The 72089-nt window shown below is 43.6% G+C and overlaps 1 protein-coding gene and 3 long non-coding RNA genes across 4 annotated transcripts; 3 read left to right on the top strand and 1 right to left on the bottom strand.

Annotated features, from left to right (window-relative positions):
• The first annotated feature begins 31763 nt into the window (after positions 1-31763).
• LOC136351630 (uncharacterized) lies at positions 31764-33717 on the top strand. Its single transcript, XR_010734778.1, has 4 exons — positions 31764-31888; positions 31987-32073; positions 33079-33182; positions 33329-33717. It is a non-coding gene; the product is annotated as an uncharacterized lncRNA (long non-coding RNA).
• Positions 33718-59707: 25990 nt separating this feature from the next.
• LOC136351284 (uncharacterized) lies at positions 59708-61227 on the top strand. Its single transcript, XR_010734252.1, has 4 exons — positions 59708-59808; positions 59897-59986; positions 60683-60798; positions 60904-61227. It is a non-coding gene; the product is annotated as an uncharacterized lncRNA (long non-coding RNA).
• Positions 61228-65195: 3968 nt separating this feature from the next.
• Positions 65196-66466, top strand: LOC4345354 (uncharacterized). The gene is made up of 4 exons (XR_001548154.3): positions 65196-65336; positions 65468-65562; positions 65766-65918; positions 66059-66466. It is a non-coding gene; the product is annotated as an uncharacterized lncRNA (long non-coding RNA).
• A 2052-nt stretch (positions 66467-68518) lies between these two features.
• Positions 68519-69261, bottom strand: LOC136351565 (secreted RxLR effector protein 161-like). The gene is made up of 3 exons (XM_066303744.1): positions 69068-69261; positions 68750-68983; positions 68519-68672 (listed from the first exon to the last, which is right to left on the bottom strand). The coding sequence occupies exons 1-3, from the start codon at positions 69259-69261 to the stop codon at positions 68519-68521; spliced, it is 582 nt and encodes a 193-aa protein (XP_066159841.1).
• Positions 69262-72089: the final 2828 nt, after the last annotated feature.

Here is a 72089-nt window from a genome sequence, read left to right as displayed (position 1 = left end):
ACGCTATTAACTAGAGGTCGAATCTGATTCATATCCCACCGTAAAACCGAGTATGTTCACCCTCCAACTATTAAAACCAGTGCAAAATGACTTCTCCGATGGTTTTGCCTAATGGGTTGTTCACGTGTTGCATTGACTTAGACTTCGTTATATGAGATGGCATTACAATAACAAAAATAATAAAAATTATGCATTGAACTCACAAGTCAATGACCGTTTCCTCTTTACTACCCCCTTCTCCTCTCTTTCCACCTCTCCGTGCTCTCTCTCTCTCTCTGTGGCTCAGATGATGGTGAGGACCGGCCGGACCAGAGTGGCGCTCGATGAAAGAAGAGATGAAGGTGATGGCTACCTCGTCAGCAGGAGAGGCAGTAGTCACGTACGACCGGAATTAGATAGGCAAGGAGGTGGGAGAGGATGGCGGCAATGATGCTGACACTGACGAGCTCGAGCGGGGGGAGGGCTGTCGGCGACTTTGGTGGGCCAGGAGCTAGGCGTCGGCATGGCACGAGGCAGAGCCGTCTCCCACTGAGAAGGCCAAGCAATGACGATTGATAAGGAGGTCGATGCTACTATGCTGCGTGACTTTGTCATTGTCAGGGGAGAACGTGTTCAGGTCGAGGAGGGAGCTGACAGGGGTGCAGCGATGGTGCTAGCGATGGCCTCATGGTACGACATCTAGGAGGATGGATGTTGGGCATCCCCGCTCCTCTCCGCCTCTATTGCGCACTCTCCTTGCTAAACACGGTGCCACCGCTCGCTCCTCACAATTGGGGTCTCTTGCCAGCTGGACAAAATCACATAGCCATTTGCCTCCATCCTTGACGACTCGATGGGACAGGATCCAGCCTTGTCGAGATGAATCCTGGCGGCGGCGAGGCAATTGGGCTCCTTAGGCATTGTTGAGCTGAAGCTGAAGGAGATGAAATGGTGCCCACTGCGGCGCTCCCTCAGGGCTAGCCTCTTCTCGAACTCCCCTCTCCTAGTGGTTGCAGTGTCGAGAGTACTCGCCGGCCACACCAAACTATAAGGCAAGAGAGAATGAGAGAGACAAAGAAGAAGAAAGAGAAAAGAAAGAGTCGGTAGAAAAGAGTCGCTGTCATTTGCGCCATATGTTGATTCAATATGTTAGGCCAAATCAACTCACCACGTCAGCCAAAACTACCCTCAAGACAACTGAGGGAGTGAAATCACACCGGGTTTTTAGTTGGAGGGTAAGGATATCTGGTATTCTGGTTGAGAGATACGAGTTAGATTGGAACAATATTTGAGAGAGTCAATGTGGACATTTTCCGCCGAAAGCAACAAATGGGCTTGTAGTGGAAGCAATAAAACCTTGGCCTTTCATGATGGAAATATCAGCACATGTAGATTTAATTTGTTCCATAAATAAATCCTAACATTGAACATGTAAACTAGTATAATCGCATTATACGATCTACATATATAAACTAGGCTGCAAAACATGAACATATCAAATATACACGAAACATTGTGAATGCGTACCGAGCGTTCGAGATGTTTGGCTGCACAACAAGAACAACTCGAGGTACCGGGCATTGACAATGGCACACAACACCCGGATGAAGAGGAAGATGAGCCATGGTGGACAAAAAACAAGCAGTCACACGAAGCGCTTCCCAAAATCCTTATCGCCTTTTCCCCGTGCAGGACATCGAAGGCGAAGGTTCCGAAGATCTTCTCTCTTGATCGTCGGTATGCCGGAAACGGGACAGAATACACTACGAATGATGACGCAATAAAGAGTAGAAGACAAATCTTAGATTATTTTCACGTGTGTTGCGAGGAGGCGGTGGCTCGGTTTTATAGAGATAACGGAATGTGTGATCAGGACGCCTGCACGATATCCACTCCGAGTAATCGAATTGAATAAGTGGCGTGTAACTTATCTAGACGCCATGCCGCTCCACACACCAGATCATTCGGTATGTTTCAAAAAAAGCTAGGCTTCCGTAAACAAGCACTGAATTATGGAGCAAAACAAAATTGTAAAAGGAAACCATATCTACGCAAGTGTGAGAACCAATTTTGGCAAGACCATTCACGCACATGTCGCGTATGCATGTTCTTCTAATTCTCTCCACCACACATCTCTCATGTGGTTAAGAAAGTACTCTCCCTTTTAAGAAAATCCCCCTCTTATAAAACATGCAAGGTGGTACTAAACATCCCTAAGCATACCATTCTATGAGATGTTTTTTTGTGATTTTCCAAAAAAATTAATTCCAACATATCTATACTTTCTATTAAATTATAGCGCACTAAGTCTAAAGCTCAACATGCATTTGGTGATTTGGCGTGCTGCTACTATGTCCCTCTTGTCTATGCTGGCAAGTGGCGTGGCGGCTCACATCCACGTGCAAGCTATCCGCCGAAGCATACTAAGAGCGCAAGGACTATAAACCTCTACACACTTGCCCCTAGGTACCGTGTAAACTCACATGACAGAGGTGAGCCTCGACAGACCCAATATGGTGCCTGTGGAGGCCCTTGTTGGTATTTAATACGGTCACAGATAAAATCCGCAAGTGCACGGATATACCGATGTAGCACTTCCCCTATGGAGTATTCCAAGGGTATCGAATCCAAGGGAACGTGTGTGGCCAAATCTTTCTCCGATTCATCCAAGGACACCAAACAAATGATAGGCCAGGATAGAGAAGATTTACTAGTGAAAAACAATGTCTACGGAAAGCTTAACTTTAATCCTAATTCAATACTTCAGGCACTGGCAACCTGCTGTTCCCAGATGTCCCTTTACTACGTACCCGGACAGGGAGGACTTAAGTGATCTTGAGGGCTGTCACCACCTCTACACCCACCTCAAACATATTGTGGGATAAAAAGCAATTACTGGATAACAATTACCTAAACACCACGTCTAAGCAATTAATATCTACTTTAGTGTTTACAACACACCAAAGAAATCACTATATTTTAGTTTATTATAGTGAACAATAATCCCATAAGCTATTTAGGAACTAACCAAGAGATAATTCTCACAAGATGAATCTAAATTACTCAAAAAGAATATTATATTGAATTTAGAGTAATAAACAGAATAAAAGAAATAGTTGAAGATTACCGACAGCTCCGGAATTCTTCCGACTCCTTCTACTCTACTTTCTTCCTATTCTAGTATACAATATAGTACAATAGAGCCTCTCATAATTCAGCTCAAGCTTGCAAGTGTGTGTTGAAGTGAGTGAGATGATGTCCTTATATAGGGGTAGGTATGACGGTTGGCAAAGGGGAAATGTCTGAAGTGCCCCGCAACCGCCATCAGGGAGTGATCTGGGACGTCCATGCCAAAACCTGGGATCAACGGTGATCACCAGGGTTCGGCCAAACCAGGGGGTTCGGCCGAACCTTGGCTGGGCCCCCCTGGCCTGGCCTTTGGCCTGGCTCCTCCTCTGATCCTCATCTATCCATTCTTCGGTGTTTTGGGCTGATTCTCTGGTGTTTCTATGAAGTTCACAACCCATCCTTGTATGGATACATATTTCTCCTCACTTTAGTCTAGATTTCCTCCCAACATTGGGGTTTATCACCTGCATATAAATATACACCAACACTTTGGAATATGTGAGATTAAGCACCTATCACTATGTTGGATGTTTTATTATCTGAACTTTATGCAGATGTTGGCGGTATAGAATTGGCATTTAACAGCCGCCAACAAAACCCCCCACACTTAGCCCTTTGCTCGTCCCTGAGTAAACGTTAGTGTAGAATGAATTTCTTCAAGATATAAATCAAGCATATAAATTATTCACAACCATACCTGCACCTGTGAACTTTATCAGTGGCTATCTTACCATCTTGAGTAATTGATAAATGGAATGATCTTGATTCCAGTCCTTCTTGCTTCTCTGTCAGATTCATGGGATTTTTATAAATTTTTGCAAATCAGCTCTTTTCCTCATATTGACTTTCTCTCTTGTCTCTCAAAGATGTATATTTTCCCTTTTGGATCCTCACCAAGGCAAAATGTGCCAGAATTCATCCCTATTCTAAGGCTAATATGTGGAGCTTGGTAGGGATAAATTGGGACATACTTGCATCATATATATTGCAAAGCCAAAAATATGGACTTAAGAATATCATCAGTCATACTCCTAGATCAAGGGTCTTTATTTGTGGTGGAAAATGAAAAAGTAAAATATTTTTGTGGAATGGTGGAATAAAGAAATGATTCTCCCTTTTCCTATACTTTCTCTCCATTTGATTCTCTTGGCATGATTATGTAAGGGGCATGGCTATACTTTCTTTCCAACTTTGCTCAATGTTTTGAGAGCAAGCTTTTATTTCCTTCTTTTTTTTTCTAGCCATGCCTTTCCCTCCTTTTCTCATTTTCTTTTTGCCAAGAACTTTTCTAGGAGAAGAAAGCATAGTTCAAATGTAGGAGTTTATTTGAATGGATATTCTTTTGGAAAGCCAATTTCCAGTGTAGAAGCTTAGCTTAATTTTATATGTGGAAATGATAATGACCCCTTGATCATGAGAGTATGAAAGATATCTAACACAAGTCACACAAATTTGACCAAGCTCAATATAATGTCAAGGAGTCATATGCATGATAAGGTTAATCATTAATATACTTTGCATATGGCCTTGGTAGGTATAAGGTAAAGTCAATTGGAGGATTGAGCTTTTAAAACAATTTTATTTTTGAAAACAAATTCCCAAGAGTCATAAAAAGAGTTGCAAGAATTCCTTTCATCTTAATCATCTCACATAGAGCAATTACCTAGATTCATAAGATTCCCTAAACATGGATGGTTGTTCACAAGCACAAGTTCAGCTGAGAATAATGAATATACAAGATCAATCACATGAAGAATTTCATTAGTTGGAAATTGTATCTTTCACTTATGCTTGAACCAATTGTTTTTTGAATTTCTAGCTCTAGTATTATACCATGGTGGAGATATACAGATACAAGACGTGCTCACCTGCTTACCTGTGAAAACGTGAGGGGTTGGGGCCAGTCTAGGTTCGGCCGAACTTGGTGGTTCGGCCGAACCACTCTGGTGCCCAATCCCTCTGCAATTTTCTAGGTTCGGCCGAACCACTCTGGTGCCCAATCCCTCTGCAATTTTCTACAGAGTTCAGTGCTTCCAGGAGTTCAGAAATTTCAACAGTTTTCAGAGTATATCCACGTCAGAAGCTGGGATATCTCCCCCACACTTATTCAAAACCTGAATTTTATTAAACATGAAACAAAACAAACTTTGGAAAGAATTGGGGTTAACACCAATGTGCCACATTATTCATAGCAAGTGCTTTCATGATTGGGAAATAAAAACCATGCACCTACTACCATTTTATTTATGGGAAAGGAAGCATCTAATTAGCATAATACTTATTTTCCTTCCCTATCTCTATGAATGCACGTTTGATCTTAGCACACAAACCGCGACTAAGGGTATCGAAATTATTTCTAATTTCAGCAAGCTCTACCCCTAGCTCCGAATTGTGATCCCTAAGCTCTATGTTCTCCTTGCGGAGTTTCTTCACTTGAGCGGCAAGATTATGGATCGAGGGCTCCGGCGATTTCACCTCATCTTCCTGGAATTGGCCGGGAGCCCTCACAATTGGAGAGGGCATCAAGTGACTCTTCACCTTCAGAGGTAGAGGGCTACGGAATTCCGCTGCCCCCTCCTTCTCCGATGCCGTCAAAGGCCGGAGCAATCCTTTGCCATACCCACCGCCGGGAGTTCGCACTCCCTGAATGCGAAATCGCTCCTCCTTCGGAGTGGATGGAGTAGCGGTGGGTGTGGTGTACTTGTGGAGCACCTCATCCCCTGCCTTGGTGAACAGGGTGCCCACATAACGCTCGGTGGGAGGCGGCGCGGCCCTCCCGTCATCTTGAAAAAGGTGACGTGCCTTTAAGAGACCGAGCTCTCCCGTTGTCGGCCGTCGCGCAGGCGAATCCCCCCGGATTTTTGTCCTTGTGACATGGCGAGGGGAGAGGGATCGCGCTACCGAACGGGGCCGAGAAGGGTTCGGCCGAACCCCTGGTTCTGGTTTGGCCGAACCAGGGAGCTCGCCAATGGGCTCTAGATTTTCAGGGGAGCCCAACACTGTTGCGAGGGGCTGCGCCCACAGTGCATTCACCCCTTCCACTGTGTAGTTTTCCACCGGGATGAGTTGATTCGCCGGTGTTGGCTCTCCGGTGAGGTTGTAAGTGGAATTGGAGGAGGAGCCAATGAATGGGATCAGGGATTTGCCAGGCATGAGTGAATTGGAGGTGATGGAGCATGGGAATTGAGGTGAGATGGGGAGGATAATTGCACAAGTGGGAGAGAGGAGGAAGAACAAAGCTCTGGTTCAGATACGACTGATCTACCTTTGAATGCACATCACAATGAACTATAGACGAGCGGGGGAGACTGCTATTCGAAATTGGGGCCAATCGGGCGCCGCCCTGGTTCGGCCGAACCATCAAGTTCGGCCGAACCCTGGTAGGTCCGGCTGGCCACTGAATTTTTCCTAGGCCCACTAAAACCTATTCTAAGCACAAATATGACAACTATACAGGGTTTTAAGCATGCATCAGATGAGATCTTCATGGTTCATAATTGATTAATTCATTAACATCCACTTCTTCATCTAAAGTTTCATTTGACTCAAGGAAAATTTTTAAACGTTCACCGTTTACCTTAAATATGTTACTTGAGTCGTCGCGGAGTGTGATTGCCCCGTGCGAAGAGGTATCGATGACGTCGAACGGTCCTTCCCATTTGCTGCGCGGTTTTCCGTGGCCGAAGAGCTTAACCCTGGAGTTGAACATCAGTACTTTGTCTCCTGGCTTGAATTTCTTGATTTTGATTCTTTTGTCATGCCAGCGCTTCGTCCTTTCTTTGTATATCTTCGCATTGTGGTAAGCCTTCTCCCTCCATTCTTCAAGTTCAGCGATTTGCATTTTTCTCCATTCTCCTGCTCCTTCAAAATCCATGTTCCAGTTTCTGATGGCCCAGTATGCTCTGTGCTCAAGTTCTACGGGTAGTCGATATGACTTCCCGTAGACTATCTGATATGGGGACATTCCAATGGGTGTCTTGTACACTGTCCGGTATGCCCATAGTGCGTCCGACAATCTATCCTTCCATCCTGTTCCCATTTTTTTGACCGTCTTTTGCATAATATTCTTGATTTGTTTGTTCAATGTTTCTGCTTGACCACTGGTCTGTGGATGGTAAGGAGTGGCCACATTGTGTTTGGCTCCCATCTCTCGTAGGAGGTCTCGGAAGGTTTTGTCAATGAAGTGAGAACCTCCGTCACTTATGACCATCCTGGGGGTACCAAATCTTAGGAAGATGGTTTCTGTGAACATCTTCTTGGCATGCCTCGCATCCGCGGCGCTGCACGGCATAGCCTCAATCCACTTGGAGACATAGTCGACTGCCACCAGAATGTACTCGCAGTTGCGAGACTTAGGGAAAGGTCCCATGAAGTCTATACCCCGCACATCGAATATCTCAACTTGCAAATTGTATGTAAGGGGCATTGCATCGCGAGCAGTGATTCCTCCTTGCCTCTGGCAGCTTGTGCATCTTCTGACGAATTCTTTTGAGTCTTCGTATATTGTTGGCCAGAAGAAACCACTTTGTCAAATCTTGGCCTGGGTGTGGAATGCACCGTAATGTCCACCATAGGGTGAGGCGTGGCATCGTTCTATGATCTTAAGTCCTTCATCAGTTGGCACAAATCTTCGTAGTAAGACATTGGAACAGACCCTATATAGGTATGGCTCATCCCATATATGACGGCAACTTTCATACTTTAGTTTTCGTTGATTTTCCCTTGGTGGTATGTACTTGGATACCATGTAGGTTCACTATGTTGGCATACCACGGGTTGGAGTCGCGAATCGTCATCAGCATGTCATCTCTTAAGAAATCATTTATCGGTTGTTCCTACATGTCAGTGATCAGTAGCCTAGACAAGTGATCTGCTACGGAATTTTCTACTCCCTTTTTATCTTTAATTTCTAAATCAAATTCTTGGAACAGCAAAATCCATCTTAAGAGATGTTGTTTAGCATCTTTCTTAGTGAACAGGTATTTCAAAGCATCATGATCAGTATAGATTATCACCTTGGCTCCCACTAAGTAAGACCTAAACTTATCGATAGCAAAAACAACCGCGAGCAGCTCTTTTTCAGTTGTTGCATAATTCAACTGAGCTCCGGTTAGAGTTTTGCTAGCGTAACAGATTGCATGATGCTTTTTATCCTTGGTTTAGCCCAAGACCACACCAACAGTGAAATCGCTTGCATCACACATAATCTCGAAGGGCAGAGTCCAATCAGGAGGTTGAATGATTGGAGCAGAAACGAGTGCCTTTTTGAGAATTTCGAAAGACTTTCGGCACGCGTCATCGAACTCAAAGGGTGCATCCTTGGCTAGTAAATTGGTCATGGGTTGGGTGATTGTAGAAAAGTCCTTAATGAACCTTCTATAAAAGCCGGCGTGTCCCAAAATGCTGCGGATTCCTTTGATGTTCACAGGAGGAGGAAGCTGATCTATAACATCGATTTTAGCATGATCAACTTCGATACCTCGTTCGGACACTCGATGCCCAAGAACTATCCCTTCACGGACCATGAAATGGCACTTTTCCCAATTAACCACCAGGTCCTTTTCTTGGCATCGTTGTAAGACTTTGTCTAAATTCTGCAGACAATGACCGAAAGTCTTTCCATAAACCGAGAAGTCATCCATGAAGACTTCCATGATATCTTCGATCATGTCCGAGAAAATAGACATCATACATCTTTGGAAAGATGCAGGAGCGTTACACAGTCCAAAGGACATCCTACGGTATGCATAGGTGCCATATGGACATGTGAACGTAGTCTTACTTTGGTCCTCCGGATGGATAGGAATTTGATGATACCCGGAATACCCGTCAAGGAAACAAAAAAAGGAATGATTTGCCAGCCGTTCCAACATTTCATCAATGAAGGATAGCGGGAAATGATCCTTTTTTGTGGCCTTGTTAAGTTTCCTATAATCGATACACATCCTCCACCCAGTTACGGTTCGTTGCGGAATTAGTTCGTTATGAGCATTTGCAACGGCCGTCATTCCTCCCTTCTCTGGCACAACCTGGATTGGGCTAACCCACTCACTGTATGGTACGGGATGGATAATCCCGGCATGCAGGAGTTTCAAGACCTATTTCTTTACAACCTCTCGCATTGTATTATTGAGCCGTTGTTGAGGTTCCCTGGAGAGAGTACTCTCGGGGTCAATAGGAATACGATGGGTGCAAAGCGCGGGATTAATTCCCCTGAGATCTTGAAGCGAGTAGCCAAGAACAGAACAATGCTTTTCCAATACGGTAAGAGGATGTTGAGTCTCGTCTTCAGAGAGCTTGTCACTGATTATGACAAGGGCCTCTCTGTCATTGTGTAGAAAAGCATATCGTAGGCCTAGAGGTAGAGGTTTAAGCTCAAGCGGAGGTCGAGGTGGCGGTTCCATGATTGGCAGGTGGAGAGTCTCACCGGGGTCTGCTTCTTCGTTCATGAAATCGGGGACATCATCTTCCAGGAGGGCCTCGGGAGACTCATCAGGGGGAACTGCGGTAACCTCTTCCGCTGACTCAATTTCTGGGAGAGGGTCAGTCAAGGTGATCCTTGCCCGCGAGAATGGAATTGAAAATTCATTCTCTCCCAGTGTTATTTTGAGGCTACCCAATCGGGATGTGTTGATGAGAAGTTGCTCAATGGCCAGCCCGATTAGGATGTCAAAGTCTTGGATTTCTAAGACGTGGAAATCCAAGATCGCCTCCCTGTCTTCAAAGCAGACAGGCACATCTTGCACAATCCCAAATCCTTCGATGATATTTCCGTTTGGATGCTTGAAGAATTTGTTTGTCGGGGTTACTAGCTTATCGCTTAAATAAGCGAATGCAAAAGACTTGGAGACGAGGTTGGCCCCGACAGTTGGACTGTAGAGAATACCGACATCGTTCCCTTCCAGATGGCAAGGAATGACTCGGGGAGTGGTATTTATCCAAATTACCTCGGATGAAAGTTCTACCTCCCTTAGCCATTCATCGCTCATTATGGATGTTAACTCCCGGACAGTTTCTCGTAGGATCCCGAGTTCCATAGGATCGGGAGGTTGCAAAGGAACGAGTGGTTTCCTCTTGCTAGAATAGTTCAGGGTATTGCCGTAGTCTTTGTCAAAGCCGTCCCTGAACAGGATTGCGGCATGATCCGGAGTCTGAATTTCTTCATTCTCGACGGTCGGCTGCTCAGGAACCTTCTCATCAATCGAGCTAACAGAGGTGGATGGTTTAGCACGTGGCTCGATCATTAGTGGTTCCTCTATCTTGGACACGGATGCCTCCGGCTGGGGTTCAATTGATTGCGTCATGAAGGAAGTATTTTCTAGAATGTGATCCAAAATTGTTCTTCCTTCTGACGGCGTTTTGTGCATGAACAATCCTCCAACGGTTATGTCCAGATAGAATGCAGACTCTTTATCCAAACCCGTATGGAAATGTTGAAGAAGCACATACTCGGGTAAGGACATGGTTGGTCCCGACTGCACTAAATTAGTGAATCTGGACCAGGCTGCACCAACTGATTCATTTTCGATCTGCTTAAAACTGAGAATTTCTACTTGTAGGGCAGTAATACGAGTAACTGGGAATAAAGCAAGACATAATCTGTCTCGCAACTTTTCCCAACTACCATTTACACATCCAACGGTAGAGGTGTACCATTACTTTGCTCTCTCTTGAAGAGAGAACGGGAACAATTTCACAGTTTGTTGTCTTATGCCATGAATCTTAAGGCATGAGCAGACTTGTTCAAAGTCTCGCAGATGATGGTAGGGATTTTCTAGATCAAAGCTAGAAAAAGGACTTTCCCTAACCATACTGATTAGTTCGGGATGAATTTCATAGCCGGTTGTATAAATGGGCTCCGATGAAGGAGGTGGCTCATAGAATTCGCTCCGAGGAGCAGACAGCTCAAAAAGAGGTTGCTCCATGGTCGAGAAGAGTTTGACAGGAATACTTCTCTAGGATAGCAGGGGTAGAGGTAGAATAAAAAACAAAAAGGATACGAGGATGAACAAGGTTCGGAAATGATCAGCAACCGTTCCCCGGCAACAACGCCAGAAATGCTTGTTGGTATTTAATACGGTCACAAATAAAATCCGCAGGTGCACGGATATACCGATGTAGCACTTCCCCTACGGAGTATTCCAAGGGTATCGAATCCAAGGGAACGTGTGTGCTCAAATCTTTCTCCGGTTCATCAAAGGACACCAAGCAAATGATAGGCCATGATAGAGAGTATTTACTAGTGAGAAACAATGTCTAGGGAAAGCTTAACTTTAATCCTAATGCAATACTTCAGGCACTGGCAACCCGTTGTTCCCAGATGTCGCTCTACTACGTACCCGGACAGGGAGGACTTAAGTGATCTCAAGGGCTGTCACCACCTCTACACCCACCTCAAACGTACTGTGGGATACGCAGCAATTATTGGATAACAATTACCTAAACACCACGTCTAAGCAATTAATATCTACTTTAGTGTTTATAACTCACCAAAGCAATCACTATATTTTAGTTGATTATAGTGAACAATAATTCCGTATGCTATTTATTAACTAACCAAGAGATAATTCTTACAAGATGAATCTAAATTACTCAAGAAGAATATGATATTGAATTCAGAGTAATAAACAGAATAAAAGAAATAGGAGAAGATTACCGACAGCTCCGGAATTCTTCCGACTCCTTCTACTCTACTCTCTTCCTATTCTAGTATGCAATATAGTACAATAGAGTCTCTTATAATTTAGCTCAAGCTTGGAAGTGTGTGTTGAAGTGAGTGAGATGATGTCCTTATATAGGGGTATGTATGACGGTTGGCGAAGGGGAAATGTCCGAAGTGCCCCCCAACCGCCATCAGGGAGTGATCTGGGACGTCCATGCCAAAACCTGGGATCAACGGTGATCACCAGGGCTCGGCCAAACTAGGGGGTTCAGCCGAACCTGGGCTAGGCCCCCCTGGCCTGGCCTTTGGCCTTGCTCCTCCTTTGATCCTCCTCTATCCATTCTTTGGTGTTTTGGGCTAATTCTCCAGTGTTTCTATGAAGTTCACAACCCATCCTTGTATGGATACATATTTCTCCTCACTTTAGTCTAGATTTCCTCCCAACATCGGGGTTTATCACCTGCATATAAATATACACCAACACTGTGGAATATGTAAGATTAAGCACCTATCACTATGTTGGATGTTTTATTATCTGAACTTTATGCAGATGTTGGCGGTATAGAATTGGCATTTAACAGCCGCCAATAGCCGACAAGAGGGATCTAGCGTCATCTCTGATCTCGATGAGTTCGTAATCGAAGACTACTCTGCCATCGATTACGTGTTGGTTATCTATGTCACCATGTCGATGACAGTTAGATAGGTTATCCCAAATAATGTACTTGTGTGATTTTGATGAAGGTAGAGGAACACCGGCTACAGCCAACAGGAGTAGGGCTATTACCTGTCAGATATGGGGCCCGAGCCTCTATAAAACCCTTGTCTCCATCTCTTTTACTTCAATCTCGCATATACCCTAGTACCGACGATCTCCATACCATGCAAATACCGTAGTCGAGACCTTCAAACGTCGACAACCTCCACTATAAAACTTGTTCTAATGATGTCCAAAGGTAGCATTAGCAACCAACCATGGATTCATTGGCCCAATAATCCCAAAGCTCTAACCAAAGCCAACATCAGCTGTTGTCGAATGGACAACTATGCCACGTCGAAAGGCGTGGTTCTCTCAACAGTAGTTGGAATGTAAAAACAATTGTATTGATTCGTAAAATTTTTTGGGGATCCCCCCATTACATGGCCCTTGAGGTTTATTTATAGCCTTAGCACAAGCTTGCACCTTCTAGCGTTTAGGGTTACAGGGGATTTTACATGGTTGCCCTTATGAAAGGGACATTTACATGGGTATGCAGTGTCATTTGCACATATGGGCCTTTAATGGGCTGATAGGCTGGGCCTAGTCTATGGCAAACGGGCCTAAAAGTCTGGGGGAGGCCTGTTGGGCCTTCTTGATGCCGAACTCGTCATAGCGAGGTCTTTGTAGTTCGCCCGAGATGCCTTCGCCTGAGATGCCTTTACTTTCGGAGTACCGACGCGGCTTTCTAGCCTTCGCCATCTTCGCTTATGGCTTTCGCCATAGGGCTTCGCCTGAATGGTCTTGACGTCTTTAGCTTGAATCCTTACTGGTACTATGGTTTCGGCAGGTCCGGCCGAAGGGCTTCATGGCGTGCCTCCAACAAGCCCCTCACGGGCAAGGGTGAGTAAGGAGCTTCGGCCGAGACCGTGCAAACTATACGGTATGGCATGAGGCGCCCCCTTTCGGCTGATGTTCCTGCCGAAACCACTTTTTAGACTCCTGCAGAAAAAATATGAACACTGGCGTTCGCCTTTCGAGAATGGCGAAGCTGTATTATGACACTAGGTGATTATATTTTGCCAAGTTTGTCTGCTTTGCGCGATTCTTGACTTGTATTTTTTTCTTTCCCCTTTTCCCTATTGTTTTAGCGGGGATTTCGCCGAAAGTCATGCGTTCGGCCCCCTTTTGGGGATTGGCGAAAAGATTTGTTGACTTTTCAGCTTTCGACTTCCGTTTTCGACTCGTAGCATTTTGCGCTGGGAAAAACGCTTTTGTTTTGCGTAAGTTAAATGTAACGGCGTTCAGTATCTTTATTCCGAAACAAGCTGTCACGGTTTCAACGTTCGACGAGCGATGCTTCGGCCGATTCGTTTTGCCCCCCTGGCGTTTTCGTCGATCAAGCGTTTGCCTTTTATGTAGCTATGTGGTTGTCAAAATGGCGAATTGGAGGCGAAGACATCCTGGTCGAACCTTAGAGGATTACGACCGATGCCACATCCAGCGCCGCGATGACATTGCCACACTTTGGTTAGAGTTCGAAATGACTAATCGTCAAGTTGTTATCCCTTGACGTCGGTGTGTATTTCGCTTCCTTCCCCCCTTAGAGTCGTGTACAGTATAGATGACGAACCATGTTCGCGGGACTTAGTAGGGGCGAGGCAAAAATGTTCTGAAACGGATGATGTAATTTTTTGCTCCTTTGTATAACACGTATGTGCTTTTGCCCGATGGAGCTTGTGCGTGTTTTTATGTTTCTTTTCGCTATCATGCATTTTGTAACTTGTACGTTTAGAAGGGCGAGGCGTGTCGGCCCCCTTGCGTGTTAGCGAAAGGAATTCACATTGACTTTTCAGCCCTCATCATTCGCTCTCGACTTTTGGCATGTGCATCCAGAAATGCTTAAGTATTTGCATAAGTCGAGTGTAGCGACGATCGGTATGTTTTCCAAAAACGAGCTGTCGCGGTTTCAATGTTCCGCGAGCTGTGCTTCGGCCGATTCGTATCGCCCCCCTGGTGTTTTCGTCGATCAAACGTTTGCCTTGGGGTTTTTCCACGAAATATCATACACAAAAAAGGCGAAGACACCGATGAATTTTATATGACTGAGCGTCAGTTTTCCATTGCCCAGCGTCGACGCAGCATAATCCCCGTTTTTCCTTCTTCACCGCTAAATTTTTTTGTGTTGATCTAACAACTAGCGATGAAGAAGAAGCTCAAGTGGGTAGTCCTTCGCCATTTGAGGACTGCTTTTGTTAATGAATCGGATGTAAAGTCCGAATGCCTTTTGGCGGGCAATGGAATTTATCTGTAACTTGTGCTTTTTGGCAAATAAAAGGGGTGTGGTGCATGTTACGGCTGTTCGGCTCGTACTTTCCCCTTTTTGCCTTTGGCAAAGGTATTTTTAGGTACTTTGATCGTTTTGACCATTGTCGGCTTTCGGTCTTTTTAGCACTTCGACCTTTTTAACTGTTACCGGCTTTCGGTCATTTCTTTAGTGCTACTAGGGTTTTGTCGTTCGTCCCTTTCGGCTGCCCTGTTTGTCTGCGGGTGTGCAACCGATGCGAACTCGATTTCAAGTTTTAGCCCCTCACACATTTCCTTGGACTTCTCGGAGTCAAACCGCTTGTTATTGCCGGTAATGAACTCTTTCGGCACACCGAATCGGCAGAAAATGCTTTTCCGAACGGATTTTTACACTAGTGCCGAAGGTACTGCCTTAGCCCATCGAAGGCGGCTTGACACTCAGGTGTCCAATTGAGTTTGCCGGCCCCTCGGAGCATCTTGAAAAATGATAAATCTCTTTCGGCTGCTCTGGGGAGCAACTCCTTAACTCATTTTCGCCCCTAGCCCTTGTCGCCGTACCTCGTTGGTACTGTGGCGAAAGGCGTGGGTGTGGCGAAACCTGTTCGCCCGCAGCCCTTGGCGCCGTACCTTATTGGTACTATGGCGAAGGGCATGGCGTGTGGCAAAAGCTGTTCGCCCGCAGCCCTTGACGCCAAACCTTATTGGTATTGTGGTGAAGGGCATGGGTATGGCGAAAGGCTCTAGAGGCTAGGGTGGCCTCATAGCCCCCGAGCTTGGAAGCAACTCATTTCCGTCCCCAGCCCTTGTTGTCGTACCTTGCGGGTATTGTGGCAAAGGGTGTGGGTGTGGCGAAAGGCTCCAGAGGCTAGGGTGGCCTCGTAGCCCCCCAGCTTGGAAGCAACTTATTTTCGCCCCCATCCCTTAATGCCATACCTTATTGGTACTATGGCGAAGGGTGTGGCGTGTGGCGAAACCTCTTCGTCCGCAGCCCTTGACGCCGTGCCATATTGGCACTATGGCGAAGGGCGTGGGTTGGCGAAACCTGTTCGCTCGCAGCCCTTGACGCCGTGCCTTATTGGCACTATGGCGAAGGGCGTGGGTGGGCGAAACCTGTTCGCCCGCAACCCTTGATGCCGTACCTCATTGGTACTATGGCGAAGGGCGTGGGTGGGCGAAACCTATTCGCCCGCAACCCTTGACGCCGTACCTCATTGGTACTATGGCGAAGGGTATGGCGTGTGGCGAAACCTCTTCGCCCGCAGCCCTTAACGCCGTGCCATATTGGCACTATGGCGAAGGGCGTGGGTTGTGGTGAAAGGTGTCCAGAGGCTTGGGCGGCATCGTAGCCCCCCAGCTTGGACTTAACTCACTTTTGCCCCCAGCCCTTGTCGCCGTACCTCGCAGGTACTGTGGCGAAGGGTGTGGGTGTGGCAAAAGGGGTCCCATTTCGCCCTTTCGGTCTGGGTTCCCCACGGACGGTGCCAGCTGTTGTCGAATGGACAACTATGCCACGTCGAAAGGCATGGTTCTCTCAACAGTAGTTGGAATGTAAAAGCAATTGTATTGATTCATAAAATTTTTTGGGGATCCCCCCATTACATGTCCCTAGAGGTTTATTTATAGCCTTAGCACAAGCTTGCACCTTCTAGGGTTTAGGGTTACAGGGGATTTTACATGGTTGCCCTTATGAAAGGGACATTTACATGGGTATGCAATGTCATTTGCACATATGGGCCTTTAATGGGCTGATAGGCTGGGCCTGGTCTATGGCAAACGGGCCTAAAAGGCTGGGGGAGGCCTGTTGGGCATCCTTGATGCCAAACTCGTCATAGCGAAGTCTCTGTAGTTCGCCCGAGATACCTTCGCCCGAGATGCCTTTACTTTCGGAGTACCGACGCGGCTTTCCAGCCTTCGCCATCTTCGCTTATGGCTTTCGCCATAGGGCTTCGCCTGAATGGTCTTGATGTCTTTGGCTTGAATCCTTACTGGTACTATGGTTTCGGCAGGTCCGGCCGAAGGGCTTCATGGCGTGCCTCCAACACCAACTATTAAAACTGGTACAATTTTACTCCCTCGGTGGTTTGTAGGGCGGTTTCCATGACATAGCGTTGACGTGGCAGGGTTGACTCGATCCTCGTTCCACGTGTAGTTGACGTGGTGCTTATGTGTAATAGAATTAAAAAAATATGTGTGAGACCCATTTGTTGACAGGGTTAAGTCAAAAAAATTGGGACCGACTAACATGTGGGGCCCACATGGCATCCTCTCTACTTCCTTCTCTTTGTCCCCTTAGGAAGAAGGAAAGAGGATGCCATGTGGGCCCCACTTGTTAGTGGGTCCCACAATATTTTTGCATGAATGACAAATGGGTCCCACACATATTGTTTAATGGTAATACACATAAACGCCACGTTAACTCCACGTGAAACAAAGACCGAGTCCACACTGCCACGTCAGCGCCATGTTAGTGAAACCGTCCTCTAAAACCACCGAGGGAGTCAAATTGTACCGGTTTTAATAGTTGGTGGATCGAAATATCTGGTAGTGGTTCAGGGATGCGAATTAGATTCGGTCACTACTTAAGGGACTCAAAGTGAACTTATTCCTCGCCGCAAAGGCTATGTACTGCTTCTGGGCCCTGGACTTATGGGCTTAGCGGGAGCAAATTAAGGAAAGCCTTGTCAGTGGCCAGCCTATTAACGGAAATCCATGCAGCCCAATTCAACGGTCGTTCAGAGTATAGACCATTACAACACCTTGATGTTGAACTAATCTTTGGTCTAGCGTTCTTGGAAGGAAAGGGGAGGAAAAATAACATCATGATTCATGAACGACCTTAATTATAAATTAACTTTTGACAGTTTCATATATAGTCAGTCACATAGCTTGCACACGACACGAGCCATGCATGGAAATTAATTAATTAATCTCGCTGTCGACGTCAAAATTAAAAATACAACTACGAAGGAGCAAGTGTTCCTCTCACCATGCAAGATTTCCTTAGATTTGAGTTGAGTCATGATCTGATAGAAAGAGAAAAGAGATGGAAAAATACCTGTAAAACCTATATAATAGCGCACCCTTGAATCAATTAATCAACTGCTTTAGTAGTTCTTACGTGGAAGGTTTGTTCGGAGTAATATATGAGTGCCATGAGAAATGTCCAGGATGTTTTCCTCAACATGACCAGACGAAGGTTTGAACATTAGCATGAAAATTCTGTCAAAATCATGGACATGTATGAAACAGCTAGAGATCCGATGGTCACTAGTCACCACGTACGCGAAATTTCCAAGCTCTCATCACTCTAATCGTTTTTTAGGACGACATTTGATCGCGAGTCTAAAAATACCTAGATTACACAACAGCAGAACTTATGTATATGTACGTTTTCTTAAACACAAATATGTGGGATAGTACTAAAAAAATGGCTTGTAATTAACACGAAATTATTAGGTACAAATTAAAACATTTACAGCTTACATGACTAGCTACTGCTTTGTAGTTTCCCATCACATCGACCGTAATTACCTTAGTGCAAATTCTACATATCTATATAAGCAACATAAACATACAAAGCTAGCCAAAAATAATTGTCCGAGCTCAAAAGGCAATATAGATAGCCAAGCTTACAAAAGCACCAGCACAACAAATTCGATCTCTTGAAGCTAGCTTTCTCAACAAGATCCCTGCGAAGAATGTCCAGCTCTAAGGGTATGATTTTTCCGAACTTGTGTGGATGTATTTGTGATATTCACTAATATTATTCCACTCTAACCATTCGTGGATGTATTACTAATTAATTAGTGCAGGACTTAGTAGCTCTGTGCCTCCCCAAGGTGGCTCTGGTGCATCCAAAAGGCATACGGACACTCATCATGAAGTGACAAACCTTCCAGGTAAATATTTTTTCTCTTCCAAATTTGTTCAATCCAGCCATTCAGAAGGTAGGACTTATGTGTGTATATATATATATATATATATATATATATATATATATATATATATATATATATATATATATATATATATATATATATATATGTTCCAAAAGGCAGTATTATCAATGATATCAATCTATCCCAATTGTTTCTTCTCAAAATACCCTAAAATAAAACATAATTAATTTACTACATGATTCATTTTGAATTCTACCTTTGAACGTAAATAATTTTTGTTGTTGTTTCGCCAGATGAATTCCTTTTCCCGTGCTACTTAATTTGTTCCAAATTTGTTGCTTCTTTATCCGAGTTACACATTTGGGCTGTGTTTAGATCTAGGGGTAAAAAGTTTTGGCGTGTCACATCAGATATACGGATACACATTTGAAGTGTTAAATGTAGAGTAATAACAAAACAAAATATAGATTCCGCCTGTAAACTGTGAGATGAATTTATTAAGCCTAATTAATCCGACATTAGTAAATATTTATTGTTGCACCATATTGTTAAATAATGGAGCAATTAGGCTTAAAACATTAGTATTGCAATTTACACACAGTCTGTGGAATTAGTTTTTTATTATGTCTATATTTAATACTATGCATGTGTCCAAGCAATCAATGTGGCAAGGTGAAAAGTTTTTGGGTGGGAACTAAACATGGCCTTGGTGTATATATTAGGAAGAGGGCTAATATATAGTAATTAACTACCTCCGGATTTAAATACATCATACTCTCTAACTTTATTTAGGCAAAACTATTAAAACTTTGACAGCTCTTAAATACCAAAACAAAAAATCCATATGTGGATAGATTTTTACTATAAGTACTTGTACAGTATTATGATATTGTTAGATACTATATTATATTCTACTAGATAAAGGCAGTGTTCATATGCAGTAAAGTCCAAATAATGTTAACAATGTCGTATATTTTAAGATAGAGGTATTACAAGAAACTCATTTATGGCAGGTAGATATATAGACTATTACACATTAATTGGCATACATATAATGGTGATGATACACATATTGCCTAGCTTAGCTAGGTTGTTTAAAGAGTAAAGTACACGGCCGGTCCTTAAACTTGTAGGGTTGTGTCATCTAGATCCCTAAATTTGTCATCTTAAAACACAGATTCAGGTCCCAAAACTTGTCAAAGTGTGTCATCTAGGTCCCAATTCGTCACAGCCCCTCTAGAATCCTACGTGGCACTAATGTGGCATGCCACACGGACGTGACGTGGCATCATCTTGACTAAAAAATTGGACCCACATAAAAATTTTCCTTGTTTATCTTCTTTACTTCTCCTTCTCTTTTTTCTTCTTTTCTTCTCCTTTCTCTGGGACCCTGTGGTGCCCTACAATTTCAGTGAGAGGAACGAGAAGAAAGGAAAAAAAATAGAAGGAGAAGAAAAAGAAAAGGCAAGAAGAAAAAAGGAAAATTTTTAAGTGAATCCTATTTTTTAGTTAAGATGATGCCACGTCACATCCGTCCGGCATGCCACGTCTGCGCCACGTAGAATCCTAGAGGGGCTGTGATGAATTGAGACCTAGATGACACACTTTGACAAGTTCTAGGACCTGAATATGCATTTTGAGAGTTTGGGGACCTAGATGACACACCCTTACAAGGTTAAGGACCGCTTGTGCACTTTACTCTTGTTTAAATTCGTTGAAAATAATCTGTAGACCATCCAACTTGTGCAAACATGTAGGATCGAAAGGTTTTCTGACACCTCGGAACAACAACCAGCAGCCCTACAATGGTCAAGGTGCTCACAGCCTCACATACGGGTTCAAAACATTTGCCACAAAAGTAAGTCAACTGGGTGTTGTCCTAATTGATACAAATAGCATGACAATTTCTCTGTTCGTTTGTTGTTAATTAAAGGACTTGTTATGGTGCAAGCATCAGCATGTTAATTAGGCTTGAGAAACACACTGATCGACATGTATATTTTTGTTTTCTCATCAGGCAAGGGCAGGTCCAAATTGGTTGTATAAGCCAAGAACCAAAATGAGCAGGGATTATCAACACTTATTCATTGTTCATTCCTCTGTGAAGATTACACTGTACATATGTATATAGGTGATACGACATACGCAAAATATTATTGTAAATAGCTGTGCACCAAGCTAGGTCATTATATCCACATCCATGGGAAGGAAAAAATAGTTCAAACATGTTATTTGTTGAAATTTGTTGTATACTCCTTAAAATGGGGAGTTTATATATCTTCAAAAGTATTGTACAGCACATATTGTTCAATGTAAATCCTCACAGCGTTACTTTTTTTTGTTTCCAACAACCATGTTAACAGAAAGTTTTGTGCTCTATATATGAAGTACTATCCTCACATCCGAAGACATATAGATATAGCTTGTACGGATATTCTGGTTCCTCACCTCCCCATCTATAACCATACTCGGGCATATTTCTTTGCACATTTACATTTAAAAAGTTTTTATGGTGACAATGCACTACTTCCAAAATAATTTATACAGGCAATCAATATATTTTCATATGCGGGTGAGTAAACCATTTATCAATTCGGGCATGTACTAGAAATTGATGATTCAATTAGGGCATCTACAAGAATAAGTAATTTCCTTGGCAGTTCTAACTGTTAAAAATAAGTAATTTCTTGGCGGTTTCTCGGCAGCCAAGGAAAGATATATTCTTGTCCGTCCAGACCAACAAGGTTACATATCTTGGCGCTTTAGAAAGCTCGTAATCTTCTTAATTTGCTTGGCGGTCCGACCGCTAAGAAAAAATTTCCTTACGGTTAGCAGCCAATAAATCTGAATATTTCTGGCTTTCTAGACTTGGTGATCAGCCAACGGAATAATGAACCTTGGCTGTTTTTATGCTATATTTAGCAGTTTTTGAACATCAAGAAAATTACAGTTTCTTAAAATACTATTACTCCTATTTTCTATGGTGGTTCCTTAAGAGAATCATCTAAGAAAATCAATTTTTACAAGTATTTTTTTCAAGAGAACCATATATTAAAAAACACTAAATTTTAACAAAATCCGCCTATAGAAATCACGATTTTTTAGCTGGTTCTGTATATTAAATCATTTTCTATGTAGTATTAAGCCATGGTTTTTCTTTAGGGTTTAGGCTTTAGGCTTTTCACTTCAAAGCTATTTTAATATGGGAGTACCTATACATCTTTCGAAAGATTTTTACGATCGTATCACACAGATTTTTAATCTTTGGATTAAAATCTGATAGATATAATAAAAAGCAAAAAGCAATTAAGAAACACCGTAATGGACACTAAATTACCATATCCTCGAGAAAAAGACCAAATCCAATACAAAATTTAAAATTTACATGCGAAGATTCAAAAATTACATTGTAACTTACAAAAGTTACAGTGTAAGTTTCATAAATTACACTGTAACTTACAGGAAAATGAACTGTAAATTTGAGTGAAAAAATCGAGTGAGAGATAAGAAAAAATCTTTCGAGTGAGATATAGCAAAATTATTTTAATATTGCCTCTAAACCCTAAACCCTCAAAAATTGCGGTCAAGAAGAGAAAAACCTTCCACGTAGTTAATCATATATTTATAACATATAGTTAGAACCTAACAAGTAAAGCTTAACATTCAAATATATGTGGTACATACCACACAATCAACCACTAAACCACTAGCAAGTATTAGCTCCTAAAGATTAACAACAAGAATGCCATATCATCAGCCACTAGAAAACATGTATTCCACAGCAAAGCACAATGCATCAACTAGTTTTTATACCATTTCCTCCTGCTAATGCATCAACTAGTTTTTATACCATTTCCTCCTGCTAACTGCAATTAAGAATTATTATCTCCTATAAAACATAATTATATCTCCTAGAAGTAAGCCATGCACATAGTGATAATATATTCATGGGTGGCACACGCATTAGTAAGTGGACATAAGCTTGGCCTCCTTTTACGCACATATTCCGCAAACACAAAAACAAGGTGTTGTATCACCTGTAATGGGCCTATGAGTTTGTAACTTCGTCTGGGACCCCGGCCCAAGTGGGGCCCATGTGTGGTGTGCCCCAACCTGGTGGAGAATGACCCTAGAGCACCTCTGGTCATCCTCCCACCATTATAAATAGCTAGGTACCCCTTCAGGGTTTCTCGGGTTTTGTTTAGATGAAAGTTTAGCCATTGCTACTTCCTTGCAGTGCGAGTGTTGGCTAGACCGTCCGTCTGCTTGTATTCGAAACCCCAACTTATCGTGTGTTATCATTCCTATTTACAATTCAGATTGCTTTTATCTTGTTCTTGCTTGTTTCTTCGATTTGCTTGCAGGAATAGGGTTGATTTGCACCGGCAAGATCAACAACCCACGGAGAGGTGTATCAATCGCTAAGGCACAACACAACGTCTTGTACGGTTGTAGTCGGGTCGTCAACGTTTCTCCCAAATCGTAGTTATCATCAACTCACCGAAAGATCAAGCCAACAACAGCTTTGAGTTTTGAGTGGAACTCAGGGTTCATCTGGTGGTATCAGAGGTTTCGTTGCTCGATGAGTTTTTATATACCCATAACCAGAAAATAGCCAGACAAAAAAAATGTATCATTTACCTAGCCATATTGTGCAATTGCATTGTTCTTTTCAGCTTTTGCTTTGTTGAGTTTGCGTTGCATTGTCGAGTCGTGTTGCTGGTCTTAGCATTTAGTCCGTTTAGAGTTTCGGGTTCTGGTCACGTTTAGTACCACTGTCGCCACCATCGTCGTGTCACTGTTGTCATCGAAACCTACGAAAACGGAATCGGCTCGCTGCCACGGTTCAATTTTTGTAGTTTTCAGAAGTTTTTGTCGGTCAGTTTAGCAGTTGCATCTTGCTTTCTGTGTTCTAGTTTGCCTTGTCCCATGGTCGATTGCACTCTGGCGCGTCAGTTGGATGGAAGGATGCTGTTGCGCGTGAGTTGGATGGAAAGAGAAGATTAGATTGGTATTTGTTGGGTTTGGAAAGAAAATAGTAGATTGGATCAGTTTCCTTTTTGTTTTCTCAGTAAATTCGGACTCTATCCTTGCACCGCAGACCACCACTACCGCTACCAAGGGCCCCGTCCGACTCCCTCCCTCTCCTCCCGGCTTCAATGCCGTGAGTTGGTAGACCTTTTGGTGAAAACTTTTGGAGTGTCGGATTAGAGATCTGTTTGTAAAAACGGAATCTATGGGAGGAGAGCATTCTATTTTTGTATAATTTTAATTTCGAGTTTGCACTTTTTTTCATTTAGGTCCCTGTAATTTTTGATATTTACAATACAGTCCCTGTAACTTTGCATTGAGGTCCTTGAGTCTGTTTTTCGTTAAAAAAAATCAAAAAAAGAAAGAGAAAAAAGGCAGAAAGGTGCATTAAAAAAAAGAAAAGAAAAGCCGCACCAAAAAAAAAAGAAAAGAAAAGAAAGGAAAAGAAAGAAAAAAAAAGAAAGAAGAAAGAAAGAAAAGAGAAAATATTGTTATGTTTGAGCTGAACTTCATATATCAGAGTTTGCGTGAGTTGAGTTGTTTCTAGTGCTATCTTGTGGTATCGTTTGTGTCTAAGCTCGTGTCTCTAGTACGTTCTAGCCTAGGATCAGCACGGTACTGACTTTAAACGATTATTCAACTTTGCATTCTCTGATTTGAGCATTTGCTATTCCTTTGCTACATATTTAAGCCTACCCAGAGCTCCACGGATTTGATTCCAGCCGTACGGCAAGTGTTTGCCAAGGCATCGATACATCCAAACTCCGTTGGGGTGCTTGGTTGAGTCGGTGTACGTCACTATTCCGCTTGCTTTGGTAAGAACTTGTAAGAGCTTGGTAAAAAGCTTGAGTGTGTGTGATATTTCAGCTGCCACTACCTAGTAGTTGATAGGAGCGTGTATATTTTTGTGTATATTTCTTTTTTGCTACTAACCATGGCAGGATTGCGCAAGGGGAAACGAGATGGTCATGCTCAACATCAACTTCTTCACCATCAACGAGATATAGCGACTTCTTTACGCATTGCATATGAGGTACATGATAATGATCTTGCAATGGTAGAATCTAAATTGCCAGTTTTTGATGGTAAGTATGATTCCACCGCTTATGTTAATTGGGAGCTAGCAGTAGACAAACAATTTGATGAGTATGATTTCTCTAATGCTCAAATGATTAAGGCTGCTCATAATAAGTGTGCCGGTTCTGCATCTTTTTTGTGGTATACTGTTGGCAATATGCTTGAAACTTGGGATAAATGCAAAACCTTAGTCACAGGGAACGCGGAACATGGGTGAGTTCCTCGTTCCGGGAATTTCATCCCGGAACGAGGAACGGGAACGAAACGGAACTTCGTTCCAAAAACGGAGGGGTCGTCGTTCCAATACGTGGTACGGTGACGGAGGAACAAGAAGGTGGTAGGATGGAGGAATGAATCATGTTGAGCAAAAAATGAGAAGGGGAAATCACCAGGATCTACACTGGTGGAGGAAGGGGCACTGCTTCAAGCGGCGAGCGGCGCTGTTGTTCCTTCGCTGCTCACCGCCGTCATGCCCTGAGGTGGCTATGCCAGCGCACACCGCCGCCATCGAGCAGGGGAGAGGGGCTCCTGCACTGATGCTGCTCCATCGCACAACGGCGAGGACGAACTAACAAAGGGATGAGTGCTAGGTTTTACTTTCGGTGATGGGCTGGGATGTGCTGGATTGCAATTTGCACGCATGCCCAAAAAACGTAGAGAAAATTCCCTACGTATCAGCTGTCACATGACTGGGAAAAAATTGTAACAAAAGGAAAGCAAAATCAAGAAATCAAAAAACATATCAGCTGTAAGACGTTCCATCTATAGCTCCATAATGTTCCGGATTATCATTCCAACAAACTTAGGAACAAGTTCCACCTATAGTTCCGTAATTTTGAAAGAGGTATACCCCTCTCGTTCCATGTTTTTGGAAAATGACATCCCGCGTTCCACGTTCCAGTTCCTCGTTCCATCGATCCGGGAACTATTGTGGCATAGTGCAAAACAATGATGAGGAAAAATTTTGTGTTTTCATATTATAAACGTACTCTCCTTGAGAAATTAGAATATCTAAAACAATGTGACAAAACCGTGCTGGAGTACTTTCATAACTTTAAAATTTGTATCACTTATAGTGATTTAAAAGAAAGCAATGAGAACACAATGACTAGATTTTTTAGAGGGCTTAATTCCGATATTCAGGCTGGGCTTATTAACATGACATATAATCATATAGGCCACTTGTTCATGCTTGCATGTAGTATTGAGAGTAATATTTTAAAGAACCCAAGGGAGAAAAAAGCTATGCTTGTGCCTTCTATTACTAACATTTTGCAGGGAGCTCAGAACACTCACCATGAGGAGAAGAGTAATATGATCGAGATGCCATCTCCATCGCTCACAAAGGAAGAAGAGAAGACTGATGCACCTACATTATCTGAAGAGGGCATAAAAGGTAAATTAAAGGGTGTTGATATTACTCAAGGTGAGTGTGGTCACATTTGTCCACTATCCATGCTAATCTAGAGCAAATTTTGGTGGAAAGTACTTCTGATTTTCCTTTGTCGCAAGTTGTGTGATAATGCTTCACTTATATCTATGCCACAACTAGTGAATTAACATGCTATTTCAAGTGTTTCTTTGTGTACTGATTTCAAGCATGTTGTTCACATTGCTAATGAAATAGAGGAACGTGAGTTGATATCTTCTTTAAATACTTTGGGCTCAATAATTTGAAGGAGAAATTATTTGTTAAGTCTGATTTGCAATGTCCAACCAATGCTATTTTTCATATCTTTGGGGAATATAATGACAAAGGAATATAGTAGGTGCATAGAGTTTTCATTTGTTCGGATTTAGAGAAACACGTTATTTCTCATCACACTACTTCGAGTTTCTCTAGTTTTGATTGGATGAAACATGTTATTTTGAATGGACTATGTGAAGAACACCATATGAAAAAACCGAGGACGGTTTTCTATGAAGAAGGGGAGGATGATGTGGCCATGACTACTATGGATAAAACCGTTGCTCACATCATAAATCAACAAGAAGACATCAAGAAAATAGAAAAACGCAATACATGCTTGGATACAGACACATTATTTATTCAAATATTAACTTAACCACTACTTTATTGAATTCACCGTTCTGATCGGCTGATGGCATCATTCGATCTAACAATTGCTCAACCTTAGACCTGTACAGAGAACATAGCAAAATCATGGAAATGCAAAATGCTAGATAATTTTTACATTAATAAATAAATATAGGTAATCGTGCATTTATATTTTAATATATATAGGCATTGGCAATTTGGCTTTGTGACATTAACTATCGTTACTAAGTTCATATCTAATGGGGAGTACTTACCACTGCCTCAGGAGTGTGGAATACATGAATATCAAGCTCTCTTATGTCGTCGGTGGCAGTGCTACTCTGGGAATTCGTAAACTTGATAGTTCCATGCGCACTAGCAAATGTTCCAGTCCCACCCGTAATGGACCACTGACCATTGGGCTTGACACCAAAGAGCCCAAACACCTCAATTGTGGACCCTGCAAAACTATTCCATACACAAAGACATTAAGTTTCACGTATCGCAGGTACTCTTAATATAATGATTCTAATATCATCAATCTTGTGTACAACTTTAATATCTTTTGGAAATTTAATTTTGCAACTATAGAATAAATAAATACTATCAAATATTTGGTGGAAACTAAACACTACCCGCCAATTCACGAAATATACAATCATGTGTGTAGATCTTGTTTTTAATTACCTGCCATCGCTGAACACCATGGTGTGAGCCATGTACCAGCTGGTGGTGGTTTGACCAGCTTGGAGATGAAAGCCTTGTAGACGTCCAACAACATTTTCATTTGCATTGGACCCTGTGGTGAGAAACCAGTCATGAACATACATCTGGCCAAACCCTATAGGTTCTGTTGAGTTTATTACTCCATATTCGTTCCGGTTCGGAACACCTGGCAAAGCAGGGAACTGGTGCAAGTGCATGTGAAGGCTAGTCCCATTCTCCTGGGAACACTTGCATGGACATGGATAGATGTCTCCAAGTATGTTAGCCTAACAAGGACTGCTGGCAGGCACAGGAAGAGAAAAATCAAGCAGTGAGAGGGAGTAGCCATGTAGTGTACGTTTGTTGGCTACAGTTGCAAGAGGAAAAATAGAGAGGTGTTGGGGGGTTGTATTGTTTGTGAACTGTGTGACAAATGAGGTAATTGGAGTGGTATTTATAGAACATCATATGGTGAAAGATGAGGTGGGATAATTACGAAATTGAGAGAAGAATTCATGTGACGAATATTATTTATTTCTCCTTGGCATGCCTGATGATCCATGGTACTAGTTTATTTCCCCTTGGAATCCCATATGATTCGTAGTACTAATAAAAAAAACATGAATATTCAACACCAATGCTTTTGTTCGGGCTATCTTATTTGAGAGCTGGAACAAATCTTGACCATTGATCAGCATGATTTTTTTTCCTATAAAAAATATTTTATTCTCTAAATTAATAAATCAGCTCAAAAAAGAGAATTCATTATTAATGCCCACAATTACAGTTTTCTAAACCTAACTGTGCATGAAAGAATTCAAAGTTCACCAATTTGACAATGTTCTACTCCTAGGATAGCAAAGTTCACCATTGAAACTTGAAAGTCAAAGTGATTTCAGACTTTCAATTAGAAAATAAAAAACGTAAAGTGAAAAGAACTGTTCATGTACATGAATTATTAGTAAATTTCTAAACTAGAAATAAAAGTCATCTCTGCTGGTTTCAAGATTGAACTATAATGCATCAGTACCAAATTCACCATTTTAAAAATACTTTAAATTCAAGTTTTTTGGTGGAATTTGATGATTTGATCTTAGGATTTAAAATTTGTATCGTGGTATACGCTAATACGAATTTTAATATATAGTAGATGGCATCATTTTATCACCTAGGTGTTATAAATAGCAAGTCCATAAAATCATTCAATTCCTTTTATAATTAAGAATGGTGAAAGAAAATAAAAGGGTAAAACTGAACATTTTACATGGCTACTCTATACTCTTTTAGGTGTATATATTATTTTATTGCCAGGAGTATCCAGTGACAAATTACCATATTTTAAGATGTTTAGAAGCAATGCCTTATAATCATGATGTCTACCGCAAAGACCAGAATATTTGAATGTTCTATAGTAAATTTTGCCAAATTTTTTATACCAAAATTTGAATATTATACATATGCAAGTAAATTTTGGTATAAGCATAAGCCACACAATGAATATTATACATACCAAAATTTGAATATTATACATATGCAAGTAATATTATAAGCATAAGCCACACAATGAGACCCTATTATACATAAGCCAAAATTTAAATTTTAAACATAATTTCGAACTTATTTTAGGTTATTTTCGTCGTACTTTAGTTTACAACATATGCTTTTGACTGACTAAGGGTACACATATAAAAAATTTACTCACAAATCATCTTTTATTTGCTAATATAGGATAAGCATATGAATAAACAAAACAATGGAGTTGATAATTAATCGACCAGATGACTATTGCTTATTTGCTTTCTGCCATTCCTATATATTCCTCAAAAAATAACTACTGTATTGTACTACAGAAGATTTATACATATATAATTGAAGTACATGTAATCCTGCAGAAACAAATTTGACTCCTAGTAGTATAATAATTTTGGTACTTCACTTCCCCATGTAGCTTATTCTATGCTAATTCCTGGACTTCTGGAAGTCATTAATTTCTATGTATATTTCAGCGATCATGTCAGAATTGAAGTTGATCCATCAAGTGTGATGCAAGGCCATGTGTAAGCTCCCTAACAACCATACTCGAGCATATTCCATCGCACATTAATTTACATTTAAAAGAAGTAATTATGACTGACAATACACTACTACAATCAAGTGAAATCATACTCTAGCTCAGATGGCTCTTAGGTCAGGAACCTGTCTGGAATGGAGACTCTGTGCCCCAGCAGAAATTCTTGAGCTATTGAACCAAGAATGTAACCCACATTTCAGTCATTAATAAAGTCCCTCTTTACGTTTCAAAAAAAAAAAATCATGACGGCTCTTTTCAAGAACCTCGTGTGAAAATAAATTTTCAGTTTCTGGTTTCGTAGCGAAAAAAAACCTGAAAAAAAGAGTCACATTTGCGCAAGTGTGAGGAACCAATTTTGACGAGACCATTCACATGCATGTCACGTACACGTGCCGCTTGGCAAGACAAGCGAGCGTGCACATTTCCTTCTAATTCTCACAACCACACATATCTCAATTGGCTAGGAGAGCACCATTTTAAAGAGTTCTCCTCTCATAAAATAAGCAGATGATACTAATATCTTTATGCATGCCATCTCATGCGATGGGCTTTTGTAATTTTTCCATAGAATTTATCTTCAATGGGCTAATGCCCATCTATTAATTCCAGCATAACAGTACTAATCTTAGTAGCCCAATTCAAAGTTTCTTGATGTTGAACGTAACAAGCCGTTCTTGGACGGAAAAGGTAAGCAAAAATAACATCATGAACGCGAAATGACGCTTCTGGCCGCTGGCGCCACGACGGCGGAGCTGATAGCCAGCCGCTCGGTACGCGCACCGGTGCAAGCGGTGGCCAGAACGCTAAGGAAAGCCTGAAGTACGTCCACCCTCCCGACAGCGGGGAGCCAGTGTGGCGTCTCGTTCGACAGCAGTACGATGTAACCGGCAAGGCACCCGCCTCCGGCGAGCACGGAGAAGAGGAGCAGCGCCAGCGCTGTCACCATCCAGCATCGGTGGCGAAGAGGACACAAGGCAGCAACGAGGCGGCGTGCATGACAATAGCGCCAACCCCCTCCCTCCGGCCTCATGGTGTTGCCCATTGTAATTCTCGGGTTTGATATATGGGAAAAGTGTGCCAAAAAGTTACGATATTGCTAACGGGAGTGCTTTTGTCCAACCCTATGTCGTTGGCTCGTAGCAATTTCTCTTGCAAAACACGATTACATTCGTGCTTGTGATTTTAGACAATATCCATTCGTGCTACTCTGTCCCTCTAGTCTATGCTGGCAACTGTAATCCCAAAGCTCTGGCGGAAGCCAGCATCGGCTAAAAGGCTATGTACTGCTCTCTGGGCCCTGGACTTTATGGGCTTAGCGGGAGCGCAAAAAAAAAAATGCCTTGTCAGTGGCCAGCCTATTCACGAAAATCCATGCAGCCCAATTCAACGGTCCTTCAGAGTTTAGACTTGAGACCATAGCAACACCTTGATGTTGAACAAATCTTTTGGTCTAGCGTTCTTGGATGGAAAAAGGGAGGAAAAATTACATCATGAACGACCTTATAAATTAAAGTTTGACAGTTTCGTAGTCAGTCACAGAGCTTGCACACGACACGAGCCATGCATGGAAATTAATTAATCTAGCTCGTTGTCGACGTCAAAATTAACATATACGGCTACGAAGCAGCAAGTGTTCCTCGCACCATTCAAGATTTCCTTACATTTGAGTTGTGTCTGATTGCGAGAGAAAACGGATAGAAAAATACCTGTAGGCTGTAACCTATAATATATATAGCGCACCCTTGCATCAGTTAGTCAACTGCTTTAGTAGTTCTGTTACGTGGAAGGTTTGTTTTTTTTTTTTTTGAAAAAATCGCCGACATGTGTATGAAATAGCTACAAATGGTCAGCAGTCACCACGTAAAATTTCCAAGCTCTCATCACTCTAATCGTTTTTTAGGACGAGATCTAGTCTAAAAAATGGGAACCAAGATTACACAAGTACACAACAGCGGAACTTATGTATATGTATGTTTTCTTAAACACATATATTTGGGATAATACTAAGAAAATGGCATGTGATTAACACGACATTAATAGGTACAAATTAAAACACTTACAGCTTACGTGACTAGCTACTTCTTTGTAGTTTCCCATCACATCGATCGTAATTACGTTAGGGCAAATTCTAGTCATCTATATAAGCAACATAAACATACAAAGATAGCCAGAAATAATTGCTCAAAAGGCAATATAGATAGCCAAGCTTACAAAAAGCACAGGCCAGAACAACAAATTCGATCACTTGAAGCTTTCTCCACAAGATCCTTGCGAACAATGTCCAGTTCTAAGGGTATGATTCTTCCAAACTTGTGTGGATCGATGTTTTTGTGGTATTCACTAATATTATTCCACTCTAACAATTCGTGGATGTATAATTAATTACTGCAGGACTTAGTAGCTCTGTGCCTCCCCAAGGTGGTTCTGGAGCATCCAAAAGGCACGCGGACATTCATCATGAAGTGACAAACCTTCCAGGTATGAAAGAGAAAAATACCCTAAAAATAAAACATAATTACTTTACTACATGATTCTTTTTTAATTCTACCTTTGAACGTAAATAATTTCTGTTGGTGTTTCGCCAGATGAATTCCTTTTCCCGTGCTACTTAATTTGTTCCAAATTTGCTGCTTCTTTCTCCGAGTTAGTTGAATAATATAACGAGCACATTTGGTGTTTCAGGAAGAGGGCTGATATATACTCCCTCCATCCCAAAATATTTGACGCCGTTGACTTTTGTAAAAATGTTTGACCGTTCGTCTTATTAAAAAAATTTAAGTAATTATTAATTATTTTTCTATCATTTGATTTATTGTTAAATATACTTTTATGTATACTTATAGTTTTACACATTTCACAAAAGTTTTTGAATAAGACGAACGGTCAAATATATTTAAAACAGTCAACAGCGTCAAATATTTAGGGAAGGAGTGAGTAGTAATTAACTACTGGTCCCATCGTTTGGCTTATTTCCTAATAAGCCAAAACGGCTTATTAAGAAATAAAAATAGATTTGTAGATAAAACTTTTATAAATGTGTTCTTGGTGACTTAAAAGCCAATGTTGAAAAAGAAACTGCGTTGAAAATATCTCAAAATTAAGCTTAAAAATTTAAAATTTGGCTTTTTCTTTGGCTGATTAGACGCTCTTAAGTACGAAAACATAAAAATCCATGTGGGTAGATTTTTATTATAAGTACTTTTATAGTATATATTATGATATTGTTAGATACTATATTATATTCTATTAGACAAAGGTAGTGGTCATATGTTTTACACTAAAGTCCAAATAAAGATAACAATGTCGTATATTTTAAGATAGAGGTATTACAAGAAACTCATTTCTGGCAAGTAGATACATAATCTACTACACATTAATTGGCATACATATAATGGCGATGGTACACATATTGCCTAGCTTAGCTAGGTTGTTTAAATTTGTTGAAAATAATCTGTAGACCATCCAACTTGTGCACACATGTAGGATCGAAAGGTTTTCTGACACCTTCTCGGAACAACAACCAGCAGCCCTACAATGGTCAAGGTGCTGGCAGTCTCACATACGGGTTCAAAACTTTTGCCACAAAAGTAAGTCAACTGGGTGTCCTAATTCATACAAATAGCATGACAATTTCTCTGTTCGTTTTTGTTAAGGACTTGTTATGGTGCAAGCATCAGCATGTTAATTAGGCTTGAGAAACACACTCACATGTATATTTTTGTTTTCTCATCAGGCAAGGGCGGGCTGAGGGAGAACGCCCGATTCCTTCGTAGCTCCTTATCCAGGCTCGACTCGTGCAGCGCGTAGGGACGAGCGGATGTAGGCGTGCACGAGCGGGTGCAGGCAACGCATAGGGGTCGGTCCATCTGCTCACCCCCATCTTGTCTCTATCGTCGTCGCCCACCATCGCCCACCATCGTCTGCAACCTCGAGGTCCTCGACCCTCATCAACTTCTAAAGTAATGTACAGCAGATATTGTTCAATGTATCCCCGCTAAAAAAAAAGATATTGTTCAATGTAAATCCTCACAACGTTATTGTTTGTTTTTTGTCTCCAACAACCATGTTAACACAAAGTTTTGCGCTCTATATATGAAGTACTATCCTCGCATCCGAAGACAGATAGCTTGTACGGACATTCTGGTTCCTCACCTCCCCATATACAACCATACTCGGGCATATTTCTTTGCACATTTACATTTAAAAAGTTACTATGGTTGACAATGCACTACTTGTAAAAGAACTTATAAGGGCAATCAAAAAATATTTTCACAGGCGGGTGAATAAACCATCTATCAATTAGGGCATTTACTAGAAATTGATGATTCAATTAGGGCATCTACAAGAGTAAGTAATTTTCTTGACAGTTCTAACTGTTAAAAGTAAGTAATTTTCTTGGCGGTTTCTCGGCAGCCAAGGAAAGATATTCTTGTCAGTCTAGACCGGCAAGGTTACATTTTTGAGCGCTTTAGAAAGTTTGCAATCTTCTTGATTTGCTTGGTGGTCCGACCGCTAAGAAAACATTTCCTTACGGTTAGCAGCCAAGAAATCTGAATATTCCTAGCTTTCTAGGCTTGGCGGTCAGCCAACGGAATAATGCACCTTAGTTGTTTTCATGCTATACTTGGTTGTTTTTGAAAGCCAAGAAAGTTACTCATTCTTAAAATACTATTGCTCCTATTTTCTATGGCGGTTCCTTAAGATTTTTACAGGTACTTTCCTCAAGAGAACCATATATTAAAAAACACCCCATTTTAACAAAATTCGCCTATAGAAATCAAGATTTTTTAGCTGGTTCCGTACATTAAATCATTTTCTATGTAGCATTAAACCATGAATTTTCTTTTAAGCTATTTTAATATTGCCTCTAAACCCTAAACCCTCAAAAATTGTGGTCAAGAAGAGAAAAACCTTCCACGTAGTTAATCATATATCTATAACTTATAGTTAGAACCTAGCAAGTAAGGCTTAACATTCAAATATATGTGTTACATACCACATCATCAACCACTAAACCACTAGCAATTATTAGCTCCTAAAGATTAACAACAAGAATGCGATATCATCAGCCACGAGAAAACATGACAAATCATCATCCTCTACATCATTTTCACAATAATATTTTTAACATATATCCTTTTACAATTTTCATAATATTTAACATATATTTATCCATGTATCCCACGGCAAATCACAATGCATCAACTAGTTTTTATACCATTTCCTCCTGCTAACTGCAATTAAGAATTATTATCTCCTATAAAACATAATTATATCTCCTAGCAGTAAGCCATGCACATAGTGATAATATATAATGGGCGGCACGCACATTAGTAAGTGGACATAAGCTTGGCCTCCTTCTACGCATATATTTTACCTCACTATATTGCTCCATTGCTACCTAAGGATGAGTTTACCTTGATGATCAGCTTTGCACGCACTTGTCAAAAGCAAACATTCTTTGCTCCAAGCTGTTGTCGAAACGACAACCGCATACGTCGAAAGACGTGGTCACTCAACAGTGGTTGGAAAAAAAGTAAAATGTATTAATTTGAGAATTTTTCTTGAGATCCCTGTCACGCCCAGAAATTCCCAAATAGAATTCCCAGCAGAATGTGCATTAAAACCCCCATCCAGGACTGGCCGGGGTACACAAACAACAAAGTTGACATACAGATCCACGTCTTACAAACATCATAAAAGTCTTACATAAATGCAGCGGAAAATTACAAGATAACTGGAGCTAAGCCTTAACTTGGAGCGCAGTGGTAACACCACTCCACAGGCATCCTCGACGACACGGACGAACCCTACTCCTCGGAGAAGCCGCCATCTGACGCGTACTCAAACTCTGGGGTTTGGGGAAAATAGAGCAAGACTGAGTACAACCACCGTACTCAGCGAGTCATACCGGAATAGGGGGTATGATGCAGGGTTTTACCAAAGGATAGCTACAGAGGTCCTTTTGCATAAAGCGAGCATTTATAAATAATAGTCGAAAACAGTAAAACAGTTGTAATAATTAATCAATATTAACCATCCATTGTCCAACGCTACACCACGTTGCAACAGGACCAATCATCCACCTGAACTAATCAATTCCATTAGACTAGGCTAGGGTGAGACTAATCACGGTGAATCTGGTTGACCGCCCATAACCGCGGGCACAGCTATTCGAATAGTTTTACTCTGATCAGAGGTGTACAACTGTACCCACAAGACACAGCCCCACGACACGTTCCCGTGCGCCGACATGCCACCACGACATACCAGATAGAGGCTGTGATAGGACCCTTCGCATAACCCCCTCTAACCAAGCACACCACACCTCAGGTTTCACAACCCCCACTCCTCGCAAGGCAGCGGGCAGTCCCCTCTTGTGCCTAGGTGAATCCGGAAGCCGCATAGGCCGTCGTAGGGCCCATCCAAACTCCATCACGCCCACCCTTGCCTGGATGCGTCAGCTAGATGAAAGCTACACTACAAGCCCAACCGTTGCCCACGCTGGCTTGTGGCAAGTACGAGGAATTCTTCCAGGGTTTCCCGCGAACCGGTCCTTAAGTGCCATGGGCGCGACCATCAAAACCATGCACCCACAGCCCACCAGATGGTATATTTTAGTAGACTAACACCAGGACGGTGGCTTTAATCCAACACCAACACTAGAACCTGAAGTGTAAGCATTAATGTGGTTTCCCCTATTGTGTGCTAGTTGAACTAAGCAAGGCTAAGCAATCCCTAGTCCAATCTCTAGTCATGTTATATCCCAAGCTAATAAAGGAGCATGGTACAAAATAGTGTGGCTGTAACATTAGGTAAATATCCCATAGTAACATTATAAAACAATGCAGTATTTAAGGGAAAACGGTAGAGCATTTACAATATAGGATCAACATGTTCAAGTGACAAGCATGACTTGCCTTACTCTGCTGCTAGAGGAACCTCAGCGACTATTTCAAAGTACACCGGAGCGTCGGGAGAGCCGGAATCTAAGCGACATACAAAGCAAACAATACAAACAGGCTATCAGACTACTGAAACAGAGAACAAAACCATTTTTAATGGATTCTATGCATTTTTCTTGATTTACTGAGACTTGAATGGGCTCAAAAAGAGCTCGGATGAATTAGATATGAATTTTAGGAGATTCATTGTGTTTTTACTATAAACAGAAAAATCCTTAATTGATTTATTGCGCAATAATTAAAATCCCGGGGAGAGAGAGGGCGGCGCCGACATGCGGGCCCCACATGGCAGTGACACGGGTTGCGGTCCGCGGTGGACCAGGTCCACGGACCGGGGAAGGGGCGACGCACCACGTGGCGCTTACGTGGCACCGACACGGCGGCCACGTGGCAGCCACGTGGGCAGCCCAACGGACGGCCCCGATCTACCGCCCGGTAGATCGGATGGCGGAGGCGGCTCGCGGCCGGGTGGCCGTGGCGTGCGGCGGCGCGGCGCGACGCGTCGGCGACGCAAGGCAGCGAGCGGCCGACGGCGGAGAGCGGCGGCGACCGACGACAAACGGCGGTGCACGGCGAGCGACGGCGGCGCGGCCCCGAGCGGCAAGGCAGCGGCACTAAGAGGGAGAAGGGGAAAGACGATGGGGCGATGCTCACCGGGGTTCGGCCGGCACGAGGGGACGACGGCGAACGACGACGAGGAATGACCGGGGGACGACAGCGAACGGCGGACGGTCTCCGGAACCACCTAGCGAACAAGATGAGAGGGGTTAGAGGGAGAGAGGAAAATGGGAGAGGGCGAGGACGCCGGCCGAAGGCGGCAGCCATGGCGGCGCCCACCGGCGCACGGGCGAAGAGGGTTCCGGCGGCGGATTCCGACGGAGGAGAGATGGACGGGACGGCCCGCACGACGGCGAGCGCAACGGCGTCGACGGCGCGGCTCGGCACGACGGCTAGCGGCGGCTTGCGGCGACCGGAGCGGTGGCGGCGGCGGCGGAGAGGAGGGCGATGGCGCTAGCGCGGTGGAGGGCACGGGGGAACTCGGCGAAATGTAGAAAAAGAGAGAGGGGAGGGCGGTGATGCTTAAATAGGGGAGAGGGGGCTCGGACGTGGCCGGGAGTGGTCCGATTTAGCCGGCCGACATGGGGTGGTGGAGGTGGAGAGAGAGGGGGATTCGAAAATCGAATCCCAGCCGTCTCGAGCGCGGGCGCGAGCGGGAAAGAGAGGGAGTGGGCGCGGAAGACGCGGGCGCACGCGCGGGCATGGCCGACGTGGCGCGGGGAAAGCGGGCGCGGGCGGTTGCGAGGCGGCGGCTGTGGACGGCGGGTGGCCGGAGGTGGGAGACAGGCCGAAGGGAGGAGGCGGCCGGCTCAGCTGGGCCTTGGCCTTCGGCCGGCCCAGCGGGAAGGGGGAGGAGGAAGAGAATGGGCCGGCGGCCCATTCGAAAAAGAAAAAGGGGAAAAAGAAAAAGAAAAAGGAGGAAATGAATTTTCCTAGGATTAAATATTGCTTGTGCTCATTTTTAATTGGTTAAAATTATTTCTAGAGCTCTGAAAATTCTACTAAAAATCTTGTTAGCATATTTCAACACGTAGAACTCAAGAAAAATTCCACATGTCAATTCCGATTATTATTTGCATTAATTTATTAGGGTTTCTCTCTTGCCTTTACACCGCTATTTTCTCTAGGTGATTTATAAATTCAATTTAGGCTTGGGAAAAGAACTTCAGGGTGTGACAATCCCCCCATTACATGCCCCATGAGACTATTTATAGCACTCATTACATATTCTTACTACTATGGTTTTGGTTATAAAGGGAGAATTTACATGGTTGCCCATAGAAAGGGACATTTACATGGGTACATAGTGTAATTGAGGTTCATGAGTCCCTGATGGGCCGTCGGGCGATCATCGGCCCAATAGCCCCTAGGCTTGATGGGCCGGAAAGGCTTCTTTGGTCCTCGCGGGGGCGAACTTGCTATGGCGAAGTCATCTCCCTTCGGCATATACTCTTCGCCCTGCATCCTTCGCCCAAGAGGCCTCTGGCTTGGCAAAGTACCCGAGCGATCCCTCGCCTCTCGCCGTCCTTGTTCCATAGTCTTCGCCATGGGGGGACTTCGCCCTGACTAACCTTGACGTCTCGGGCTTGAATCCCCACTCTTCGCATGGTTTCGGCAGGTTTGGTTGAATGGCCTCATGCCATACCGCCAACACAAGCCATTTTATGTCAACATGATGGCAAAGGGGTAGAGGGTAAATGAGCAATAGTAGAAAAAGTGGTAGTCGAGAGTAGCTTGCAATTTAGTCATGCTGAGTAGATTGGAAAAAATAAAGAAATATTTTTTTTCCTTCAGTAATGCGGGTGCTTTTCCAGTGTCAATGCACATTTTGCCGCTAGAATTTACCATTTCTTTGATAAGGAAAAATTCTCTTGATGTGCTATTATTTCTGCACGTGTACCAAGATTACATATATTGACATACTATAATTATTTTTAACAACCAGCCCACTCCCTTTTAAATGACGTTTCCGACATGATCGACTGAACTAAGGAACGTGTGAATTGACACTTTTACCCTCCCGTTGCTGCGTTCGTCCACGGATCACGCCCGCACCGGCCGGCGGGCAGTACTACAGTACCCATTTTCCCGTGCCGGTAAAACGTTTTTCGCATGCGGGTGGGTGGCCCGCACGCCCTAGTGCGTCTGGGAAAATCACGGTTTTCGCGTGCGGGTGGCGCACCCGCATGCGAATATCCGATTTTCGCTTGCGGGTGCTTATATCGCTCGAACGGAAAAAAAAACCGAAAAAAAATAAATTTTCAAAAAAAAATTGAAAACCCTAGCTTGGCTCGGCGCGGTGGCGGCGCCGCTCCCGGCCGCCGCCTCATCGGCGGCGGCGGCGGCGCCCACCTCCTGCCGGCCTCCGCGCCCACCTCGTTGTCGTCGGTTCCCGTCGGCACCACCTCCCGTCTGCGCCGCCTCCCACCGGCCTCCCGTCTGTACCGCCGCCGACGCCCCTCCCCTCCGCTGGATCTAGGGAGGGAAGGAAGGGGAAGGGAGGGGAGCCGGATCCCGCGCCGGATCCGTGGCAGGGGGAGGGCGGCCGACTGCTGGATCCCTGCGGTGACGGCCGACGCCCACCAGATCCCACGCCTCCACCGCCGCGCCGCGCCTCCACCACCACGCTGCCGTCGCCGTGGGGTGCAGCCGAGAGGCAGTGAGTGAGGAGAGGAGAGGAGACAGGAGAATCGTGAGAAAGGAGAGGAGAGGAGAAATTTTTGGGAGTTGAATCGGCTAAGCGAATTGACCGGATAAGAAGAGAGAGTGGGGACTGAGGCGCGTGGAAAAAGAAGAAATTTTAAAGTGGGTATGAGGAAAATACTATTTTCGCGTGCGGCTCTCTTAATAGGTCCGCACGGAAAAATTGTCTTATTTAGGCCCTCTTTGTTTAGGCTTATAAGCCAACTTATAAGTCGAAAAGTCTAAGCCAAAACAAACAAGCAGCTTTTTTATTTGGCTTTTTTGAAGCCATAAGCCACTCTAACACTATTAAGCCAAAAGCTAGGTTGGAGAAGCTTTTTTGGCTTATATGAGATAGATGTATGACTCCACCACTAAACTTAGGACATTAAATCCACTGGCTTATAAATCATATAAGCCAATAAGCTGACTTAAAAGTCTAGGCCAATAAGCCTAAGCCTAAACAAAGAGGGCTTTAGAGCCGCAAGGAAAAATCGGCTTATTTTCAAATGGACTGCACGGGAAAATCGATTTTCCCGTGCGGGCCACAACGCGGCACCGGTCCCTCTATTTTTCCGTCGGTTCCACTTACGAACCGCATGGAAACAAAAGGGGCAACGTCCAACAAAATCAATCCATTATTAGTGGGGGGAGGCGGCCGTGGAGCAGACATGCGGTGGCTGCGGGTGGTGGCTACGCAGACTGCCAGTGAGTAGTGGCGGCAGCGCTGCGGCTATGCAGAAGGGTGGGGAGAGCGGCCATGGAGCAAGGTGGGATGAGCGGCTGTGGGAAGCAGGCAGCAGAGGCTACAGATGGCTTTCTCTACCAATAGGTGCGTTGACGTCTTGTCTATCGTGCGTGTGAGCCTCAGCAGAAATGTGGCAAATTGAATCTTTGCGGCATGTGAATTTTCAATCTTGGTCTGAGATGGTGTTGTTCCTGGAGAGAATAATTGGTGGATCAGTACAAAATTATCCTCAGGTTGATTATTGGTATGCAAATGTTGACCCTCTCAGGGATAGACTCGGGCTGGTCTCAATTATCTACCGATCGAGATTGTGTGATCTTCGCTGAATAATCAGTAAATGAATCTTGATCTCAATGTTTGTTCAGCATGCAGCACTACACAGCTTTGCTGCTACTCCGAAAATTTTAGGTGAGGCTGAAAAAGATGGCAACTGTGTATGTGCATTTTTTTTTTACTGAATTGCATTACAGGCTAGTTATGTTTACCATTGTTTCACAATGGACCAGGTCATGGTTAGTCTTTTCAATTTAGGCCATATATCTTTGCAATTATTTGCAACATGGATCAGGCTGAGAGAGTTGGGCTGGGATGCTACGATGGCTTTTCTGGTCCAGCCATGTAACTTACATCCACGATAAGCTCGAGCGAGCCTCGATCATCACACAAACCAGAAAGGGGATCGGCGGCGCTGGTGAAGTTAGGAGAGGAGGCGGTGGTCAGGAGCCTAGGACAGTACAGTTTAGAGAAAGATAACGAGAAAGGGGATTGGCGGCGCTGGTAAAGTTAGGAGAGGAGGCGGTGGCCAGGAGCACAGGACAGTACAGCTTAGAGAAAGATTAGAGCCACATACATTTGGGAGGAGTTAATGCATTGATTCATACTTGCTTTCTCGGTTATTTCCCCAGCCTCCACCTCCAGCGGCTGTTGGCGCCGTTGCCAGATCGGGACAGGTAACGGGATTAGGATTTTCATTTGGGCAGAAGCAACGGATGCTATGATTTAACAGGATGTTATGCAAGCTGTAGATCGATGGTGGAGGCGCACGAAGTAGAAGACATTGCCACTTAATTCGCAGCGTGGCCTTCGGTTCATGATGCAGCTCACACTAGCATTACAAGAAGATCAACGCCATTACCAGTATGCCTGGCATTACCTGCCGGCTGCCGCCGTGCTTCGGAGTGGATGGTTCGCCGCGCCCGGCAGCGCGTTGGTGAGGGTGTGAGGCTGGATAATGGATTGGCTGATAGGGACTGGTACTTACCGTCCACCATTCACGCTGTCGGCACCATCTCCTCCGGCGTTGTCGACGTCGGCCTTGAGCCCACCCTACGAGAGCCGCTTCATCTCTCTGCTTAGAGAACGCGATGTTGGAGCCGCGCTGGTAGTGAAAAACATAGATTGCTATACCCTTGTCCAAGCTGCAAACAAGTGCAATCTTATACGGTGTTAAGTGAAAAGTTAGGTATAGACATGGTTCACTATGCAACTTGGGTAATAAAAACTAGACCATAGTGCAATTTACTTTTTTTTTTGTCTTGGATTTCTGCCCATTTATACATTTGCTAGTCCACATGAATATTGAATCTTGCTCTAAGTGAATCTTGAATCTTGGTATGATGAATGTTGAACATTTGGTTAAATTATTGGAGAAGATCCATATAACTAGATGACCTCTTCTTAGGGGCATTCACATAAAAAAAACGTACTCTTCCCCTAAGAAAAACATTTACATTGAAAATTTCTGATTTTCATCGAAAAGTTTGATCAGTGCTTGCTTTCATCTGAAAATTTGATCATTGCAGAGGTGCAAAGTTTCAGTCCTAATTCTTAGGTGGTGTTCTTTACTGCTGAAAATGAAGATAAAGATTAGATTTATGATTGATTGAGTTTTAATTATTACAAACTTGAAAAATAGGTTAATATGATTTTTTAGAGCAACTTTCATTTAGAAAGTTTTCGCACGAAACATACCGTTTAGCAGTTTGAAAAGCGTGCCACAAAAATCTTAATCTTCATCCAGCTCTTGTTGGAGAAAAGAACGGGAGCTTACTCTTGCTACAGATCCAAAATACAGAGGTCCTCATGATACAGCCATATGAGAAGCTGATAATTACTGGTTGTTTATAACTGAAAATGCATGGGACTCACACATATGGTCTCCAAGCTTCAGTTGATGTATATCTTCCTTTACCCTTTTATAATTTGATTTCAGACACCTTTTAATTGGGAGTATGAAGTCTAAATATTGAATTTGCTCTGAATAGGTGGAGGCAGTCTACATGGAGTTCTCTAGCTGAAGTGAATGGTTTCTACTGGATAATGCTACATTGCCACCAAGAAGAGGACAGTAGTGGTTAAGCTGTGCTGATTTCCATTTTACAGTTCAAAATCTGTAAAGACATGACTAGCCCAAATATTAGAGGTTGCTTTGGACTAGAGATTTTAATCTTTAAAGAGATTTTAACTCATTAGGAGTGTATTTATAAGTGATTTTATCTTTTTTTTAAAAAAAATGAACGGAGTATAATATATAAGTGTTTTTTGGATTATATCAACAGGATGGATTCCAATCATTCATCAAAATATTACAAATGGAACATCAAACATTAAAATATGGATTAATAGCTAGGAATCATAGTCCTCATTCTAGAAACCCTAGTATCAATCGACATACATGAGGAGCACAAATGGTGACGGTAAAAGGACATTACGGTGAAAAGAACATCAGGAACGCTGCAAATTGCTAGACACACTTGTGACAACCAAAAACAGAAAAACACACTGCAAGCATCGATACAGACACATTATTTATTCAAATATTAACTTAACCGCTACTTTATTGAATTCACCGTTCTGATCTGCTGATGGCATCATTCGTGATCTGGCAATTGCTCAACCTTAGATCTGTACAAAGAACATAGCAAAATCATGGAAATGTAAAATGCTGGATAATTTTTGCATTAATAAATAAATATATATAATCGTGCATTTATATTTTAATATATATAGGCATTGGCAATTTGGCATGGTGACATTAACTAGAGTTACTAAGTTCATTTTAACTAACTTTCTTGCATATCTAATGGGGAGTACTTACCACTGCCTCGGGAGTGTGGAATACATGAATATCAAGCTCTCTTATGTCATCGGTGGCAGTGCTACTCTGGGAATTCGTAAACTTGATAGTTCCATGCGCACTAGCAAATGTTCCAGTCCCACCCGTAATGGACCACTGACCATTGGGTTTGACACCCAAGAGCCCAAACACCTCAATTGTGGACCCTGCAAAACTATTCCATACAAAAAGACATTAAGTTTTATGTATCGCAAGTACTCTTAATGTAATGATTCTAATGTCATCAATCTTGTGTACAACTTTAATATCTTTTGGATATGTAATTTTGTAACTATAGAAGAAATAAATACTATCAATTATTTGGTGGAAACTAAACACTACCCGCCAATTGACGAAATATACAATCATGTGTGTAGATCTTGTTTTTACCTGCCATCGCTGAACACCATGGTGTGAGCCATGTACCAGCTGGTGGTGGTTTGACCAGCTTGGAGATGAAAGCCTTGTAGACGTCCAACAACATTTTCGTTTGCACTGGTTCCTGTGGTGAGAAGCCAATCATGAACATACATCTGGCCAAACCCTATAGGTTCTGTTGAGTTTATCACCCCATATTCGTTCCGGTTTGGAACACCTGGCAAAGCAGGGAACTGGTGCAAGTACATGTGAAGGCTAGTCTCATTCTCCTGGGAACACTTGCATGGACATGGATAGATGTCTCCAAGGATGTTGGCCTTGACCAGGACTGCTGGCAGGCATAGGAAGAGAAAAATCAAGGAATGAGAGGGAGTAGCCATGTAGTCTACTATTGTTGGCTACAGTTGCAAGAGCAAAAACAGAGAGGTGTTGAGAGATTGTTTTGATTGTGTACTGTGTGACCAATGAGGTTGGAGAGGTGTGGTATTTATAGAACATCGTATGGTGTTCTCAGCCTGTGCTTAGTGAAATATTTGATGGAGTGGGATAGTTAAGAAATTGAGAGAAGTATCGATGTAAAGACATATTATTTATTTCCTCCTGGCATGCCTTATGATCCATATGGTACTTATTTATTTTCCCTTGGCATGCCTTGTGATCCATCGTACTAATAAAAAAAAAACATGTATTCAACACCATCGCCAGTTCAAAAAATATGTTCTTTTAAATGGTTTTTCTCAATAACGACCTTTGTACAATGGATGCATGAAGGAATGTGAGCTGTGGTTGGTTTTCCATGAACAAAAAGAACAAAAATATCTCAAAATATGGAAAATGAACCATCATTAGTCATTAGGCCTAATGATGGTCAAATGTCATGAGATCGTCTGTGCATGTGTGTTTGGTCAGGTAGGGGGATGTGAGCTGTCGTTTTTTTTTTCCTATTTTTTTGAACATTTCTATTTTTACAAATAAATTGTCACAAAACTTATTTCCAAATCCGAGGCTAGCTATTTTGATTTGGTGGTGCTGCGATATACATACATGCATTATCCAACAAATGTGGCGTTGTGTTGAGTATGGGTTGTCTAGAAGGATATGCAATGTTGATCTGTGAATGTGATGATAGGGCCACAACTTATCGTTATGTTGGTTTTTTTTTTCATTTTTGGAAGCACTATTTTTTTACCTAGATCTCAATGCTTAAGAGTTAGTTACGATCATTTCCTTGGATTCTGTAACAGTAAAATTCAATTTGGAATAGGACAAACTGCTGTTAAGTGCAGCTTGACGAGAGCATTATCCTCTCCCTTCCAAATTATAGATCACTTTAGCTTCGCCTAAGTTAAACATGTCTAATTATAATCCCAGTTTTTAGAATAATATATTAACATCTAAAATATCAAAAAAATACCTAAAATGATAAATTTCTTGGTAGATTTAATGAAATTAATTTGATGTTGTAGGTGTTGAAGTATTTTCTGTAAACTTTTGGTTAAAGTTAGAGAAATTTTACTTAGGACAAAGCTAAATCTAAAGTGACCTATAATTCTGAAAGGAGGGATTACACATCAAGAACTAATTGCCCCTAATTGATATGTTGCGATGAGTTTATAACCAAAAAGTCAGTACGATCACCAAAATGTAAATCTTGCCAGGAGGAGGTATTTTATCATCTTATTTGGTACAGGAGAAACATGGTTGTATGGATCCATTGTTTGATATTGGTGCTTCCCACAAATCAGACCTATTTATTCAAGGTTTAATTGGACCCATGCCATTATAAATTTTTCAGTTTGAAAATATGCCATTACTATTCATCCATTTTGTTACTAGGCCATCCCTTATCCCTTCGTAGCATTTTCTAACTCTTTAGGAACCTCGGTCTCAAAAAAAAAAAACATTTTAAGACCAAATTACCTCTTCTCCCTTCATCCCCTTCTTCCTCCTCCTCTCTACTGTCCTCTAGCTGCAGCCGACGAGCTCGCACGACTGCACCGATGCGCTAGGATTGCAATGGTGAGCCTGGTTTCCCAGTACACCACCACGAGCAGCCGTGTAAGTGCACTCCATTCTAGAAATTTAACTGGATCTCATGAGAATTCATATATTCTGCATTCCGATTTATGTGGATCTCGTGAAAAAAATAATATGTGGTCTGATCTCTCCATTAAGTGCAGAGGCGAGGAGCTTGAGTGCCACATCTAGGAGCACGGCCAAGCATAGGCGGAGATGAGGTCGGACAACAGGGGCACATCAGGCTTGAGGTGCAACTCCCTGAGGTCGCCAAGGAGGTGCTCGAGGAGCGTGGCATCGGGCGGGTCCCGCGTGTTGAGCCGCGACACAAGTTGAGTATCTGTGGTGATGGCGGTCGAAGAACACCTATGGAAGGGTAGCAGTAGCAAGTGAGGTATCCGGCGCTGCTTGTTGATCCGGCGGGTTCGGCGATAGACATACTCTCATCAACAAGGTGGACCTAGGGGACGGGCTCAGCGATAACTATGCGCATCACGTGCGGATGTAAGGTTTTGATCCCATGGAATGGTGCCATACAAGTCACTCGCAGTTGATGCCATCTGTCACCGGTGTCATCTGCATCTGGTTGTCGCCGATGCCACTGTTGCCGATGTATTGGACGTCATGGTTGATAGGCACGACATCGAGGGCATCGAAATTGCTGGCAGGACATGTTGCTGCAGCTGCTGAAGGTTGAGTCCGCCATCATTGTCCATACTCGCGGAAGCCATTGCCGCATTGATGGACTCGAGCAGGGCATGTGCCTCGTCTGCCGTGATTCTGTTGAGCATGGGATCCCATGGCTCTAATGCGTCGTGTTGGCTTACCCTAGCAAGCTTGGTTTCAGTCCGATGGATGCGCAGGCAGGGTGGTGGTGGTGAACGGGCGACATTCATGTTCGGGGATGAGATGAACACTAAGGGAAGGGGATGGAGGAAGAAAGGGAAATTCGGTCAAAATTTTGTAATAAATGCAGTGAAGGGATATGTAGTAGCATATCTCGAATTTCGGTATAGTTGTAATAGTATCTTTCAAAACTATAAAATTTATAATGGCATAGATCCGATTAACCCTATATTCAATGAGCAATGAGCAGTACTCGTTATATACTAGATCTGATCTTCTAACACAACCATAATATCATAATGTAGATTTGTTTTGGAAATAATACCATACGGGTTGGGACATGGAAGAAATCATAAAATTCCTTATGATATGGAGCAGTTCGAATATGGTATCCGTCGTACACCAACAGAGTGATTTGGAGAGGAGCGGAGGCTCGTCAGAGGGGCTTTTGGCACCTCTTCACCCATTGCATTGTATGGTGCAGTATCCAAATAATCCCCCCTCCCCTCACCCAAAAATAAAAAAGAAAACCAATTGCTCTGCGACAGTACGACATGGACAATATCGAACTGCTCCACTTCAACATGGTGCTATTTTTGTCATTTCTTCCAACCGGTATCTATTTTTGCAATTTTTCTATTAAATAATATAATTTTAAAAAATTCATGACGTAAGGTTAGCTCATAACTGATAACTTTTGTCTATCTATACCCCTTAGTTTCATCAACTCTCACCATCTATTATTGTTTTATGTGTCGAGCCCTTTGAGTAAGAGACTGTCTATTTATGTGGTGGTGGAATAAAAGAACTAAATTTAGGTCTAAAAAAGTTCGTTGTGTAGGAAACATAAATGATTTATTATAATGTTCTTTTACATCGCATCTGATTTAGATATTGTAAACAAATAAATTCAGGCCACCTGTTTTTGAACAGGATTTAAGATGTTTGTGTTGTTTTTAGGTGATTTCGGGAGTCGTCGAGGCAGGGATTTATCTCTCATGATAGCAGTTTTAAAGGGATCAAAATGGAGTAAGGCCGAGTTTAGTTATAAAATTTTTCTTCAAACTTTCAACTTTTTCCTCACATCAAAATTTTTCTATACACAAACTTCCAACATTTCCATCACATCGTTTCAATTTCAATCAAACTTCTAATTTTGGTGTGAAAACACACCCTAAGGCAGCTGATTGCTGATTGTTGCAGAAGTACGGTGGATGAGATTGATGTGGTGAGGTCACTGCCAATTGTGCTATTCAGATGTGAGGGGCACATGCGGCTGCCGGTGTGGAATAAAACAGGGGTGGAGTCATACAGAAAATGTATCTGAGGGTGTCAGTGGTTATGGATATAACTATGTCAAAATGTGACTTTGGGAGGTCAAGATTTACAGTGGCAAATGGCATAAACATCTATTGCTTGTTCTCTTAACCAATAAGCTTTTCTTAAACGTAAGTGTGCAAAGGAATATGCATGCTCAGGTGTGGCTGTTTTGCACATGGCCATGAAGCACAAATGACGGGTCAACTTGTAACATGATCACCGAAAAATATAAATATAGTCTCATGATATCCGGGAGGCCACAGGAATAAGATCAAGCTAGTTGGGGATCGGATAAGCACCAATATGTATTATACGACTAGTCATGCTAGGTTAATCAGAATGTATTAATTATTATTGGGTAATTTGTAGGACCCACATGAGTCAATGACATGTGGGTCAGGATGGCATATCTCAAATTTTACAAAATTATAATGGCATGGTTCCATTTTTCCCTTAATTATACTAAAATGTTAACAGAGCCGATGTGCCCCTGTTGAAGTAGAGCTATATCTGAGCTGAGTTCTAAGACTAATAATTGATCGACAAGGCTAATGCTTTGCGCCGTCCCGGTTCAGAAAAAAATAATTATTGCAATGTACTGTAGAAGATTTATGCATATAATGAAAGTATATGGAATCCTGCAGAAATAAATATTGGTACTTCACTTCCCAATCTGTATTCTATGCAATTTTCCTGGACTCCTGGAAGTCATTGCTTTCTATATATTTTTCAGTGATCACGCATCTTAGAAGTTGACCCATCAAATGTGCTACATGGCTATGTATGTGTACTACTGTCAATGCACTTAAAATAATTTATACAGCCAAACTTGCATATTCCTTTGCACATTTACATATAAAAAAGTTATTATGACAGCCAATACACTTCAAATAATTTATACAGGCCATCAAAAAGTACTTTCACAGGAGGGTGAGCGAACAGCCTGTTGCTTAGGGAATAAATCCCCAAAAGAATTTCATATTTTAGGCCCTGTTTAGTTCCAAAGTTTTTTTCCAAACTTCCAACTATCCATCACATCAAACCTTTCATACACACACAACTTTTCTATCACATCGTACCAATTTCAACCAAACTTCCAAACTTCAAACTTCCAAACTTCAGTGTGACTAAACACAGCCTTAGTAGTCATATGTGCACGGTTTTAGCCATGAAATATGCATCCGTGCAAATATGTGGGATTCAAACTTGGACCTCTCAATTCACATGTAGCCTCCCAAACATCTCACCTATGAACCACTTCATTGCTAATTGCTATGGAATTGATGCTAATGTTTTGACTTTACCACTCTAAAACTTGTAACACATATATTTAACACTCTAAATGACATCAAATGGTAATGCCATCAACTGCAAAGTTGCATGCCTCGTCAAGCTTTATACTTTCTTTATATATCATGTCCTCATCTGCATTTTAAAAACTCAAAAGTTCATTTTTAAAACTAGATCTGAGAACTTGTAATGAATATTTGAGCCCCTAAATGACCTTGAAAGAATAAACATTAACTACAAAGTGGTAGATATATATCATCAAGACATACAGTTTTCATATAAATTTTGTCATCATCCAAGTTCAGATTTAAAAATTATGGATCAAAGTCTTCAAGGCTCCAGCCAGGGTTCCTACGTAGCCACTTCACCACGGATCGAATCGGGTAGTTTTGGCTGTTGTGATAGAGATTTGGTCAGAATCCAAGAAGTTGGAGTGGCTTGCCTTGGGAAAATGGCCTGGAGCTAAAACCTTGTTATTAATAGGTGTTTGCAAAAATACAAACTACGGAGGACAGGATTTCTAGTTAACATCCTACAATGGCAAGGCCCATTCTTCCAAACAAAAGACTTTCTACATAGCAAAAGGATTCTTGTGGCACATCTAGAACATAGCCTACCACAACAACAGTTCTGGCCTTCGACCACACATCTCCAAAGTCCCTTGGGGGAATTTAATTATTTGCCACTTTTAGGTTTGCCAATTATCCAAATGCCCCTCTTAGGTTTGCACTTAATAATTTGCCACTGGCGAGAGGTAATTTCTTAACTATTTGCCATTTTTTCCCACGTGGCGAGCCACCGTGCCGTGCCAGCGTGGAAAGCAACGTGGACCCCACTCGTCAGCCCCTCTCCTCTCCTTCTTCTTTACCTCCGGTCATCGCCTACCTCCCGCCGGCCCCACACGACGAAGACGGAGAGCGGGCGGGAGGAGTTCAGGCAACGGGCGCGCAACATTCTCCCTAGCGACCAGGAGATGGAGAGTGCGGCGGCGAGGAAGCCCGCGAGGCCAAAGAGGAGGCAGGCGGTGGAGAAGGCCAGGGTGGAGAGGAGGCCGCAAAACATGGCGCGACGGAAGGTGGTCGCCGAGGAGAAGACCTTCAGCGAGCTTGGCATGGCTTCAGCGAACTCGCCGGCCGCCGCCGCGTGGGTCGGTGAGGCGCACTGGATCGGAGCCGGGGGAGACAAGGAGGGGGAGTGGTGGTGGTAGACGCTAGGTGTCGATGGCGCGAGGCGAGTGGGGCCGGCAGGGGGTGGGCGAGCGCGGGCCGGCGGCCGACGACGGCGTGGGGCAAGCGCGGGGCCAGCGGGAGATGGACGGACGAAGGAGACGAGAGGGGCTGATAGGTGGTGTCCACATTGTGTTCCATGCTGGCACGGCACGGTGGCACGCCACATATGCAAAAGTGGTAAATACTTAAGAAATTACCTCTCTCCAGTGGCAAATTATTATGCGCAAACCTAAAAGGGGCATTTGGATAATTGGCAAACCTAAAAGTGGCAAATAGTTAAATTCCCAAGTCCCTTGGGCAACGGTAGCATCAACCTCTCCTTATTCAACAATAGTATCTTTAGTCTCCTTGAACTCCGCCATTTTGTCAACAGCGTAGATGGCGAGCTAAGAGTGAAGGTGTTCCTTTGCCATGTCGTGGCCCTGATGGGGCGAATATAATCTGCAAAAGGTTCTGAGCTCAGTTCGGACGTCGTTCATACTCTCCAATACGCCATCCTCCGGGATACGCGGGAGCTTGCTGGCATGGCCGCACCCGCTTGCCCATAGGCGAAAACATCGACGGTAGCCTTCAAGCGCACCCACCACCGATGATGCCAACGGCCCCACGTACTACCATGCTCCATTCAGAATACGCCACGGTAGGGGCGCTTTCGGCAGGAAGGGCTGTAGGGTATTCCCAAGGTCGCTCGAGGCAAAGTTGTAGTACATTACTTGCCTGCACAGTGAATTCCCATGCCTAAAGTTGTATAGCTTGAGCATGGGCTGCCTCTTCCTGAGCGCACAAGCAGCCTCCTCCTTCAGCCGTGCTACTTCGCCCTAGCTAGTACGAAGCTCGTCGTGAACAACTTTGATCTACCCTTCACGTACATCGTAATACTTGCGAAACATTACTTTGTCCGCCGAAATCTCTTTCAGCTATTCCTCATGTTACCCCATTCCTTCTTTGGAATGCATAAGCGCATCTTTGAGAACCTGTTGCTCCTTATTGAGCCGATCGACCTAGTCCGTAGTCTTGCATTGGCATAGTTTGATCTTGTCAAGATGAGTGTGGGCCATCAGGTCATAGCTGTTGGCCGCATAAATATTGTAATACAAAGAAATATGTATGAACTTTGAGGAATAAACAAAAAAAGGGCCAAACTAAGTGAATGGGAAAGACTTACGCAAGAAGCAAGGCTTCGAAGGAAGAAGTTGATGACGTCATGGTTGAGTTATCTTCAAATACCTTCTGGATGGACGGTGGCGAATCAACCTGAGTGAGCCCACCCACAAAAGCTGTAAGCTCACTGCAGCTCTCGAATTCCTTCAGTGTGAAATTGAGGTGGCAAAGAACGCATTCTGAGGAAGAAATGTTCCACGCAACCTGTTTGACTATTTCTCCACCCGCTAGGTAGGTGGGCCAAAGAATGGAATGATGTCCTTCCTCTACTAAGAGGGATCCTACTCCTAGCACTAAACCCAACACCTTGGCTCTTATGTGTACCTTTATGAGATTCAAAACTTCTCTGTCTTCATAACCAAAAGGAACAATGATGACGGTGTGTGGACCCAAGGAGGCCTTGGGGTTGCTGGCGGCCAAAGGAGTTCACATGACAAGGTTGGGCGACGGCGGCGAAGAAGATTCACTATTGCTGAAACCGGTAGGACAGTTAACATAATATACTTTCAGTTTTGTCAAATCCATGTAGGAAGGTTGTACATGGTGTAAAGACTGGCTAGGTCTCCAAATGGGTTCATTCCATCCGTGCTAAATGCAAACCTTACATTTTTTGGATCCTTAGCAAATTCTGGATGTAGTGAATCAAAGGTCTTCCACTGGTGAGCATCGGTGGGGTGTCGTATCATACCATCTATCTTACGGTTCAGTTGATGCCATCTCATCAACTTAACATCATTAGGGTTTCACAACATGCTCTTCATGCGTTCTTTGCTGGCAGGTACCACATCACCATGGCCGGAATCTTTTTCTTTGTATGCACCAATGAATCTAGGTCGACAGCCTCAGTATCAGAGGACCTGTTACCTGTTGTCGGTATTTATTACGACCACAGAATAATCTGCAAGTGCATAGATACCGTTGTAGCCTTCACGTAAGAGTATTCCAGGGTATCGTATTCACAGGGAACGTATATGTATAATCTAAGAACATGATTCATCCAAGGACAACTACTAAATGGTAGGCTGGGAATAGAGAGTGTTCCTATGGATTAATTTTCTTAATTAAGTTATGGTAAAACTCTATCAATTGCTTCGGGCGCCGGCTTACCCCTTATCTTCCAAGGAGACTCCGAATGTGAACGATTACAAAGGACGGACATGGCTGTCACCATCTGCCGCCTACCTCTACGCGTCGTGGTGCTCATGGTATCAGCGGTGATGGCAGGGCACACGGGATGGAGGGAGCTGGCTGCCTACCTTAGCTTGGCTAGGCTGCAGCTCGGCTGGTCCTTGGCTTGGCTGGGCCATGCAGGCAAGTGGCTATCTGGTCCAGATGGGAGGGTGTCAGGAGAGGTAGAAGGAATGGTTTGACTGGGAATTTTAGCCCATGAAAAATACGAATGTCTTATAGGAATTTGAAGATGATAACTTTTCGAAGGTTGAATTTATGGACTATTTTGAGTTTTGAGGATGAGTGTAAATGATGTTTTATAGGAATTTTTGCCGGGATGAATAGCATTGGGTTTGATGGAAACAAATTTCAAAGGAATGAATTTGGAATTTTGATTTGGAGCTTGTTCGAAGGTAAAGCAAAAGGGACTTAAAGGAGTAGGCTAAGGATTTTGTTGAGGAGTTTCATGGGTATAAGAATTTGAAATTTGTGTGGAGCAAGGATATAAAAGAATTAGTTTCTAGGAATTAAACCGGAAAGAGATGTGCTAACAGAATTTAAATGGATTAAAATGGTTGAGATGTTTATAAAGTTAGAAATGAATTTAAATGGATGAATTTGAATTGGAAATAAAACTATAGGAAATTTATAAAAAGATCCAAAATAAAACTTTCTTCTTGCCTACAATTTTGCCAAAAACCCCATAACAAATTCCCTGTATCCCCTCTATAGTGGCAATTCGCCGCTATCAACACCCTAACCCTAGTAGTTGTTGCAGCAGTAGCAGAGTTGCAGTTGTCATCGCCATCCCGTGGACTAGTGAATGCAGGACCAACGCACTAGGGACCAGCGGCCACTGGATCCGCTGGCCCATGTTCTCCTGGGCACCTACAGATACATGCACCCAGGACTAGCAGCCAGCATTGATCCACTGCTCCAAGGACTTGCCGTCACTAGATCCACTCTTCATGGGCACGTCGCGTCTATCGACACGTGTGATTCCATCCCTAAGCTACATTGGACCAAGCTGTTGTCCTCGCCTCCAATGTTGTCATCGCGTAGCCCCATCGGATCTAGACCAAGCTGTCATCTTCGTATCCATGTTGCTATCGCCAAGCCACGCCGGATCTAGATGGAGCCGCCATCCTCACCTCCATCTTTGGCATCGCTGAGGGATGTTGGATCTAGACCTCGTCACCCTCCCCTTTGCTACTGTTAGCCGCCCCGCCACTGGCCTCCGCCGCCACTCCCTTTGCCACTGTCACTAAACAAATCAAGGAAGGATGAGGTGTGGATGGAAGAGCCGTATCTGGGAGAGAGGGTGGGAGAGCTAGCAATAATACAGAAATGCACAAAAGGGACAACACTAAAGGTGTCAATTCATCTAAAATAAGCGTATATGAAGCTTTTTCCATCATTTTGACTCCTCATATGGATCTAGATTTAAAACTAGCATGGTAGCACCTATAACCCATTATAAGTGCCTTTTCTTAAAAAAAAATGGCACCAATAATGTAGCCGAGCCGACGGCCACGCAAGGTAGCCGAGTGGAGCACAAGATAGGAAAGAAATATTCTCGCTCTTATCCCCTCGCATGTCGATCCAAGCCGTACTCCTCTACCTAATCCTCTTGCACCTTCTACTCTTCATCCATCTTTTCCTTTGCCTCTCCCATTCCCTTGCACGGCTGGCCAACGCTAATCCCTCCCCCCTGCGTGGTCCCGTGGTGGTCGACGCCTCTCCCTCTCCCCTGCGCTCGTGGCGGCCAGCCCCTCTCCCTCTCCCCTGGGCGGCAAGCAGGTGCCTCTCCCTCTCCCCTAGACACCGTCGCTGGCTGGCAGGTGGTCAAATTGTTCGTGGCAAGGAGGTCCGACGACGAGGAGGTCTGGCAAGGTGTTCATCTCCACCCTTCCTTTCCTCTCCTCTCCTGCGAGGTGTAGGAGGAGGCACACGGTGGCGGGGGCTAGATCCGCCAGCCCCCGAGCTCGGGACTGCCACGGAAGCAAGGAGGATGATGAGGACAGCATGATGGGTCCATTGGCAAGGGTTTTCTTGAATTTGCGTTGGGTTTTCTTGATTTTTGGGGAAAGGGAAATATGGATATGGGTTCTTATTTGGGTCCAAACATTGTTTGCAACATGATGAACGTTCTTGTTTTGTTTTTGAGTGAAATGTGATATTGTTGATTTTTTTTTCTTCTATGGCTTCTCCATGTATGACTTTGATGTGGATCTTAGGAGGTGCATTGACTTAATTCATCAAGACAAATTGTTTTTTTTTTCTCATCGTAGGTGTCATAGAAGCCAGTTCCTAAACTGGCACTGAAAATGTGGCACTAAAAATGTGGCTTATTGGAGCCACCTGAGAAGTGCAGGATGGGAAATCTGAAAGTTATAGCCGATTCCTAACGGGCACCAATCATTTTTTCTGTACTAGTGGAGGGAGGAGGTAAAAAACAGGACCGACACTCCTCAGACAGATCCGCTTCGTATTTTAAGTCTCTTCACAATTTACACAATCAGTCCTTGTTAGACCCACATGTAGAAAATCGATTTACAGGCGAGATCTGAATAAGATCGTCTGAAATATATTAGGTAGGTTTGCACGTGATCTTTAAATGAAACTCTTAATTGGCGTAGACGCACTAGCTAAATAACTGGCACGTGTTTTGGTTTTGGCCCATTATTCGTAAGGCCCAGTTACACTTTTGACTTTCAGTTTTTCCGTCCGACAGTGCCGGGCACATGCACGTGCTAACAGGAATCAACGAGAAGTGATGCAAACCATTTAATTTGAAACTGTTGCTCCATGATTAGCGATTATTATTAGTTCTAATTTTTGTTTTTTCAATTAGGTGACGTGATTAACGAAAACTTTCAACCCATTTTTTGAAACTTTCAACTCGAATTTGAAAATTTCAACTCAAATTTTCGAAAACTTTCAGCTGAAAATTCAAAACTTTTATATGAAATTTTAAAACTTTCAATTCCAAAATTCAAAAAATTCCAATTACAAAATTTAAAACATTCAAGTCCAAAATTCAAAACTTTCAATTGCAAAATTCAAAAGTTTCAACTCGGAATTTAAAATTTAAATCCTCATGTTAAGTATTTATTAGCACTAATCACATTATTAGTGTCAGCACGAGGGAGGTGGTGTACGCGGGTTAATTGCAAGTTTTTTTTCTTTCGCTAACTAAAATAGGAACTTGCAGAAAGGATAATACCAAACCACCGATTCTTATGTGCGCGTATATTAGGAGGCCCCCTCTTTAAATCCCACGTATAAAAGTCGATTTTTACATGAAAACCGTTATTATATTTTTACGAACGGGTTTTCTAGTAGTGCGTTGTACTTTCCCATCACATTGATCGTAATATCAATATTGGTACTACTACCTCCATCCCAAAATAATTGTAATTCTATGTTGTTTAGAATATATTAAGGTTTAAAAAAAAAGACTATAGTGCCCCTCATTAAATGGTGTTTATGTGAGAGTGGAAAGATAGTTGAGGGTATAATAGGGAGAAATTTGAATGAGAGATGATTGATGGGGCAATTAGTACTCTAGAATTATAATTATTTTGGGACAAAATTTGAATCATAGAAATACAATTATTTTGGGACGGAGGTACTAATAAACGTGGTTGGCTTATTCAGTACTCCGATTTCTGAAATGACGTCATGAGAAAAATCCAGGATATTTTGCATGGACAGGTCGTCGGCCTCTTCAAGTCTTCATGATTTGAAACAAAGAAACGGCGAACATTTTCTTTAATACTAGTACTCTCTAGAACCTGGACTTTATGGGCTTTTGATGAAAAATAAATAAATAAATCCCATCAGTACTGTGGAGCAGTGCAGGTGCAGGCGTCCAGCCATCTTTCACAGTTCGGAGTTCTAACGATAAAAATAAAAACACCTTGAAATTGAACTGAACTTTCTGCCGTTCTTTGATGGAAAAGGGAAGGAAATCTTGGCCGCATTTTTGAAACCTCTTAACTTGAACATTTAGACTTTAGAGTCGGTCACAGCATGCAAATTTAATCTCGGTGTACATGTCGACGTCGAAATTAAACTTAATTAGTACTACGAAGCAGCTGTGTTGGACACCATGCAAAATCTCCTGGATTGAGTTCAACAGAAACAGTGGAGAAAAATAACTGTAATTTCTGTAGTAACTTAGCCCAGCTTTAATTAGCACTACACCAGATCGGCCCATCTGTGACGGGCTATTAGTGACGGACCAAAGTGCCTCGTCAGAGATAACCTCATCTGTAACGGGTTATAATAAATCACGTCATAGATAGGGCTCAAGAAAATAACCCGTCACAGGTAAGTACTCATCTGTGATGGATCTATATAAGGAACCCGACACACAACATATTTAACGTGTCTACATATAGACCCGTCACTGATGACCTCTTATCTGTGACGGGTTTTAAGTTAGTAACCCATCACAAGTCAGATACCTCACCTCAAACGTGTTGTATTTTTATACCCGTCACTGGTGACTTAAAAAAAAACCCCCTACCACCCACCCAGGGGGCCCACCACCCACCCACCTCCCGGCCTTATCTCCTCTTCTCTCTTCCTCCTCCCCACCAGTCTCTCCTCTTCCTCAACTCTCTCCCTCACTTCCTCCCGACCAACCGTCTCCACCTCTCTCTTCTTCCTCCCGACCTCCCACGTCTCGCCGCCTCCCGACCGCCGGCCGCCTCCACCTCCCACGCCTCGCCGCCCCCCCGGCCATCGGACGCCGAATCCGGCCGCCAGCACCTCCCCCATCGACTGCCGGACTCCTCCCCCGTCTCCCCCACTGGATCCGGCCTCCACGAGGTTAGGGGACGTGGATCCGCGTCCCGCCCTCCTCCCGGCCGCCAGCGCCTCCCCCACCGACTGCCGGACTCCTCCCCCGCCTCCCCCCACCGGATCCGGCCTCCACGAGATCAGGGGACGTGGATCCGCGTCCGGGCCACCGGACGCGGCCGCCTCTCGACCGTCGGACGCCGGATCTGGCCTCCGGGAAGCCGGATCCGGCCGCCAGCGACTCCCACACCGACTGCCGGACGCCTCCCACGCCTCCCCCACCGGATCCCGCCTCCACAAGGTGGGGGGACGTGGATCCGCGTCCCAGCCGCCGGACATGGCCGCCTCCCGACCGTCGGACGCCAGCTCTGCTTCCCCTTCGCTTCGGCGGCCGGATGCGCCTCCCACCAGAGGTCGCTGCCGCCTCCACCTCCCGACTGTCCCTCGCCATGGCCGCCATCCTCTCGTTTTGCATTGATATTATATTGTTGTATATGGATTGAGAAATTCTTGACATCCCCTTTCTGTGAATGTGAGCTATGTGACTTCTAGGAATGTGTGCTATATGAGATCTATCGGTTTGAATTTCTTGTGTGAGCAAAGCAAGTGTGACAACGAGCACCACCATGGCAGCGTGCGCCAATTTTTTTTTGCTAGGTTTTTCACACCAGTGACGGGTTGCACGTTATATCTTTCAATTTTTTTTTGTTGGGTTAAAGACATCATTGATGGGTCACAAACTAATAGATCGTTTGAGATAATAGTCACCTGTGACGGGTTTTATATATGGTCTGTCACAAGTGTTGGTCACCACTGATGGACCTTCACCCGTCAAAGGTGAGTACAGTCATCACTGACTACTTATCTCTGACCAGGGCCAAATCCTGACTACTTATCTCTGACCAGGGCCAAATCCGTAAGAGGTGACAGTTTGAGCCCGTCACAGGTAGACTTATCCGGTGTAGTGTAGTCAAATAATTCTATACGCTCACCGGTCATAGAAAAAAAAATACAACTAATTAATTTAAACTTTTCAAAGTCTATAGGCTTATTAATTAACGAAAAAAATATATAGACAAAACTTTTATACACATGTTGTTACCGACTTAAAAGCATCTATACAGGAAAATAGATTACGATGCAACGCGTAAAAATCAACTCTAAAATAAAAATTTTGAAATTCAAATTTTGGCCTCGGCTGAGAAAATAAAAAGAAAATGATGGAGCAGATAATTTTCACCGTATAATTCTTTCACATAATTATATTTATAATTAACGTTAACATATATTTACTACACTAATTGTAAAACGTACGTCATATATTCTTTCATGGATGTGAAATTTCCAGCATGTTTGTTTATATAATTCGCAAGACCTCAGTAAGTTTGAAGAGAGAAAATAAATTATGCCAAAATCACCGACACGGAAGTGGAACCACTCCAGCTGGTCACCGTGCAAAATTTCCTAGCTTTGTTCCTGTCATTTTTTCAGATCGAGGACTTTTGATCGGTTATAATCTAATTGCCGTAACATCGGAGAAAAATAAATACCTGTGTCCTACATTGCACAATTAGTTAATACTTGTATATGTGCTAAACAATAGCAGTACTTGTGTTGTGTGCATGCCCATCTCCGCTTAAACTTATATTGGGAGAACTAATAACAAATGGCCTCTAATTAACACAGAATTAATAGATACAAAAAGAATTTTACAGCTTCAATGACAAGCTACTCCGTTGTAATTTCCCATCATATTGATCGTAATTAATTAATAACCTTTGGGCTAAGGTTACTTGGCTATATAAGAAACATGCATAGGCCAAATAATTCCTCAGAATCAGTAGGCAGTATACAGCAACAATTTGATTGAAGCATTTCTCAACAAGATCATATCCTTGCAAAAACAAGAGATGGCCACTGCTAAGGGTATAATATTCCGAAATTATATGCAGTTGAGGTATTCTCTAGTAGTTTACTTTTGTTCTAGCAATTCATAGACGCATTATACATGCAGGAACTAGTAGTTCTGTGCCACCCCAGGGTGGATCCTCCGCAAAATCCAAAAGGCAGGCGGACATTAATCAAGAAGGGTTAAACCTTCTAGGTAATTGTTGCTTTATTTTTCAATTCTAACTTTGAATGTAAATCATTTTATTTTTTTGTTGCTTTGTTGTTTTGCCGATCGAACTAATTTTCACCGTTCTGTTTTGTTCCTTATTTGCTTCTTTTTTTTTTCAACCATACTGGTTGAATACATATAGCTACTTTTCTAGTTTAAATTTGACTTGGAAGGTAGCTCTTTATATTTTGACATAGTCATTTAAACGAGAAAGTAAAGTATAGTAGCTATATTTGGGGATATAGGAGTACTAAAAACAAACTCATTTCGTGTACGTACCAACAAAAGGATTGCTATATAGTTCAAGAAACTCATTTTTCTAAGTAGAATATTCAAAAGGTTTAATGAGCTGTAGAAAAAAAAACACTAACTATATATTTATTGGCATATATGTATGCAATGGTGATAGGAGCTGTTTTTGTGGGGTGATAATGTACCCAACATTTTAGTCTACAAAATATGTGGACTGAGCGTGAAAAGGGTTAGGCTAAGATTTAATAGATTTTTTAGTTAAAAATATTTAAAGGCTGAGGTGGGTTGTGAAAGAGCCCATGGGCTCGACCCATTACCTTCCCTAGCTGTGTTCTACAGAGATTCTAATCCTATATATATCTTGGCTTGCACATATACAGAAATTTGTGAAAGGTAATCTTTAAGTAACCAACTTGTGCACATATGCAGGACTTGAAGGTTTTAGTACACCTCCTCCTCGGAACAATGGTCAGGGTGCTCACAGCCTCGCATACCAAATCAAAACACTAGCGCCCAAAGCCAGTCAAATGGACTTCCTATTCCAGGTAAGGACTTACGGGGAATTCTTTTTTTTTTTGTATGTTCATGTTAAATATATGGTGCATGCATGGCAAAACACATTGACAAGTCGAATTCTTTTCCCACAACAGGTAATGACTTGACCGGATTGTCCATATAGTTAAGGTATATGACAGAAGAAGATGCATTGATTGTCAAACAATGGTTCATCGTTCAAGCCTGTGTACACATGTGTTACTACAATATCATGTAAATATGTACATAAGTAGTACATATAGTAAAGAATAATGTAAATATTAGTTGTCAAGGTCAACGCATGCATGGGAAGGAAACAATTGTAGAAGTACATGTAATTTGTTTATTTAATTTGTTCAAATTTGTTTGTATATATAAAATGTGAAGCTGTATATGTTGATACCTTTGACAATAATGTACAGCACAATAATGTTGAATAACTCAAAGTGAATCATTTTATGTTTCCAAATATACCAACGAAGGCTGTATTCGAAACTCTAGTTTGGCCCAGCTAGTCAATGGCACGCAAACCAGAGCGAGTGATTAGCGTATACTTAGTTAAGTATTACTCCCTCGGTCCCAAATTATAGTGCATCATTATTTTAAGGAGAATCAAACTCTGTAACTTTTCACTAATAATCAAATTTATAATAGTAACTTTGTGTGTAACTTTAATGTGATAATAATTTCATATTTGTTAGAAATATAACTAGAATAAATTAAGGGTTAAAGTATGTCATTTAAAACCATGTAAAAAATATAGGTCTTATAATTTGGGATGGAGGGAGTACTATTATAAATTTCAAATTGGATTGATAGTTTGGGAAATATGCTCACGATAACAATGAAGTACCCAAACGTGAGAATCCCTTGTATGACATTGAGTTAGTCACAGGTATATGATTTGTCACTGATTTTATCGTGTTCTACAATATACCATCGACTTTTGCTTAACTTCTACGATTTATCATAGTTGTTTGGTTAGTCAGTACTGTACAATTTTATTCAAATGACTAAAATACCCCTTGGATAAAACTTCCAAATTTTGGATAAACATTCTGATGATACTTTAGAATTTTTGTCCAAATTTTAGAAGTTTTTGTCCCAGGGGTATTTTGCTTATTTGGACAAAATTGTACCGTACTAACGTTTGTAATAGTGTAGGCCCATTGATCAGGTGGTAGCAGTTGTTACCATGTTCCACTATGTATATAAGCCTGTGGTGAGAAAACAATGTGGAACATTTTAGCGTTGGATTTCAAAATGTGGAGTATGTGTTTATATTTGTCATTATAATTGTGCTGCCTGCAATTACTTGTCATCATCTTTTATTTAAAAATGAGCAAACATGAGACAATTGCGACCACTGTTCCAGTATAGAATTACAGATCGACAGCAAAAAAAATTCACCATCACAAAAAAAAATTAGACCACGTTAGACAGATCTTACAAAATAAATTAAATAAAAAGAAAGAATGGAAAGAAAAGAAGACTGATCTTACGCTGATCCCTGGGCCTAGGGGCTCTTCCGTGACAACAAAGATGCCCAATTTTGCTCGGAGTACGTTCAATTTGGGTCCCTTTATTTGTCGCCCAGTCCGATTTTCATCCCTTGATCGCAAAACCAGGTATGAAGGGTCCCCCAACCTACAAAACAGTAAAAAAAGGTCTCTCGGTGGTATTGTGCCCGGTTTTGGATGACGTGGCGTCTACGTGGCTCCCTTTGACTAGGTCCTCGTCCCACGTGGTATTGACGTGGCGTTTACGTGGCAATTGGATCCTGGAAAAATAATAAAAAAACTATGGGACCCACATGTCAGCTACACAAAAAAATTTTAAAAAAGGTGGGACCCATGTGGTCCCACATGTCAGCCTCTCTCTTCTCTCTATCCCCTCTCTCTCTCCCCCATACACGGCAAGCAGAAGGACGAGCAGCAGCGGCCAGCGGGCGGTGGGCGGAACGACAGAGACAGGGCGATGGGCGAAGGGATGGAGGTCGGCGGGCGGAGGGCGGAGCAGAGGGGCGGCTGGTGGAAGCGGAGCGGCGGCGGGCGGTGGACGGAGCGACGACGGGCAGCGAGCAGCGTGACGAGAGCGCTGCGAGGGAGGAGGCAAGCTCATCGGGGAGGCCGGCGAGAGAAGAGGCAACGCGCGCCGGCCGACTGGAGGGAGGGAGAGGAGCGGCGGTGCGTGTGGGTCAGCGGCCGACGGGATGGCGAAAGATTAGCAGCGGCTTGCCGGCCTTTCCACGCTAGTCAGCATCCCCGTCTCCTCCCTCTGCAATTCGGTGAAGCTCGATGGCGACGGGCGGAGGAAGAGGTGCACAGCGGACGGCGGCCAGGGACCGTCTCCGCCCCCCTCGCCGGACGCCACATTTTTCCCTCTCCGCGCGCGCTCGCCAGGCGGCGAGGAAGGATGGCCGCGCGCGCTCGTCTGGGCGACGCGGCTACCACCAGCAGCGGAGACGGGGGAGGAGAAGGCGCAGGTGGGGAAGGCACGAGGGCAGCGGGGTCGACGCCAGCTGCACCTGCGAGCGAGCCCTAGCAGACGGGGAGGGCTCTGCGTTAGGGGGAGGGGCGCCGGCGGCGGTAGAGGGGCGGAGATGGCCGGATCGATGTCGACAACGGGCAAGCGAGGCGGGGCGGCGAGCCGCCGCTCCTCTTCAACCCTCCCGCCGCCATGGCACCGTCACTCCACCCACCACCAGCCACCCCTCCACTTCCACCAGCGGCCCATCTGTTCCGCCCGCCGCCCGTCGCCCCTCTGCCCTCCGCCCGCCGCCCGTCGCCCCTCTGCCCTCCGCCCGCCGCCCGCCACCCCCTCTATGCCGCCGTTCTTCCGCCCTCCGCCCACCGCCCCTCTGCCCACCACCCGCCGCCCCTCCACCCGCCGCCCTCCGCCCTTCCACCCACCACCCGCCACCCCCTCTACGCCGCCGCTCACCCTTCTTCTTGCCGTGTAGGGGAGAGAGAGAGAAGAGGGAGGCTGACATGTGGGACCACATGGGTCCCACCTATTTTTATTATTTTTGTGTAGCTGACAGATGGGTCCTATGGTTTTTTATTATTTTCCCGGGATCTTATTGCCACATAAGCGCTACGTCAATGCCACGTGGGACGAGGACTTAGTCAAAGAGAGCCATGTACATAAGCGCCACGTCATCCAAAACTTGGCACAATACTGCCGAGGGACCTCTTTTGCACGGTTTTGTAAGTTGGGGGACCCTTCGTACCCGGTTTTGCGGCCAAGGGATGAAAATCGGACTGGGCGACTAACAGAGGAACCCAAAGTGAACTTATTCCATTTTGCTCTGTCAGCGGCCCATCAACGTAGACTAATAAACCATTCAGCCCAATTCAGCTGTACTGAGAGTTTCAGAACAGCACCTTGAATTTGAATAAATCTTTGTATCATTTTTTCATGGAAAAGGGAACGAAAAACAACAGCAGGTGACATCGCATTAATTATTTCCGAGCTTGAAGGTTCAGATTAATTTCAGGCATACAGCAGGCACACGACGCCATGGAACTGGAAGTTAGTTTTAGCGTCGACATCGAAATTAAATTTACTAAGCAGCTAATGTTTTGTCAGAATTCAAAATTTCTCAGATTTGGGTAGGATCTAACTGAAAGATAAACGGGAGAGAAAATTAGCAGCAACAACGTAACCCTGCTTTAATAATTTACAAACTCAGGTTTAGTTGTTTTGTTTGTTAGGATTATACTGGGTGGAATGCAAAATGCCCAGGATGTTTGCTTGAACGGAACCGCGACAAGGTTTGACCATTTGAATGAAATTTTGTCAGAATCACCGACACCCCGCGCGATAAGATTTGAGCCTGATCCCTTTTCAGTAGAAACTGGTACGATAAATCCATGCAAGTTCGTAATCCTTTCGATTACTTGAATTAGTTTAGTTCTGGGAGCCATATGAGAAATCTCCAGGATATTTGCTTAACATTATAAATAAATTATGTCAAATAACACGTATATGGGGAAGCTGTCGACGATTCAAACATAACTACCACCGTCTGTTTGGTTGGAAAATGACGGGAAAATTAACTTCTCGACCAGCATGTTTGCAACGGAAGTACTAGTATTCTTTTTGTGGGTGAAACTGCCTGAACACAGCCATTCTGTCAACGCAACACGTTACGTACAAAATTTCGGACACCTGTCAAACAATACGCGTACCCACGTGGCCAGGTACACGTTACGTACCATAGCAACTGAAAATTTCGAGAAGTTTTCAGTTGAGATTAATTTTACTCGGCTAATGGCATGCATATTTCACGGAAATAGGAGGTTGCTTCTTGAGCAATCCTCAATTAATTTAACGGCGAATAGAAGAAGAGAGGCTGAAATGCCTACAAATTTGTGTGCATTGTCGATGAATCTTCTCAGAATTTTGATTGTCTTTGAAATGGAGAGCACTATATAAACTGATCCAATACGTTAATTCTTCTCCAACAATAACATCCTCTAAGCATCAATCAGAAGCAAAAGATTTCACAGGCCTGACAAGATCAAGATGTCGTCGTACGGATCAGGTGAGTACTATTACTCCAACTCATGGTCCAAATAATATTGTACTGTTCTTTATATTTCTATGGATTTGCATCAAACCTAACTATAGCTTTTGCCTCCGAAATCCAATTGACCGACTGATGAATTCTCCCAGGATTCATAACTCTGTGCCTCCCCAGCAGGGAACAACATTCTATGGATCTTATGGAGGAAATAACTCGCAATCAACAGCTTCATCGTACCACAATGGTAATTAATTTTTTTAGCGTACAATGTTAATTAATTATAGCAAATACAAACTCCACAAAAACATATATTCCCTTATGAAACAACACTAAAATTAAAGTGTACTGTATACATTTAAACATTATTGGTAATCGAAAAACTTCTCATGTGTTTTTAAGCTCTCCTTTTGCACACCTCTAATTTTGTGCGGCCATATGCGTCTGCAGGATCATCGAAAAGCACCACAGGAAGAGTGCCTGCGCAGCAATATTCAGATTACAAGTCCAAGACTGCAGACCAGTTCTCCTACTACTATAACAGCATAAGCAGCGGCCAAGGCCAGCAGCTGGGAGGTGCTGGCTACTACGACAAGCAGCCAAGTGAGCAAAAACTATCAATCTAATGAATTTTCCCTCTCCTAGCTAAGCTATATCTTAGATAGATGCATGTGAAATCGATATTGGTTTGACTTCTCCAGTAATTAATTAGTTTGTTGTTAATATATGTTTCTTCTTCTCAGGCAAGGGCACGACTAAGAGGTATCCGTCACTCAAGGGCTGATCTTAACTGATTTGGCAGTGCTTGATGCATGATCGATGAAGAATAATCAACAGATTGCATATACTCATACAAGCACCGTATATACAAATAGTCATATTGAGAGAGGAAGTCTGTGTGTTGTTGTGAATCTTTCTGTAAACACATGTTTGAGAGCAGCAACTTACCTAGATATGTAGGGTTGTTTAATTTCTTCATGTGGTTCATTAGCCATTAAATAAGATGTATTACTGATCGGTTAGTGATCAGTTGTATATTGGGAATATCAAAATAATGAACCTTATTTTGGGTTTATCAGAGCAAGTTTAATTGTATAGCCAATTACTAGTTACAAATCATTAATAACTAATCTTATAGCCAATTCATATAATAGTTATCTATAAATATATAATAAACTATTAATCCATATACACACAACATCTTGAAGTTCATGTTATAGCTGGCGACAAATCTATATTCCACTTCTCTTCTCTTTCATCTCTTATATATCTTCTTCACATTATATAATACACTATTAATCCATATGCACACAACATCTTGAAGTTCATGTTACAGCTGCCGATAAATCTATATTCCACTTCTCTTCTCTTTCATCTCTTATATATCTTCTTCATATGAGTTTATAGCTTTTGTAGTCTACTATTGTACCTTGCTCTTAGTACATACATTTATATAGTTTTTTTTGTTGGAGTTCCTAACTTACCTCTCTCTTTTTTCTGAACATACTTTCCAAACTATTAAACAGTGTGTTTTAAAATTCTATACAAAAGCTTCTTTAAAAAACCATAATAATCCAATTTTCAAAAAATAACTTATACTTGGCTCAACTTCTAGAGTTTGAATTTTGTCCCACAAAAAACCAACTTCTACCATCCTACCTACCCTTAGCACGCAGCGGACGACGGCGGCGGCGTGGAGTGGCGCGGCGGACGGGCGGCGGCACGGAGGGCCCGAGCGGCGATGCTGGCGCTGGTCGACGGGGCGGCTCGAGCGCCTCCCCTCCTCCTCTTGTTCCGGCTGCGCCGCGGATCGAGGGGCGGCGCGGCTAGCGGCAGGGCCGATCGAGCGCCTCCCCTGCTCCTCCTCTTCCGACCACCGCAGATCGGGGCGGCGCGGCGGCTCGAGCGCCTCCCCTCCTCCTCTTCCAGCCGGATCCCCATCCATCCGGTGCCGGAAGCATTGAATCGGTGGGAGCGAGCTCGGCGAGGGACGGCGGACGCGGATCAGGCGGCGAGGGATGGCGGAGCTCCTTTCTCCCCGTCGATGGCCTCTCCCCTCTCTCCGTCGGCGGCCGGTGAGCTTCCTCTTTGCGCCCGGCCACCCTCCTTCCTCCTCTGGCTGACGAGATCGGCGGCGTGGAGCACAAGGATGACCGTTCTCTCTCCTCCCTCTCTCATCCTTGATGCGCTGAGGGTCCCACCTGTGATCGAGGAACGCGTAGCCAAAGTTTGCTACGCGTTCCTGGGGAGGCCGCGTGGATGGACAACATGGAACGGAATATTCGCCTTTTTGCACCGAGGCCAAATGCCACGGAGGTGCACTGTGAGTGGCCTAATATATAGCGCACCCTTGCACCAGTTAGTCAACTGTATGTTCGTTTCAGGCGGTTGGAACCCATCCCATCTCCTCCGCACTCAAAATGGAGCAGTCCATTAGTGCGTGATTAATTAAGTATTTGCTAATTTTTTTTAAAAAAATGGATTAATTTGATTTTTTTAAACAACTTTCGTATAGAAATTTTTTTTCAAAAAATACACTGTTTAGCAGTTTGAAAAGCGTTCGCACGGAAAACGAGGGAGAGGGTTGGGAAGAGGCTGAAAGGAACGCAGCCGCCTGAAACGTAACAGTAGTTCACAGTAGTTCTGTTACGTGGAAGGTTTGTTCGGAGTATTATATATGAGTGCCATGAGAAATGTCCAGGATGTTTTCCTCAACATGACCTGACGAAGGTTTGAACATTAACATGAAAATTCTGTTAGCGACAACCCCTTGTACTCGCTCTCAGCTCACTCCGATCGGAGGTGGAAGAAAATAAACAGTGAAATCACCAAGTGTTCGACACAGGAAAAGTTTTTGGTGCTGCGTAGAAACGTTGCAGCATTTTCTGGGTTTACTTCTCATATAAAAGAGCAGATTACATGCTAACTGAAAAAACAAAAAAACAACGAAAAAACAGGGAGGTGCCGAAGTGGCCTCCACCATGCGCGCCAGTACTCCATACAACATGCGCCATCCCCCAGATCGAAGCACTAGCACGATATGCATCCTAAAGACGTGTTCTGGACCATCGTGGCCAAGAACACACGACGCTCACGCCACGAACAAGCAGACGCGCTCATGCAGGAAACCGAAAATAACATGACAAGCTACAGTGACATACAAGATTTTTAGGCACATGATTATTCCACCTAACAATCTCCCCCTAATCCTGACGCCAAGTGACAATCTGGACCACGCCCGCCTTGTTGCGAAATTCTTGGAACTTGATGCACACGAGTGGCTTGGTCAGAATGTCCGCCACCTGTTCGTCCGTGGGGATGAACTCAACATCATCTTTCTTCTCCTCTATGCACTGCCTGATAAGTGATATCGAGTGTCGATATGTTTGCTTCTATCGTGGAACACAGGATTCTTGCACAGTGAGATCACCGACTTGTTGTCGACCTTGAGGATGGCCATCTCTGGTTCAGTGCCCAGCACTTCAGCCAGCAAACGCGCTAGCCAAATGCCGAGGCAAGCCGCTCCTGTGGCGGCAATGTATTCTGCTTCACAAGAGGAAAGGGCCACCACCTTCTGCTTCTGAGATTGCCAAGCAATTGGACTGGAGCCGAGAAAGAACAAAGCCCCTGAGGTGCTCTTCCGATCATCAATGTCTCCCCCCAAATCACTGTCTGAAAAACCCAGCAGACAAATTCCCGTTTCCCCTGATCTTGCCAAACAACATCCAAAGTTCTGAGTACCAGCTACATACCGCAGGATGTGCTTCACCACCAACAGATGATCATCGCGTGGCGATTCCATGAATCGGCTCACAGAGCCGACGGCAAAGGCAAAGTCAGGCCACGTGTGCACAAGGTAACGCAGGCTACCCACGAGGCTGCGATACAGAGTGGCGTCGATGGCCGGCCTATCGCTGTTCTTCATCAGCTTCAGTCTAGGCTCCATGGGGACACAAGTTGAGTTGCAGTCCACCAGCCCACCGATCTTGAGTAGCTTCTGTGCGTATGCTGACTAGTTGATGGTGATGTCGTCACTGCCTTGACGCACCTCGATCCTGAGGTAGTAGCTGAGCAATCCGAGATCGCTCATGCGGAAGAGAGAGTGCATCTTTCCCTTGAAATGCCGAATTTCTTCAGCATGTGCATCAGTGATGATGAGGTCGTCGATGTAAACGCCAATGATTAGCCGCTTGGATCCCTCGCCACGTGTGTACACCGCGTGCTCGGTGGCGCTCCGCTTGAAGCCTAGTTCATGAAGGCGAGTGTCCAGCTACGCGTTCCAGGTTCGTCGGGCTTGACGAAGGCCATACAGAGCTCGGTTCAGGTGCAAGACCTGACTTGGATGCTTGTCGTCAATGAAGCCCGGCGGCTGCGAGACGTATACCTCCTCCTCCAGCTCTCTGTTAAGGAACGCCGATTTGATGTCCATGTGATGCACAGTCCACCCGAGATAAGCTGCGACGGCGAGGAGAAGTCGCACGGATTCCATTCGCGCAACCGGAGCGAAGACTTCATCAAAGTCAATTCCATGACGCTGGACGTAGCCCTTTGCCACGAGCCGCGCCTTGTGCCGGATCACAGCGCTAGTCTCCTTCTTTTTCAACTTGAACACCCGCTTGACGCCAATTGGACGCTTGCCGGTCAGGAGCTCAGTGAGTATCCAAGTGTTGTTCTCCTTGTTGGTATTTCTTACGATCACAGATAGAATCCGCAAGCGCACGGATATACCGAAGTAGCACTTCCCCTATGGAGTATTCCAAGGGTATCAAATCCAAGGGAACGTGTGTGATTATCTCTTCCTCCGGTTCATCCAAGGACACAAGATAAATATGGGCAAAGGGTAGAGAGGATTTCCTAGTGAGAAACAGTGTCTAAGGAAAGCTTAAGTTTAATCCTAACGCGATACTTCAGGCACTGGCAACCCGCTGTTCCCAGATGTCGCTCTACTACGTACCCGGACAGGGAGGACTTAAGTGCTCTTGAGAGCTGTCACCACCTCTACACCCACCTCTAACGTACTGTGGGATACGCAGCAACCACTGGAAATTAATTACCCAGACACCGCGTCTACGCAATTAATAACTACTGTAGTGCTAGCTAAACACTAAAGCAATCACTATATAATTAATAGACTATAGTGAACAATGATCCCGTATGCTAATTAGGAACTAACCAAGAATAATTCTCACGAAGCAAATCTTAATTACTCAAAATGATATTTCTATTGAACCAGAGTAATTAACAAAGAAAAAGAATAAGGACAGGATTACCGACAACTCTGGGATTCCTCCGACATCTTCTACTTTACTCTCTCCCTCTTCTAAGTACACTGTAGAACATATAATGAAGCTAAAGTATACTTAGAGCCTCTTGTAATTCAGCTCTACATCTTGGTGTGTGTTTACAAGTGAGGATGAGAGGGGTATTTATAGGTGGAGAAGTGCCTTGGGAGTGTGGAGATGATCTAAGCATCTAAAGAGCATCTTCTCTCTAGTGTTGCCAAGTGTCGAATCTTATGACGGTTTCTACTGGTGAAAACGGCCATAACCGACATTGGGGAACGGATTTCTACCGAACTGGACTTGGGCCGGGGTGAACGGCCTCTGCCAGGGTTCAGCCGAACCCGGGACGGCTTTGTTTGCTCCGGTTTTCATCTTGGACACTCATTTTGGGCCCCTCAATTCATTGGTATGAATGTTTGGCCCATTTGGAGGTGTTTAATTGGGTTTTTGGGTCCAAAACTCCATAAGTTCGGATACGGGTTTGATTCTCCTCCTCCTTCATGTATATTTCCTCTCAACTTTGGTAGTTTGTCACCTGCATATGAATATACACCAACACTTGTGGAAATTGTTAGAAATAAACCCTACCACTATGTTGGATGTTTTGTAGTTATGGTTTTATGCAGGTATTAATGGTGTTAATTTGGTACTTAACAACCATCAACACTCCTCAATGGATTTGATTTCATCAAGCATCGCTTGTCGCCAGTGTTCATCCTGCTCTGCTTCAGAGAGGTTCGCCAGCTCCTCTGCAGCTGCCAGGTAAATCTCATTCTAATCAAGCTCCACTGGCGCTGTCGTGTCGAGGATGTTTGCCATGCTCCGGTAGCGACGCGGCGCGCCCTAGTCGTCGTCGACATCTAGCATCGAGTTCGGCAGCGACATGAATTCCACAGAGGGTGTGTCTGGAGGCGTTGCGAGCTGCGCGGAGGGTGTGGGTGACATGGCCTCGACGCTAGGAGGCCGACTTGCCGCCACGATGCTTGAGGCCACCTCATAGTAGACGGTGAACGAGTCGTCTGTGGATGCCTCTCCATGTTCAACGGGTTCCCCCCATGGCCACGACGTTACTTCATCAAAGACGGCGTCGCGTGTGATGACGACACGGTTGGCATCCGGGTCATAGACACGGTAGCCCTTGGTTCCCGGCTCATAGCCGAGAAAAACCATCATCTTGCTGCGGTCTTCAAGCTTCTTGAGATGAGGCTTCACCTCCTTGATGTGAACGACGCAGCCAAAGGTCTTGAAGTAATGGCACGGCAGGCGTTCGTCCGTGCCACGCCTTGTAAGGGGTCTTGTTGGGGACAGCTTTCGTGGGCGACCGGTTGAGGATGAAGACGGCGGTCCTCACCGCTTCTCCCCAGAACTTCCTGGGCATGTGCTTCGCCTTCATCATGCATCTTGCCATGGACACAACCGTTTGGTTGCGGCGCTTGATGACGCCATTTTGTTGAGGCGAGTACGGCGCCGTTAGTTGCCGAGCCACGCCCTC

Source organism: Oryza sativa, chromosome 8 (genome assembly GCF_034140825.1).
Source record: "Oryza sativa Japonica Group chromosome 8, ASM3414082v1".
NCBI classification, from domain to species: Eukaryota; Viridiplantae; Streptophyta; class Magnoliopsida; order Poales; family Poaceae; genus Oryza; species Oryza sativa.
Note: the sequence above shows the minus strand (reverse complement) of the source record. Positions and strands in the feature narration are given on the sequence as shown.

Bases quoted from the DNA above. Each gene is read 5' to 3' on its own strand.
- LOC136351565 (XM_066303744.1), bottom strand. From the start codon at position 69,261: ATGGAGCCTAGACTGAAGCTGATGAAGAACAGCGATAGGCCGGCCATC. The intron at 68,984-69,067 runs GTATGTAGCTGG...TTTTTCAGACAG, and splicing joins GTGGTGAAGCACATCCTGCG to TGATTTGGGGGGAGACATTG. The intron at 68,673-68,749 runs GTCGGTGATCTC...ATCACTTATCAG, and splicing joins ATCCTCAAGGTCGACAACAA to GCAGTGCATAGAGGAGAAGA.